Source organism: Hemitrygon akajei, unplaced genomic scaffold (genome assembly GCF_048418815.1).
Source record: "Hemitrygon akajei unplaced genomic scaffold, sHemAka1.3 Scf000059, whole genome shotgun sequence".
NCBI classification, from domain to species: Eukaryota; Metazoa; Chordata; class Chondrichthyes; order Myliobatiformes; family Dasyatidae; genus Hemitrygon; species Hemitrygon akajei.
The window spans coordinates 3,496,945-3,562,814 of record NW_027331945.1 but is presented as its reverse complement, the minus strand read 5'-3'; the positions used below and the strand labels follow the sequence as shown (position 1 = coordinate 3,562,814).

At 44.9% G+C, this 65,870-nt stretch overlaps 1 protein-coding gene and 1 pseudogene across 1 annotated transcript; one reads left to right on the top strand and one right to left on the bottom strand.

The window, feature by feature from the left end:
- LOC140721666 (uncharacterized) overlaps window positions 1-1,777 on the bottom strand; it is a 9,211-nt pseudogene extending 7,434 nt beyond the window's left edge.
- A 4,826-nt stretch (window positions 1,778-6,603) lies between these two features.
- LOC140721675 (uncharacterized) lies at window positions 6,604-16,765 on the top strand. Its single transcript, XM_073036471.1, is given in 4 exon segments — window positions 6,604-6,780; window positions 7,630-7,799; window positions 13,250-14,698; window positions 14,700-16,765. Coding segments are annotated over 2 exon segments (2,214 nt in total). The 5' UTR covers window positions 6,604-6,780; window positions 7,630-7,799; window positions 13,250-13,738; the 3' UTR covers window positions 15,954-16,765.
- The last annotated feature ends 49,105 nt before the right edge of the window (window positions 16,766-65,870 follow it).

Below are 65,870 nucleotides of genomic sequence, written 5' to 3'. Positions count from 1 at the left end.
CACCAGTTCGCTTTCAACTTTTAACTTGGCAAGCTCATACAAACTCCACAGATTCAGAATTCCACTGCTGAAGGACGCCCATTTCCCAAGTACTCCTTCGACAGAAAACTTCCTGACCCAGTCCACACTTCTCAGATCCTTTCTGATAACATCCAAATTGTCCTGTCTCCAATTTAGAACCCCAGCCTCTGTTCCAGACCTCTCTTTTTCCATATTTACTTAGAATCTCATGGCATTATGATCACTAGATACAAAGTGTTCCCATACACTAATTTCTGTCACTAGCCCTGGATCATTTCCTAATAGCATATTGCACACTTCTACTTTAGGAATTCTATGCACTGAATAAGGACACATTTGACAAATTCTACCCCAGCTATTCCTTTTACAGTATGGGAGACACAGTCAATATTTGGAAAGTGAAAATCGCTTACCATATCAACATTTATTTCTTGGCACAGTCTGCAATCTCTCCACACATTTGTTCCTCTAAATCCCTCAGACTCTTACGTGCAACCAAGTCCCAGTAGTGGCTACAATATCATAATTCCCTGTCCTGAGCTCATCTGGCTTTCCTACGATGCTTCTTGCATTGTGATATACACAGCTCAGCACATTCATCACACCATGCTCAACCATTTGATTGCTGACTCTATCTGAGGTCTGAACAACATCTGACTGGTGTCAAGAAAACAAACTCTCGCTCAAAGTCACAAAAACAAGGGAACTGGTTGTGGATGACAGGAGGAATGGAGACAGGCTAACCCCTATTGACATCAATGGATCTGGGGTTGAGAGAGTGGACTGTTGGACGGTAATCACTGTTAATAAGAACTTTGATATCCTTTGGGTTTGATCAAGTTCATCTGCACTCTCACACAACCTATGTAGCAGGCCTGTAGAGGGTTATGAAGGATTTTCTCACTCCAGCTTTTTCACACCATCCATGTCTGATTTGCTTGCTAAATGATGCTTTAAAAAGTCAGATTTCCAAATATTATTGCACTTACTCCTACTTGCAAATTCTCCAGCAACTTCTGCATCGCCACAATACACAAAGGTAACACAATTTCTGTATTGGACACAAATATTTCCCCTGAACCCTCCACTTGACGGTGGCGAACTCACTGACAGCAATGCCAATGAATATGAAAGGAAGGGCACTAGTCTGTCTCACTGGAGTCTGGCACATCTGTGATGTGAAAGCTACTTGATGCCCGGGGCAAAGGTGTTTGAGATCATTATGTACCCAGAGAGAATGGGTCAAAACACGTTCTCACGGGTAGAAAAATCCAGAAGAAGAGGAGATTGAACAAGCAACACACATAAAATACCGGAGGAACTCAGCAGGCCAGGCAGCATCTATGGAAAAGAGTACTAATGCTGAGTTCCTCCAGCATTTTGTGTGTGTTGCTTGGATTTTCAATTTCTGCACATTTTCTCTGGTTTGTGATTGTAGGCAAAACAAAGGTGATTTTCTCAACTGGTGGTGTAAAAGATGTTGTTCCCTTTCTCCGAGTTCCTAATCCTTGCATTTGGATAGCTGGAGCTCAGCTCTGTCTGAGAGATCTATCGGTTCCCATTCCGTCATCAGCCGGAAGCTCCCCGGGGCTCACGGATCGTGAGGCTGAGAGAGAGGGGGGGACGAGAACAGGACTATCCCGGGATTTCAGGGCACGGTGTCCGAACGTCACAGCAATTACCCCGAATTCGGTGTTGAAAAAACCAGCGCAAACCATCTCTTACCTGGAGCCGATTCCTCAAGGCCTTTCTGTACTGCGCGCATGCGCGATATTTGGAACCATCCGCATCCCTGACGCCTGCGCGTTCGGTCGGTGCTTCAGCGATAGCGAAAATTGTAACGCAGAACATTCTGGGTAATCACGGTGCCATTAAAAGTTTCTGCAAGCACCGGTTCCATGTCCATACCTCAGTTTTGTTTTTGTGTAGAAAACTCAGCAGCTACCATAAACAATGCACTTAATATCAGCAACCCTTCCCAGTGTCTAATGCGAAAGTAGATCCTTCTTACAAATGCAGATTGAAAACACAAGAGATTTTGCTGTTGCTGGAAAACCAGAGACGCACACACACAAATTGCAGGAGAAACTCTGCAGTTCAGGCAGCAGCTAAGCAGAGGAGTACACAGTCTAGACATGCTGAAGGGAGTCGGCCTAAACGTTGTCTATTTATTCCTCTCCACATTTGCTGCCTGATCTGTTGATTTCCACCAGTATTTTGCAGAAATTAACCACCCTTTTCCGGACAACCTGTTTCCAAATGTTTCCGATCTTTGTTTTGTAGCCATAGCCTGCTGATTTGATTCCTCCTCCTCCTCGTGAAGTCCAGGCCCCATCTCTCTCTGGAGCCCCAAAGCCCTGACTCAGGCTGGTAACTCTTTGGTTTCTGACTCTGCACCATGGAAGATTCACTGGCGAGTCTACTATCAGACGTTAGAGGTGCATTGTGTTGCGAGACCGCAGGTTCTTTTACTGTGAGTGTCCCTTTAAGTGCCTGAGTGAGGCGGGACTGTGACGTCAGACACAAGCTGTGGCAGACTTAGAGGGAGAGGGAGAAGGAGAAGGAGAAGCTGTTGGAACTTCAGCTTGTCACTGCTATGGGTTGGAACTCTTCCATGCCCAGAAAATCGGGTTGATCATCGGCACGCCGTGCACAACGGATATGTGTGACTGTCACTTCGTATAATCCATTTGTGAGAATTTGCTGGAGTATCCTGTGGTATCACTTTTGTTGGCCCTTACCTGGAATCAGGGTGTTCTGTGGTAACCACTTGAAGACGATATTCCTGTCACTGTCACCTGGTGATATTTCGAAGTGAATTTCGGAACGAATCAACGGATAAGACAGTAACCGTCCCTCATGAACCTGCAGCTGCCTTCAGTCACCGTGAAGGTTAAACATTTAACACGGAGCTGATTTGAACTTCCTCCCTGATGTGAAGTTGCTGGTGTTGCCGCAGCTGGGATGATCGAGTAAAACTCTTTGCTTACTCCGGACAGAAATGTGGCCTCTATTTACTGTGAACTCACCGGAGCATCACAAGGTGGGTTAACTGAATGAGTCTCTTCACACACACGGAGCGTGTGAACGGTCGCTTCCGGGTGCGAAGCTGTTGGTGTATCTGCGATGGCCGATTGAATCCCTCCCAAAATGAGAGCCAGTCAATGACATCTCACTGCTGTCAACGCTGACAGATACAGCGGAACTAACGAGCTGTTGTGTTTGTGATTCCCATACACAAATCCTTTGACTTTTCTACACTGTTAAAACATTACAAAGCACGTCAGTGGGAGAAGGACAACATTTCAACTCAGATAATTTTAGTCTCCATGGTGTCTTCTGATAAAAATACTGTCACAGCTCAAAACAATTTGGAGGAACAAGACTTCATCTTCTAACTGGCCACAGTTCCGGCATCAGGCACAATATCAAACAGTCTGCTTCCGTCTCTGTATCAAAATGGATCATTCCTCCCCTTCATCAGTCTGTGACCTGGCTCAGTTTGTCTGTCTCCTTCGCATTCTGAGCATGCGCCACACACCTACTGAGATCACATTTAATTTACACGGCTGCGACTAGAGACTTTCTGATTATTATGTGTGACGGGGTCCTGAATCACCCCTATGAACTGTGTTTTCGAAAAGTGAGAGAGAGTTGTTGTTCAAAACCGGACACATTGTTATTAAGGGGGGGGGGAGGGAGAGAGAGAGAGAGAGAGAGAGAGAGAGAGAGAGAGAGAGAGAGAGAGAGAGGAGAGAGAGAGAGAGAGAGAGAGAGAGAGAGAGGAGAGGGGGGAGGGAGAAGAGAGAGAGAGAGAGAGAGGAGAGGGGGCAGAGAGAGAGAGGGGGGAGAGAGTGAGTTATGGTTTCTCTGCAAGCTTGTTTTGAATATACAAGGACACTGCCTGCTTGTGAGTTTTTTTACAGAGAAAGAGCAACGAGCAGCTCATGGGTCGCCATGGTGTCCGAGGGCGGTGTTATTTGATGGACGGCTGGTGAGATACATAGTGGGTCAGCTGATAGACCTACAGATACATGGTTTTGGACACTGAATGAGAAAGTGCAGTGTAGATAGACATATGGTACAGGGTCACATCGAGTTACATTGTGAGGTCCAGTCTATTTTATCGGACTAGAGACCATTGATTTGGCTTATAGCCGCGGACGGAATGCCCTCCTTAAACCTGGTTCGCGCCTTAAGGCTTTTGTATCTCGTCTCCGATGGGAGCTGTATTTGCAGCAAGAATGTCCAGGTTGTGGATATCTGAGTACATGGCCTGATTTTCCGAGGCAGGGGAAGTGTAGGAAGAGTCCATGGAGGGGAGGCTTGTTTCTCTCATGTTCTCCGCTCTCCAAAGTTCTCTGCAGTTCCTTGCAGTCATAGGCAGAGCTGTAGCCATACGAAGGCGTGAAGTATCGACAAGAAGCTCAGAGACCTCGGCCTTCACCCTGCCTTGTGTAGCTGGATCCTGGAATTCCTGTCAGATCGCCGGCAGTTGGTAAGAGTGGGCTCCCTCACCTCTGTCTCTCTGACCCTCAGCACACATACCCCACAAAGTTGTCTCCTTGGCCCCCTCCTTTACTCTGTGCACCATGACTTGTGTCACCCCTCACAGCTCCAATCTGATAATTAAATTTGCTGACACTACATTGATTGACCTAATCTCAAATAATAACGAGATAGCCGACAGAGAATAAGTCATCACCTCGACACTGTGGTGTCAAGAAAACAACCTCTCCCTCATTGTGACAAAAACAAAGGAGCTGGTTGTGGATTACAGGAGGAATGGAAACAGGAACCAATTTGAACATTTTCAAGTCTGTTATTGCACATTTTAATATTGATCATGACACAATGTATGTGATATACAGTTAATGACATAAAGCATATTTATAGATTGTTACTGACAGAGAATCGTATAACCTGTGTTCCGTGTGTTATCCGAATGTACTTGCCTGCGATGCTGCCACAAGTCAGTGTTTCTCTGTACCTGTACCTTCCCGTACTTGCGCACTTGGCAATAAATTCAACAGGACCTGAGAAATCTCAGTGAGATTTGATCAGTGATGATCATCTTGGCAGCTCGGTAGGTCGAATGTACGAGACAGCACACTGTTAAATGCAAAACCCTGAACAGTGTTGATGATCAGAGGGATCTCAGACTCCAAGTTCATCGCTCCCTGAAAGAGACTGCACAGATTGATCGGGTGGTTAAGAAGGCAAATGGCATGGTTGTCTTTATTAGTTGAAGCTTTGAGTTCAAAAGTCGGGAAGTTGTGTTGCAGCTGTTACGAGCCTGCGGTCGTACTGTGACTGTTTCTTTAAGAGCGCCGGCGTGAGGAGGCGGGGACTATGACGTCAGTCACAGGCTGACAGCGCTAACTGTGGATTAATCATGAGAGAGAGAGAGCGATCTGCAGACAGGCTGTCGGTCAGTCGGTCAGTCGAGAGAGAGAGAGAGAGAGAGAGAGAGAGAGAGAGAGAGAGAGAGAGAGAGAGAGAGAGAGAGAGAGAGAGAGAGAGAGAGAGATAGCGAGAGAGAGAGAGAGGAAAAGCTGATCACTTCAGTTTGTCGCAGCTGGGGCTTGGAACTCTCCTGTGCCACAAGAGTGGGTTGATCATCGGTACAGGGAACCACAACGAATGTGTGTGGCTGTCACTTCGTATAATCCGTAGGAGTGGATTGTGGAATATCTTGGGGGACCGCTTGTGTTAACCATTGCCAGGGTATGTTGTGTGGCAACCCCGGTAGACGGTATTCCTGTGACAGGTCACTTTCGTTGATAACTCGTATATGGACGGATTCAACGGATAAGATCTTCGTTGACGGTTATTTTGAAGTAACGGCCTTTTCTCTACGTTTCACCCTGGATCACAAATATCTCTCTCCCATCATTTATTCCGTGGATTACTGAACTTTCCTACTTTACCATCTCAAGACTCTGAGCTTTGTTGCCTCAGGCTCGATAGTTTGGGAGTTATATTTACACAAAACACTGTTACCTTTCCTTTATTTCGTTAAGTTACTGTAAGTAGATACTAAAAAGAAATGGTTTAACATTAAAACCAGACTCCAGTGTGAACTCTATTGCAGCTGGTTCGTTTCTCAAACGTTACAGTTCGTGACACAGCTTTATAAAACAAGTTAGGCCACATCTGGAATATTTCATAGTTCTGGGCGCCCCCATTCTTGGAAGGATGTCGGAGCTTTGGAGAGGGTGTGGAAGAGGTTTACCAGGATATTGCCTGGATTAGAGGGCATGAGCTATAACGAGAGGTTGGACAAACTTGTGTTGTTTTCTCCAGAGCGGCGCAGGCTGGGGTGAGACTGGATGGACATTTATAAGATTACGAGAGGAGTAGATACAGTGAACAGACGATATAATTTTCCTGCGGGTTGAAATGTCTGACACATTTAGGGTGAGAGGCGATGTGAACGGCAAGTTTGCTTCTTTACAGAGTGATGGGGAGCTGGATCTTTCTCTGGGGGTGTGAGACCCCACGGGTCACGTGATATCGTTTGCCCCTCCCATTTAACCGCAGATGGGCAGTATCTGGGCGTCTGCGTCCGAGGCCCCGCCCTCCTAATGACGCAACAATTACTTCGCGCATGCTCACAGTCTACAGGCGGGCGGTGTGCTCGCTTTCACAGCGCTGAAGTACATCAGCTCCCGGATCGGCAAAGGGTTCCCGCCTCCTGGGTGGGGAGCCGGGGGTCGGGATCACTGTCTGCGGGCCGAAGATATCACTTTCCCATCGGTGAGTACTGAGACCGATCCCGAGTGAGGAGATCCGATGTTAGCCATGAGCTCCGAACCGTGGGCCAATTTCTCATTTAGTACCCAGCTATCTGGGCTCGTCAGAAATGTGTCGGCTTCACTGAATCTGCATTGAGCGATCCAAACCAGGAGCCCAGGCTGCCTATTTCCGCGGAATTGAAACGGACGTCCCGCGAACAGGTCACGTGAGGCTGTGCGCCGCAGATCTGCTCCGCCTTTCCCTTTGTGACGGACGATCACGTGGTGTGTGCCCACCGTCCGCGGATGGATGGTGATGCGGGATGGTGGGGGAAGTGGAGGGATGTATGGTGAAGTAAACCTACCGAATGCTGAAAAGCCTGGATACAGTGGGCATGGAAAGTTTGCGATTGACAGCACGGTGTCAGAGTAAAGATGCTTCCCTTTAAAACTGAGATCAAAAAATTTCTTCAGCCAAAAGATGTCTGATTTGTGGAATTTGTTGCCACAGATGGTGGTTGAGGCTGCCATTTGGGTATATTTATGACAGAGATTAATATCTCATGATTGCTAAGTCGCTTCAGGGTTACAGCAGGAAGGCAGGAATATGGTGTTGGAATAAATCTCAGCCATGGTTGAGTGGTGGGGCAGACTCGATGGATCGAATCACCTAATTCTGTCCCTACATCTTATGTCTTACAATGACTGAATGATGGCTCCTTCCTATCCCATATCAGGTTTTGTGACGTGTCAGGGACAGATTTGTTCACTGAGATCGTTATATTTGTCTTCAATGTTTAGATTTCAGAGAGCAGAAATATTTTGTTCTCCTTTGTATTGTTAACATGGTTCGTTATCTCTCATGTTAAAGTTACACCTGCGGTGAGAGATTGATTGGAAGAAAAGCCCACAACTGGAAGCAAACCACGACTGAAGATGAGGGAACAGCAACACGTGAATCAGCCCGAGGATTGAGAGAACCAACTGGAGAGAAACCCTTCTGAGTCAGAGTTTCCATTGATTCAGTCAGGAGAAAGTTTGGTGAGTCTCATTTACTCAAATACTGGTCCTTTAGACATCACAGAACAGTACAAAGGAAGGTAGGGAATGATTGGAGTGAGACTGAATGTGCCCAGAAATACCACTTATGCCTCTATCAGACCCAGTTGCAATCACTCCAGATCTGCTAATGTTCTGTCAGTAGCACAGCTCTTTAAACTCACACACATTCCCTCAGTGTTTGCTCATTTGAAGAGCTTGCATCTTCTGAAGTAGCTTTTGGTTGGTTCTGAGTGTAGAGAGGGAAAGAGGGGTGTTTATATTTACTATCTTGCAAAAAGAAGTAATTGTTTGCAATTACTTGCTGCAAACTCACTACCCATACCCCGTACATTCTCAACCAGATTAATAGCACAGATGACAAGTAGCAATGGGTGTTACCCTGGGGAGCTCCACGCGGCACGGGCCTTGACTCCAATAAACAGCCTCCCATCATCACCATCTGCTTCCTACCATCGAGCTGTTCCCAGACTCTGGGCTCTGTGACAAACACAATGGTAGCAGCAAGATTAGACAGTGATTAATATAAAGAGAGATTTGTTACTTCCTGAAAGCTGTCTGATGCAATGGACCAGATCCTCCCTTGCTCACAACGTGATCTGCCCTAGGACCCATCCTCCCGGGTCACACTGTGTCCGATAACCCACATCCCCAACCTCCCTCCACCAGCCAGTAGCCCCACAACTTTCCCACCATTTACCCCACACCCGTACACATCAACAGATTCATGTCACCAACATCCTCTCTCACAACTTGGGGAACCACAACTAACTGATCCTGCATTCCAGGCCCAGACTGTCCAGACATCTGTCTCTATCCCGACCCTTTCCCCCGCAACCGACCTTCGATTTAGGTTGTCACGTAACCTGTAACCGGGTAACCAAACCAGCAGAAATGGAATGATACGTTAGAGTCTGGTGGTTCTGTAACTAAAGGTGTTTATTAGTAAACTAAGTAATACAGTATCCAAAATGCAAATATATATATACGACAGGTTAGCAATGATAAGTGTAGAAGTGTAGGAATACGAATCAAAACCGAGTTCTATCGTAGTCAAGGGGTAAATGAATAGTCTTAGGATAATGCAGAGTTCAGTTCAGTTCAGTTTGGGTTAAGGTAGTTGCTGTTGTGACGTTGGAGAGAGAGAGAGAGAGAGCGAACGAGAGATGAGCGGAATCAGCAGGCAAACCTTCCGTTGTCTTCTTGTTCCTTTGACCTGTTGTGGTCATCGATTATGACCCTTCCGTTCCCGGCTAGACCGTTCTTCAGTTCTGGACTTGTCACCCAGGCGAGGATGGACACACACACAAGCCCCCACTGGCCTGCCTTCACACACTGTGAGCTTTGGACCGATTCCCCCGAATCGATCCTCCAAGCCCCCACCTTCCTGTGGGTGCACAACACTCGTTCAGTGTCCAGTGGCGTGTCTGCCTGTGTCTCAGCAGACTCGTCTTTTATCTCCCCTGCCGGGGTTCCAGCCATCCATCAGCTGATCATGTCCATCAAACTGGCCACTCCCTCCTGTCTCAGCAGGCATCTGGCATCACTCTGCTGTGTCAGCAAGGATTCACACAAGCAGGCAAAGTCCTTGGGAGTAAAGTCAACAATCAGCAAAGAAGCCATAATTTTAAATCCTTGTGTCTCTCTCATTATCAGCATGTGCAGCATGGCGCCTCTCCCCTTCTTTATCTCTCCCTCTCTTTAGCAGCATAGTTCATGGGGGGCCAACTCTGGACCCCATCTCCCCATGGTTTTCTAATCACACATAACAATGTAAACCCAAGATCAGCTCCTTTCTCATCGCCACCCAACCAGGCTCAGAGCTCGTTAAGGATCCTCGTATGTGGCACCTTGTCAAAGGTCTGAAAATCCAAGTGCACAATATCAACCAATTGTCATTTGTCTGCCCTGCTTATTATTTCTCAAAGCATTCCACCAAGTTCATCGGGCAAGATTTTCCCTTGAGGAAACAATGCTGACTCTGGCCTATTTTATCTTGTGCCTCCAAGTACCCCGAACTTACATCCTTAACAATCGACTCCAACATCTTTCAAACCACTGTCAGACTAAGTGGCCTATAGTTTCCTTTCTTCTGCTCTCTCACTTCTTGAAGAGTGGAGTCACTTTTGCAATGTTCCAGTCTTCCAGAACCATTACTGAATTTAGTGATTCTTGAAGGATCATTAGTAATGCCTCCACAATCTCTCCAGCCACCTCTTTCAGAACTGTGGGTGTAAACCATCTGGTCCAGGTGACTTATCTGCCTTCAGATCTTAAGTTTCCAAAGAACCTTCTCTCTTGTTGTGGTACCTTCTGTACAGGTCCCACCTTCCCTAGAAGAGAGCCACAGAACCAAAAATCCTATCCTCTCCCCTTCCCTCCCCCCTCCACATGCCTGATGTCATGCATGGGTTTGCTACACCGGGGTCTGACATCATGTGTGTGGTACCTTACATATGTGGGTTTTTCTTGTGGTTGTGCAGTTTAATCTTTATTCCGTTCATACAAGGGAGTGAGATCCAGTGTCACGTCCTCTCATTGTGGGCGGGCATTTTTTCATTCACTCCATTCCACTGTTATAACTTGCCGAAGTGCAGCCAATGTTTCGAGGTATATATCCCTATTAATGCAAGAAGGAAGCTGAGGAATTCCTGAGGAATAATGCTGAGGAATATTCAGTTTGCTTATAACAGCAGAATGGAAAATGTCCCTAGGCCTGGTGGTACGTTTTCTGTTTTTGTGTTTTCACTTATCTTCGACCCGATGGGTGGTTGAGAATTGAGAATGTCTGGTCTGGAGTTCTGGGAATCTTTAATTATGTTGCCTGATTTACTGAGGCAGCAGGAAGTATAGAGCGAGTCCATGGAGGGGAGGCTTGTTTCCATGATGTGCTCAGCGAAGTCCACAGTTCTCTGCTATTTCTTGAAGTCAACAGAAGAGAGTAGCCACACAAAGGTGTGATGTATCCGCATGGGAAACTTTTTATGGTGTAAACTTCAATTCGCCGGATCAATAACCACACCACAATCAGTTCATTATATTTTTCACGAGTTCACTTTATTCTTTTCCATGAATCATGGGAAGTTCACATCTGCAAATGTGCCGGGCTGTCCGTACCACTTTCTACAGGTTCCTCTGATTGAGGGAAGTACAGTTCCCGTACCAGGCAGTGATCCAGCCAGTCAAGATGCTCTCAATTGTCTCCCTGTAGAAATCTCTTAGGATTTGGGGCCCATACCAAACTTCTTCAACCATCTGAGGTGAAAAACACAGCTGGTATGTACAGACCATTTGAGATCCTTGGTGATGTTTATGTTGAGGAACTTAAAGCTGTTCACCATCTTAACCCCAGGTCCATTGACGTCAATAGGGGTTAGTCTGCCTCCATTCCTCCTGTCCTCCACAACCAGCTCCTTTGTTTTTGAGCCAATGAGGGAGAGTTTGTTCAGACCAGTCAGATGTTGTTCAGACCTCAGATAGAGTCAGCAATCAAATGGTTGAACATGGTGCGATGAAAGGGCTGAGCTGTGTATATCACAATGCAAGAAGCATCGTAGGAAAGCCAGATGAGCTCAGGACAGGGAATTATGATATTGTATCCATTCTTGGGACTTGGTTGCACCCAACAGTCTGAGGGATTTAGAGGAACAAATTTCCAGAGAGATCGCACGCCATGCCAAGTAACAACGGTTGATTCAGTAAGTGATTTTAACTTTCCAGATATTGTCTGTGACTTCCATGCTGTAAAAAGACTAGATGGGGTAGAGTTTGTCAAATGTGCCCTTACTCAGTCGGTAGGATTCCCGACGTAGAAGTGTGCAGGAAGCTGTTAGGAAATGATCCAGAGCTGGTGACAGAAGTTAGTGATCATAATGCCAGGAGATTCAAAGTAAATATGGAAAAAGAGAGGTCTGGATCACGGGTTGAGATTCTCAATTGGAGAAAGGTCATTTCTGTGATATCAGAAAAGATCTGACAAGTGTGGTTTGGGACAGGCTGTTTTCTGGAAAAGGAGTACTTGGTAAGTGGGAGGCCTTCAGAAGTGAAATTTTGAGGATGTAGAGCGTGTATGTGCCTGCCAAAATAAAGGTTGAATGGTAACTGGTGCAGGGAACCTGGGTTTTTAAGAGATATTGAGGCCCTGGATATTTTGTTCCTCTAAATGCCTCAGACTGTTGGGTGCTACCAAGACTCATTAATGACTACAATATCATGATTCCACGCACTGAGCTCATCTGACTTTTTCTAGTTGTCTTCTGTTGGTTTCCAGAAGCTTCCCAATAGTTTTTGCTCTTTTGTTTGCCCTCTCTTTGGCTTTTATGTTGGCTTTGGCTTCTCATTTTAGCCACAGTTGTGTCCTCCTGCCTTTCCAATGCTTTCACTTCCTCGGATGTATCGATCACTCAGCTCCCGAATTGCTCCCAGAAACTCCAGCCATTGCTGCTCCGTTGTCACTCCTACCTTTTCCCTTCCAAACAAGTTTGTCCAGTTTCTCTGTCACAGAAACCTACAGAAGTTCAGTAGGGAAACAGGCTACTTGGCCCATCTAGTCAATGCTGAAAAAGCATTTAAGCTGTCTAATGCAACCACCTGCACCGGGACCATCGTCCTCCATACCCCTACCATCCAGGCTCCCATCCAAACTTCTTTAAAATGGTGAAACTGAGCTCATATTCATCACTCATGCTGACATCTCATTCCACACTCTCACAACTATTTCAGTGAAGAGCTTTTCTACACGCTGCCATTAAATTTTCCCATTCGCCACTTACCCATGACCTCTGGTTATCATCCCACCCAACCTCAGTGGAAAATGCTGCTTGCATTTACCCTATCTGTACCCTAATAATTTTGTATACTTCTAACAAAACCTCAAAGCAATGTATGATTCCCTTGTTTATGTTTAGAGCATATTTTAGGTGAAAAGATGATGAGGGGCATTGATCATGTGGATAGCCAGAGGCTTTTTCCCCCAGGTCTAAAGTGGCTAACACAAGGGGCGTAGTTTTAACGTGCTTGGAAATAGATACTGAGGGGATGTCAGGGGTTAGTTTTTTTACACAGAGAGTGGTGGGTGTGTGGACTGAGTACCGGCTATTTGTGTGAGAGTGTTTCAGTTACTGTGGGGCCAGGCACCCATGCAGCTCAGTGGGAACAGGGAATAATACCAATGGAGAGAGTCAAAATGAGCCAGGTCACAGATTGGAAATGGCAGAAATGCCCCATTCTCATAGAGACAGGAGGAGCATCAGAGAATTTGATGGTCATTCCAGATACTAGCACTGTGCCCAGTTAGAAGATGACTTCTCTCTCCAACTTGGGTTGAACTTCACTGTAACGGTGTGAAGCCATATCACACCTTGACGAGTCAAGTGATCTCATCTGAAATGTTGTCCTACACCCATTGATGGATTTAGTAAATCTTTTTACAGGTTGAAAATAATGAGGAATTTGTCGACTGGAATTTCAAGCAGATCACGCCAGTTTTGCTGTCTCTGACCAGATATTTATGAAGTGGAGCAAGGGATTCACTTCATCTTCCTTCCTGTTCAGACTGTGGGGAGAGATTCACTCGATCATCTGACCGACTTCTGCGCCCGTTATTTACAAGGGGGAACCCATTCACCTGCTCAGACAGTGGGAATGGATTCAGTTGGTCATCTCAACTGAAGGTACATCAGCGAGTTCACACTGGGACAAGTCCATTCACCTGTTCTGTGTGTGAGAAGGGATTCAGTCAGTCATCCCACCTGTGGACACACCAGTCAGTTCACACTGGGCAGAGGCGGGTCATCTGCTGAATTTGTGGGGAAAAATCCACTCGGTCATCTGACATAATGGCTCACCAGTGAGTTCACACCGGGGACAGGCCGTTCACCTGCTCGGACTGTGGGAGGGGATTCACTTGCCCATCTGACCTAATGGCTCATCTGCGAGTTCATACTGGGGACAGGCCGTTCACCTGCTCGGACTGTGGGAAGGGATTCACTCGGTCATCCCAACTGAATGTACATCAGCGAGTTCACACTGGGGAGAGGCCGTTCACCTGCTCAGACTGTGGGAGGGGATTCACTCAGTCATCCCATCTGAAAGTACACCAGCGAGTTCACACTGGGGAGAGGCCGTTCACCTGCTCAAACTGTGGGAAGGGATTCACTTGCTCATCCCAACTGAAGGTACATCAGCGAGTTCACACTGGGGAGAGGCCGTTCACCTGCTCAAACTGTGGGAAGGGATTCACTTGCTCATCCCAACTGAAGGTACATCAGCGAGTTCACACTGGGGAGAGGCCGTTCACCTGCTCTGACTGTGGGAAGGGATTCACTTGCTCATCCCAACTGAAGGTACATCAGCGAGTTCACACTGGTGAGCGGCCGTTCACCTGCTCAGACTGTGGGATGGGATTCACTAGCTCATCTAAACTGAAAATACATCAGCGAGTTCACACTGGGGAGAGGCCGTTCACCTGCTCAGACTGTGGGAAGGGATTCACTTGCTCATCTGACCTAATGGCACACCAGCGAGTTCACACTGGGGAGAGGCCGTTCACCTGCTCTGACTGTGGGAAGGGATTCCCTTGCTCATCCGAACTGATGGTACATCAGCGAGTTCACACTGGAGAGAGGCCATTCACCTGCTCTGACTGTGGGAAGGGATTCACTCGGTTGTCTCAACTGAAGGTACATCAGCGAGTTCACACTGGGGAGAGGCCATTCATCTGCTCAGACTGTGGGAAGGGATTCCCTTGCTCATTGCAACTGACGGTACATCAGCGAGTTCACACTGGAGAGAGGCCGTTCACCTGCTCAGACTGTGGGAGGGGATTCACTTCCTCATCTAACCTGAAGGTACATCAGCGAGTTCACACTGGAGAGCGGGCCGTTCACCTGCTCAGACTGTGGGAAGGGATTCACTCGGTCATCTGACCTCATGGTACACCAGCTAGTTCACACTGGGGAGAGGCCGTTCTCCTGCTTAGACTGTGGGAAGGGATTCACTCGGTCATCTCAACTGAAGGTACATCAGAGAGTTCACACGGGAGAGAGGCCATTCACCTGCTCATACTGTGGGACAGGATTCACTCAGTCATCCTCCCTAATGAAACACCAGCGAGTTCACACCGGGGAGCGGCCGTTCACCTGCTCGGACTGTGGGAAGGGATTTATTTGCTCATCTAACCTGAAGACACATCAGCAAGTTCACACAGGAGAGAGGCCATTCACCTGCTCAGACTGTGGGAAGGGATTCATTCGGTCATCTTACCTGATGGCTCACCAACGAGTTCACACAAGGGAGCGGCCGTTCACCTGCTCAGACTGTGGGAAGGGATTCCCTTGCTCATCTCAACTGAAGATACATCAGCGAGTTCACACTGGGGAGAGGCCGTTCACCTGCTCGGACTGTGGGAAGGGATTCCCTTGCTCATCTCAACTGAAGATACATCAGCGAGTTCACACTGGGGAGAGGCCATTCACCTGCTCAGACTGTGGGAAGGGATTCCCTTGCTCATCCCAACTGAGGGTACATCAGCGAGGTCACACTGGCGAGAGGCCGTTCACCTGCTCAGACTGTGGGAAGGGATTCACTCAGTCATCTGAACTGAAGGTACATCAGCGAGTTCACACTGGGGAGAGGCCATTCACCTGCTCAAACTGTGGGAAGGGATTCACTTGCTCATCTCAACTGAAGGTACATCAGAGAGTTCACACTGGCGAGAGGCCATTCACCTGCTCAGACTGTGGGAAGGGATTCACTTGCTCATCCCAACTGAGGGTACATCAGCGAGTTCACACTGGGGAGAGGCCGTTCACCTGCTCAGACTGTGGGAAGGGATTCACTTGCTCATCCCAACTGAAGGTACATCAGCGAGTTCACACTGGAGAGAGGCCGTTCACCTGCTCAGACTGTGGGAAGGGATTCACTTGCTCATCCCAACTGAGGGTACATCAGAGAGTTCACACTGGGGAGAGGCCGTTCACCTGCTCAGACTGTGGGAAGAGATTCACTCAGTCATCTCAACTGAAGGTACATCAGCGAGTTCACACCAGGGAGCAGCCGTTCACCTGCTCGGAATGCGGGAAGGGATTCACTTGGTCATCTCAACTACAGAGACACCAGCGAGTTCACAGTGGGTAGAGGCCAATCACCTGCTCAGACTTTGGGAAGAGATTCTCTCAGCCAAATCAGCCAAATGTGCATCATTGACTTCAAACTGGAGAGTCAATGATGCACGTTCACCTGCTGCGATTGTGGGAAGCGATTCCCTCGGTCATCTCGGCTTATGTAACTCTCGCTTCAGCTAGCAGCTTAATGTAGGGGGTGATAGCCCCACAGCCCGGCCAAACTTGTGAAATCTTGTTTGGGTGGATGCTGTGTGATGTGTCGCCTGTTACAGATCAGTTCCCCAAAATTACAAACAGTACACAATATGCGATTAAACGATTGAGCTTTATAATTCTGACTTTGACTACAGGATTAGGTAAGTAAACAAAGAAAAATGGCCCGCTCTCTCCATTCATGTCTTCTCATCTATCCCTAGCGAAAGACCATAAATTCTCTCTTCCAGACTCACAAGAAAGAACGTTTCTCTCATTGGATAGCCCCGCATTCCAAAACCCTGTTATCTCTAGTCTTAACCTAAACATTGCTGCTGCAGAGAAACCATTACCTCAGCAGTGAAACATTGCAGTGAGGCCATTACATGAGCAGTGAAACCTTGCAGCATGTTACACATGTGACACACTACCGGGTTCGCACTGGGGAGAAAGTTTCAATAAGCTGCATGCTGGATATTTGTCCATCACTGTTGCTGAATGCAATTTCGAGAGTGACTGTCGGTGCTGAACTCTGCAATTATTGCTACTGCTCACCACATCCAGTTCTGCACCCCGGTCACTGGGAGTGGGAGGAGTTTCTTCTTTCACCTTTAATGGGACTGGAGTTTAATGTTCTGAATCTGAAACAAATAAATCAGTTTATTTTAAACTCTGTCTCTGGTACTTAAGTGAATTTATAACACACCTAGTGTACAGCAGAGAGTCAACTCTGGCCAGCTGGACCCTGCCAGTGATTCTGTTCCATGACAGTCCTTTTAAATCCTCCCCTGTACAGCCAAAGTTGGCCTCAGGAGAAATCTTCCCAGACAGATCTCTCAGAATTCTTTGGTGAAATAAGAAAAGTGGTGGATGTTGTTTATTTGGATTTTCAGATAGTTCTGAACAAGGTGCTGCAGCTGAAACTGCTTAACAAGACTCCAGCTCATGGTATATGATGTCTCTGTGCTGTTCCCGCTGGAGTTTCGAATTATGGGCGGATTTCCTGAATACTGTAAAGCCAAGATAGAGAGGATATGGAGAGGATGTTTCCCATAGTGCGTAGCCCAGGACTAGGGGTACACCCTCAGACTACAGGGAAATCAATTCATAAGGAAGATGAGGAGGAAGTCTTATGATATTATGTTTATTCAACATGGCCATGACTGATCTATGCTTCTATGCCCATCCCTCTCTATCTCCACCTCAAATGTACCCAGTCAGCTGCCTACACTCAGCTTGATAGACACTTCACTGATATTAAAAGCCCAGGTGCGAATGGGTAACTATGATGTTGTTGGGACAACGGAGACATGGCTGCAGGGAGATCAGACCTGGGAAATGAATGTACAAGGGTATACGTGCTATCGTAGGGACAGAAATGTGGGCAGAGGGGGTGGGGTGGCCCTGTTGGTGAGGAATGAGATTCAATCCTTTGCAAGGGGGGACATAGGGTCAGGAGAAGGAGAGTCTGTGTGGATAGAACTAAGGAACAGTAAGGGCAAAAGGACCCAAATGGGTGTTGTCTACAGGCCACCAAACAGTAGCATGGATATTAGGTGCAAGTTGAATAGGGAGTTAACATTGGCATGTGGCAAAGGTAATGTCGCAGTAGTTATGGGGGATTTCAACATGCAGGTGAACTGGGAGAATCAGGTTGGTGCTGGACCACAGGATAGGGAGTTTGTAGAGTGCCTACGGGATGCATTCTTGGAACAGCTTGTACGAGAGCCGACCAGGGACAAGACTATTCTGGATTTAGTGTTATGTAATGAACAGGATTTGATAAGCGATCTCGCAGTAAAAGAGCCATTAGGAGGTAGTGATCACAATATGATAAGCTTTTATCTGCAATTTGAGAAGGATAAGGGCAGCTCAGAGGTGTCAGTGTTGCAGATGAACAGGGGAAACTATGGAGCCATGAGGGAGGAGCTGGCCAAAGTTGACTGGAGGATAGCCTAGCAGAAAAGACAGTGGAATAGCAATGGCAGGTATTCTTGGGACAAATGCACAAGGTGCAAAATCAGTTCATCCCCCAGAAAAGGAAGGGTTCAAAGGGGGGAAAGGGGCCTCAGTGGTTGACAAAGGAAGTCAGAGACTGCATAGCATTAAAAAAAAGGAAACATGACAGAGCTAAGGTGAGTGGGAGGACAGCTGATTGGGAAGGTTTTAAGGAACAACAGAACTTAACTAAAAAGACAATACGGGGAGAAAAAATGAGGGACAAACGCAAACTAGCCAGGAATATAAAGGAAGACAGCGAAAGCTTTTTTAGGTATGTGAAGAGAAAGAAGATAGTTAAGAACAATATTGGGCCCTTGAAGAATGAATTGGGTGAAATTGTTATGGGAAACAGAAATCTCCCAGATGTATGGATGGGCCAAGGACATAGGGTAACAGAGGAAATGAAACAAATTGACATTCGGAAGGAAACGGTGATGAGAAGACTGATGGGACAGAAGGCTGACAAATCCCCAGGTCCAGATGGTCTGCACCCTAGGGTACTAAAGGAGGTGGCCCTGGAAATTGCGGATGCATTGGTAATCATTTTCCAATGTTCCTTAGATTCAGGATCAGTTCCTGAGGATTGGAGAATGGCTAATGTTATCCCACTTTTTAAGAAAGGAGGGAGAGAGAAAACAGAGAACTCTCGACCTGTCAGCCTGACATCGGTGGTGGGAAAGATGCTAGAGTCCATTATTAAGGTTGAAATAGTGGCATATCTAGATAGCAGTGATAGGATTGGGCCGAGCCAGCATGGATTTACCAAGGGTAAATCATGCTTGACTGATCTGTTGGAGTTTTTCGAGGATGTAACCAGGAAGTTAGACGGGGGAGATCCAGTGGATGTAGTGTACCTCGATTTTCAGAAGGCATTTGATAAGGTCCCACATAGAAGACTGGTGGTTAAAATCAAAGCTCAGGGCATCGGGGGGAAGGCATTGACATGGATAGAAAACTGGTTGGCAGATAGAAAGCAAAGGGTAGCGGTGAATTGGTGTTTCTCGGAATGGCAGGTGGTGACTAGTGGGGTGCCACAGGGCTCGGTATTGGGACCACAGCTGTTTATCATTTATGTTAACGATTTGGATGAAGGGATAGAAAATATCATCAGCAGATTTGCTGATGATACTAAGCTGGGTGGCAGTGTGGCATGTGATGAGGATGTTAGGAGCATTCAGGGTGACTTGGATAGGGTGGGTGAGTGGGCAGATACTTGGCAGATGGCGTTTAATGTGAATAAGTGTGAGGTTATCCACTTTGGGAGTAAGAACAGGAAGGCAGATTATTATCTGAACGATGTAGAGTTGGGTAAGGGAGTAATACAAAGAGATCTCGGAGTCCTTGTTCTTCAGTCACTGAAGGTGAATGAGCAAGTGCAGCAGGCAGTGAAGAAGGCTAATGGAATGTTGGCCTTTATTACAAAGGGAATTGAGTATAAGAGCAAGGAAATCCTCTTGCATTTGTACAGAGCCCTGGTGAGACCACACCTGGAGTATTGTGTACAGTTTTGGTCTCCAGGGTTAAGGAAGGACATCCTGGCTGTAGAGGAAGTGCAGCGTAGATTCACGAGGTTAATTCCTGGGATGTCTGGACTGTCTTACGCAGAGATTTAGAGAGATTGGGCTTGTACATGCTGGAATTAAGGAGATTGAGAGGGAATCTGATTGAAACATATAAGATTATTAAGGAATTGGACAAGATAGAGGCAGGAAATATGTTCCAGATGCTGGGAGAGTCCAGTACCAGAGGGCATGGTTTGAGAATAAGGGGTAGGTCATTTAGGACAGAGTTAAGGAAAAACTTCTTCTCCCAGAGAGTTGTGGGGGTCTGGAATAGACTGCCTCGGAAGGTAGTGGAGGCCAATTCTCTGGATGCTTTCAAGAAGGAGCTAGATAGGTATCTTATGGATAGGGGAATCAAGGGATATGGGGACAAGCCAGGAACCGGGTATTGATAGGAATTGATAATCCATGATCTCAAAATAGCGGTGCAGGCTCGAAGGGCCGAATGGTCTACTTCTGCACCTGTGTCTATAACACTTCCCTGCCAGCTCTCCTCAGTCTGTCTCACTAACACTCCTACAGTCTCTCGATTCTCTCTCCCTCTTTTTCACAACCACCACTCATCCTGTTCTCTCCTCCCTCCAACCCTCCCTCCCCCTCTTTCTCTACCTCTCCCTCTCCCTCTTTCTCTACCTCTCCCTCTCCCATTTCCTCTATCTCTCAGTCACTTTCTCTCCCTCCTCTGCTTCATCCAACTCCAAACGCCAGTATGTTCCGATGTCACCAAGGCTACTTATCTTGTCGATGTCACTGTCGCATATTGAAAGGGACGGGTTGCTATCCTGCAGTGAGCACGGGCTGAGATTCAGTGTCGGGGTGGGTGTGTGGTTTGTAGACAGAAAGGGGAGAAGAGAGGTGAGAGTGAGCGGAAGTTGGGGTGAGTGGAGTAGGAGAGGCAAGTGAGGAAGTGGGAGAGGATGTGTTAGGATAAGAGGGGAGAGGAGGAAAGGGAGAGTGAGAAGACGGAGGAGAGAAGCAGAGAGGAAGGAAATGAAAGCTCAGACCAGAAAGATGAAGAAATGATCACAATAGAACAGTTATTCCCTCTGGGGTGGTTACATGGCCTAAGATGGCTTTAGGAGCAAATAACACTCGCCAGGGGGACATTAAAGAATCTTGGTGGGGCGATAAGCCGCCTCTAACTTAAGGCATCAGATCTGACCGACCATTAGTAGAGCAGGCACTTCCAAAAATCGTCGTGGCGCTGGGTCACAGGAAGAAGCATCGCACTGCAGGCCTTGAGCATTCGTCATCATAACGCGTCTGACACTTGGCGATCTCGTCCGACCTTACCACCCTAGCAGACGTTGTTGCGGATGCATAAATTAGCGACGGGGGTACTGGACTGTTCTCGACTCGCGGCACTGGGGCTAAAGTAGGTTGGGAAACTCTGCTAAAGAGGATTGAGTTAACCAATGGATGAGCATAACCGTCCACGGGTGAAATCCACCATCTGAGCAGACGAGGTGTCAACGTGAAGCGTCTGAGGACAGGCTCAAAACTGGAGATCTCTTCTCAGAAGCTGAGTGGTTCCTTGTGTAAGCAGAGGACCAAGCAGTTGACACAAAAATAAGAAAAATGCACTTTAAAAGAGTTACAAACTCAAGACGAAGTGTTGTGCCTCTCTCGGGCTCTGAAGCAGAATATGCAGTTTGATTGCTTACACAGTCGCCATCAAGTGGCAAGCATCATTCACCAAACTCTTACTTTAAGAGACGATCATGAAAGATACTATAGATGACTATAAATACAAGCCTGATCCAGTTTTAGAGTCAGAGACAAACAATTGCATTACTACTGATCTGTTATTAGAGATAGGGCGATACATGATCCCGTCCGGATATAATGTCACAGGATAAACATGCAAATCAGATTTACTGAACAGATACAGGCATTCCGACACACACAGCACGTTGAAATAAATAATTGAAAAAACCTAAAATATGCTGATGTGAAAGAGGAAAATGAAAGTCTGCGATGCATGAACAAGGTATACATTGTCCCAGTTGTAATATATACGGCTGGTATCATCCCAAGTGTCTCCACATTAACATTAAACAATTAGACCTACAGGATAATAATGAACAACACTGCTAGAGTTCGACAATTCGTCGTAGTTCAGAGATAGGTTCTTTGTACACGTCCATGTGTCACGTTTTACCTGAGAAAAAAAGACTAAAAATATTAAACATGCGATTGTACTGCAGTAAATACAAAAGCTTTCTCCACAACAGCTTTACCTGATACCAAGGAGAAGTGCGAGGTTTACTGTAAGCTCGTTAGACTGTTGACTTTATTTTTTATTTCATCCTGATGCAAAAGACTTAAGTAACATATGAGATGCAATTTTGCTGATTAGGTTTTGAATGCCCTTGAATGCTCTCCGGCTTTATCATTATCGACAGGGTTGTGACGGTGACAGGGCCGGAATATGCTGGGCAAATAAACAGAAAAGGTAGGGTGAGATAGGAGGTGGACGTCGCGGACTGAAGGTGTCTGTGTTTGCCTGTGTTGTGCCTCTCTCGGGCTCTAAGCAAGTTTTATTCTCCCCGCTGCCATGTTCTTCAGTGACCGTCCATTCTGCAGTGTCCAGATGGAAATCACGGCAACGGAATCACGGAAGAGGTTAGATATTTTTATTTTTGTTGAATAATTGTCGTGTGCAGATATTTCACTGCGCTGACGAACTGCTCTATAAACTTGGAATGAGTTGCCATAAATAATCATGTCTGTGCTGCAACTTAATATGATCAGCATGTATCCTGTGTGTTGAAGAAATGTATTCCAAATCATTCTAATAATTCTGATCCAATCCAGCAATGGTGTTATAAACAATTGGGCAACATCCACTGACCACAGGATGATGAAGCTCCAGGAGATGGTGAGAAGTAAGATCACAGACATCCTCCTGCTCTCCATCTCCGGGTCACTGCAGTTCTCCCCCTTGCTCTGACCTTTCAACCCTTTTGTACATGACTAGTCACCAAAATGTGTCTGACTGTCAGGTTGTTGAACAGTGGTATTAACACGAACGGGAATAATGACGTTAGAACAGTCATATCCCACCCACCCGGGATCCGTATAGTATCCCGTCTTTGGGATGCAATCTCTGGGTATAGTGTCAATCACTTTCACAGGTTGCAATATAAGAAGTAGGGCACATGTTTCAAACAGACCAGAACACTGGTTGTTATCAGAACCACAGACGCAGTTTTCCCGGTACAATACTTTACTCTCCACCTCTGGAAACAGATGACGACAAACCGATTAAAGGTAAAGCTGACAGTGGACCAGACAGAGGAGTCTGTGGCTGTCTCTGTCAGGGCAGCAATCACACTGCATACGGGGGTGATGGCCTGGAAAGTCCCAGGGAAGTAATAATAACTGAGCGGCCACAGTATCACCACAAAGACAACGGTCAATAGATCCACCGCTGTCATGGCCACCAGGTAGCGAGTGGTGCAGGTGGAGTGGCCGCACTTCCCCCGGGACAGGATCACAGTCGTCACTAAATTCATTTGGGGGGGGGGGGGGAGACAGCAGAAGGAATCGATGAATTACTCTCTGACGCTCTATGGGACAGAGATAAGCTGTAAAGAGAGAACAGTCAAACCTGGCGGGCGCTCAATACTGGAGGTTTAAAAGGTTTAAATCGTGCTTCGCAGACTGAGCAATGGTGCGCAAGCAGGGAGAAAGGTTACATACTTGGTACTGCAAGAGGAGTAGGATTTGGGAATGAGGCACTGTCAACTGATCGCCAAGGGAGCTTTACGACCGATGTGTAAAGTTTGGATACCTCGGCACTTCCTTCATATCCTGGCACTCATCGCATGTCGCTACGCCCCGCTGCCTCTGAGGTTGTCCATTTACAACGTTCAAAGTTCGTAGCACATTTACTTCCTCTGTTCGCAGGCGTCCATCTCCTTTTCGACTCCCGTTTGTCACCTTCCCTCGCCGGCCCAGCTGGGTTCGCTGCTTTCAAATTCTGCAAATACACTTGGATGCGGTTCCTTCAAACTACGACAACGGATCAGATCAGGAAGTTCCCATTTTCTTTTTTTTTAGCACATTCTTCCTGACCTGCTCCAAATTACAGAAGCATTATTCCAAATGGTTCGATGTTTATTTTTCCCGACCAGAGTATTGCATGTACATTACCCCGTCAGGCACCTAACAGACACCTCTGGTTGGCGAAACCCCTCTTCACCGATAATAAGGTGTGGAAACAAACCCTTGTAAACGAAAAGGCACAACGACACGATTTGAATTTTCAAAACTCCCGATGGTCCGAGATTGAACACACAAGTGAATCTCACCAGGGTTTCGCTTTCCGCGTTCTCCTCAACCTTGTAGCATTTTTTCAAACACAACGCAATTACGTTCAATTTTAAATTAAAGCATCTTGAACTATTGGTGCGGGGAAAAAAAACGCCGTAGCCCTGGGTGGTGCCGACCGTGCTGGAGAATTGGAGTTTATTTTGATAGCGGTTTTACCTTGATAAATCAAAGCTGCCTGTCATGTCCACAAACTATATCCATCTCCCCGATCTTCCACTCTACATCTGTTTCAGTTAATGTTGATTTTTTTTCTTCTTTTCAGCCTTGTCTACTGATTAAACTGCAAGGAACCTTCTGACGGAACACAAGAGTTCTGTCACAATGACTGCACCACACTCACTAATACACCGGCATCACAACGCTGTCGGTAACTGAACGGGTCCAAAGACCGCGCACATTGAACTGCAAATATTAGTTCGCGTCTGTTCCTACCAGGGACACCAATAACGGCAACGATCAAGTAATATATCTTTCTCACATTGTAGATAGTTTCAGGCATTCCGGGTGTGATTCACCCTGTATTCGAGCTGCCCGCAGTCTCGCTGAAGAAACTCTGAGCTGATGAATCTCCACGGTCATTCATTTATCCTCACTCTAGCACGCTGAGTATTCAATTGTACACAAGGCTGACGTGTTTTCCAACAGCTGGGGTAAAAATAAGCGTGATTTCATTCAGGTAAAATCCCAAGTATGATGAGGTATGGGGAGCTTCACACGAAATTGCAAAATCCCAAAGACGAAGAAATGATGAATCGAGAATTCAGTGAATGCTGCCGTGAAAGTCTCTCAGTCTCACCTCTCGGTTTCATGATTCTTATTGTTGATCTTGTCCATTCCCAGACTCCATAGACTTTGTCTGGATTATAGATCCGCTCTGGGAAATTGTCTCAGTTATCGAACTTTCAATAGAAATATAAAAAAATATATGTTGTTTGTATGCTCCTGTAATATATTGAGGAGCCTTGAAGTGATACCGCATCCAGACTTACGAAGATAATGAACGCACGAAAACCGTTAATCACAATAATCACAACACATACAACATGCTGAAAGAACTGAACGATTCAGCCAATATCTATGGAGATGAATAAACTGTCGACGTTTTCTACAGACATGCCTTCTTCAAGTTAATTAACACTGTGTCGAGTCCCTCAGCTCCAACAACAAAAAGCAGAATTTCCCAGTGGCCAACCATTTCAATTCCAATCCCCATTCCCAGTCCGAAATGTCGGCCCATTGTCTCCTTTTCTGCCACATTAGCACCCTCAGGTTGGAGGAGTAACCTGCATATATATTCCCTCTGTGGAGCCTCCAATCTTATGACATGAACAGAGACATCTCGGCTTTCCGGTGTTTTCCCTCTCCCCTTTCCCTCTTATTCATTTCACCACATGGCCCCCTAGTCTTCTCTTCACCGGCCTATCACCGCCCTCCGGTCCGCTGCTACCTCCCTTTCTCTCGTGATCCACTCTATCCTATCAGATTCCTTCTTGTCCAGCTCTTTACGTTGTCCCATTATCACCCCTAGCCACACATCACCCCCCTATCCGACGCATCTGACTTCAGCTTCTACCTTCCCGTTTGTGCTCTTCCCGGCTCCACCCAACTTTCTTATTTTGGCGTCTTCCCTCGTTTTATTCCATCTTGAAACGTCAAATGTTTATTCATTTTGATTCATGCTACCTGAGCTGATGAATTCCTCCAGCATTTTGTGTGAGCATAAAACTGATTGTAGTCTGTCACGTGATAAACCAGGTGCACTCAAAGTTTGCATCGATAAGAAGTAAATAATTCCATTGGTGCAACTACTTAAACTGTCAGAGTCTCTGCATTCATTACATTTGTACCAACACTGACAATTGTTTTGCAGATGCACTGAATTGGTAGTGTTGTTAACAGCATCTGGAGGTTAACCTTTAAGGTACCCTGTATAAGGACTTTCAAGTCCCTTTGAATCTCTGCATTTTGAATACTCTCCTTATCTAAACAATAGCCTTCCTGTTTATTTCTTCCACTAAAGTGCATCACCATGCAATTTTCAAAATGTTATTTAAGTTGACACTTCTATGCCATTCCATTAAACTATCCAAGTCTCCCTGTAGGCTCTGTGTTTCCTCAACACGAAACACACCTCCACCTTTGTATCATCAGCGGATTCAGCCACAAATTCAATAATCCCATAGTCCAAATTATTGATATACATTGTAAAAAGGGGTCCCAATACCAACCTCTGTGGAATTCCACTGGTAATCGGTAGCCAGCCAGCATAGTATCCCTTTGTTTACTGCCAACCACCTAATGCCCCACCCATGCTAGTAACTCCCCTGTAATTCTATGAGCTCTTATCTTGGTAAGCAGAATCATTTGCGGAACCTTGTCAAAGACCTTCTGAAAATCCAAGTGCACCACATCTACTGCATCTCCTTAGTCTACCTTGCTTGTAATTTACTCCAAAAAGTGCAGTAGGTTAGTCAGGCAGGATTTTCCCTTCAGGAAACCGTGCTGACTTCAGCCTATCTTGTATGACGCCCCGGGATGTAATCTCATCCCTAAAAATCGATTCAAACAACTTCTCAACCACTAATGTCAGGCTAACAGGTCTATAGATTCCTTTCTGTTGTCTCCACCCTTCTTAAATAGTGGCATAATATTTGCAATTTTCAAGTACAATGTCACAATCTACCGATTCTTGAACGAACATTGTTAATGCCTCCCCAATCTCTCCAGCTATTGCATTCAGAACCCGAGGGTGCATTCTATCAGTTCGAGGAGATTTATTCACAGTCAGACCATTAAGCTTCCTGAGCACCTTCTCAGTCGTAATTTTCACTGCACAAACTTCACTTCTCACACACTCCTTCAGGTCTGTTACACTGTAGATGACTTCCACTGTGAAGACTGATGCAAAATACGCATTCGGTTCCTCTGCCATCTCTGCGACTCTCATTACAATATCTCCAGTGTCATTTTCTATTTGTGCTATACCTATCCTCAACTCTATTATTCTATTGTTGGAAGAACGTTTTGGTATCTTCTTTGATATTAGTCGCCGGCTTCCTTAAATAATTCATCGTTTCCTTCCTAAAAACCTTCTTAGTTTGCATCTGTAAGTTTTTAGAAGCTTCCCAATCGTCTATATTCCACGAGATTTGCCTTACTTATTTGCCCTCTCTTTTGCTTTTATTTTAGCTCTGAATTCCCTTGTCAGCCACAGTAGAGTCCGTCTTCCATTCAAAAATGTATTTTTTTCGAATATATCTGACTTATACTTACCGCATTTTTTCACGGAAACTGCAGCCTTTGCTGCTCTGCTGTCATTACTTTATTCCACTGAAATACCGACACATAAATAGTTTGTTACTCCTTCTCAAATTTCAAGGTGAACTCGATCCTATTGTGATAACTGTTTCCTAATGGTTCCTTACCTTAAGCTCTCTTATCACTTCAGGATCATTGCACAACACCTAATTAGCACAGCCGATCTCCTAGTAGATTCAACTGTTCTAAAAAGCTGTTCTAAAAAGCCATCCCTTAGACATTCTACAGACTCTCTCTTTTCAGGTCCAGTATTGGCCTGGTTTTCCCAATCCACTTTCATGTTAAAATACATGAGGATTATCGTGACATTGCCCTTCTGACACACCTTTTCTATCTCCTATTGTAATTTTTAATCCACATCCCGGCTGCTGTTTGGAGGCCTGTATACAACTTCCATTAGGATACTTTTACCCTTTCCATTTCTTAACTCAACCTATAGAGACGCTACACCTTCCGATCCTATGTCATCCCTTTCTAATGATTTAACATAATTTCTTATACACAGGCTACACCACCCCGCCTACTAACCTATCATTCCGATACACCTTATATCCTTGAGCGCTCAGCTCTCAACGGTAGCCATCATTTAGCCAAGTTTCAGAGATGGCCACATCGTCATACTTGCCAACCTGTAGCTGAATTTCAAGATCGTCCATTTTATTTCTTATTTCGTCCATTCAAATGCAACACTTTCAGTACAGTATTTGTTGCTTTCTGATTTGACTGCACCACGCTTCTATAACCCTGTAACTCATCGCAGTGACTGTGATTAAGCCTCATCTCCTGCCTTTCCTTTCCATCATCTCTGTTGCACGCTATCTCAGCTTTTCAGTATTCGAGAGCCTCCCTCAGTTTTTGTTCTGAACGGTATCGGATACAGTCCCAGAGACATCTAATGCTCCTCATGTGTTAACCCTGTCAGTCTCGGAATCATTTTTATGAGCCTCCCCGGACTCTGTCCAATTCCAGCACATTTTTCTTGAAATGAGTCCTTACACTGCTCACGAGTCCCCGTGATTTAACCAATGCCTGATAGTGTCTCAATATTGTATCCTTATGAATAGTCCTCTCGTAATGAATGATGACATCACATTTACATAACTTTAAAGGTGCATGGCCAGAGTGGAGAGTAGGAGAGGCGATGGGCAGTGATTTTTTTTACTGGACGGAGAAATCGATATTCGTACCTTCAGGTTGAAGCTGCGCAGGTGGAATCTGATGTGTTTCTCTTCAACCCTGAGGCTGTCAATTTGAGCAACTCCAACCATTGCTATTCTACCATCATCCCTGATAGTGTTCTCCCAACCTCCGCAGTTCCCCTCACTCCACTAATAATGATGACTTGTTGAGCCTTTCCCATCTCAAAGTGCAGGGTGAATTCTAATCTGTTGTGATCACTGCGTTAACATGTTTCCTTTACCATAAGCTCCCTAAACAAATTTGCTTCTTTGCACAACACCCAATACAGAATTAATTTTTCAGTAGTGGGCACAATTACAAGCTGTTCTCAAAGCATCTCATTGATAATTTCTAAATTCCCTCTCTCGAGATCAAGCAACAACCTGATTCTCATAATCTACCTCCACTCATCCCGCTCATGGACTGTTTGTCCCACTCCCGTCAGGGGGTAGACTGTGCAACATCCTCACCAGAACTACCAGCCTCTGGGACAGCTACTTCTCCCAAGCAGTAAGGCCGATGAATATCTCTACCCACTAGCCCACCCTTCCATACTGCCAAACACCTCTATTTCATAAATTCCTGTCTTCGCAGGCATCCTATACGAGTGTCACTTTATGGACATACAATCAATGCGTGCACAGTATAGAAGCTGTGGATATACATTTTTACTATTGTGTTTTGTATTGCATTGGAGACGAAGTAATAATTATTTCGATCTCATTTACACTTGTCTGCTGGAAATGGAATTAAACAACCTTGAATCTTGAATAAACATTTCAGCAGACTACAGTGTCACGTTTCTGTCTCTCAGTATTATTGCAGCAGAGTGCCACCTGGTGACAATGTAGTCCACAAATCAGGGGGTCCTGTTATTGTGGCATATCACAACAAAGTGACAGTGTGGTCCACCAAAGGGACAGGTTTACGGCTATAAGGAGGGGTGTAGTGGGCTGGAAGCCAATTCTGCAAGTGGATGAAGTGCTCGATCTGTCTCTAACTGCTCTCCTCACCACTCGTCAGGGTCCCAAACAGTCCTTCCATATGAGGCATCTTTTCAACATTCTGACTGTTGGGGTCATCTACTGTTTCCAGTTTTCCTGGTGTGGCCTCCTCGACATTAGTGAGATCCGATGTACTCTGTACTCCTGCACTGACTTATGCTTAATAAATGCGGGTGGGTGGGGTGTTAAATCTCACTGAACCCATCGAATGTGGGAAGGTCTAGATAGTGTGGATGAGGAGCGGACTTTTCGTATATTGGGGGTAAGCATAAAAGAGGACACAGACTCAAAACTGAGGAGCGACCTTTTAGAGTAGTTAAGCAGGATCTTATTTATTCAGAGAGCAGTTAATCTGAGAAATTCTCTGACACCGATGGCGGCAGGGGTCAAGTCTGTGGGCACATTTAAGGCAGATGCTAATAGCTTGTTGATCAGTCAGGGCATTATAGGATCTGCCGAGGAGGCAGGTGCATGGGGTTGAGTGAGAACCACGATCAGCCATGATAGAATGGTGCAGCAGAGTTGATGGGCTGATTGGCCTAATTCTGCTCCTACGTCTTACGGTCTTATACTGCTCGTGTCTTACACAGTGAAGATGGACACAAAATGCTTATTACATACGTTGGCTATTTCTTTGCTCTATTACTAACTGGCCAGCATCATCTTCCAGCGGTACATCAACTGTTGCCTCACTTTTACTCTTTATATATCTGAACAACTTTTGATACTTGATATTATTGACTCACTTACCTTAATTTTTCATCTTGTCTCTCCTGTGCGTTTTTTTTTATTCTGTTGGTTGTGTAAAAGCTTTCCAGTCCTCTAATTTACCACGATTTTCTTCCTCTATTATGTGGCACCGCTTTTGCTTTTATCAAAAACAGGAGAAAATCTACGGATGTTGGAATACATACAATGCAAACAAACAAGGCAATAAATGCAGAAAATGCCAGGAGAAACCAGACAGAATCCAACACATTCCAGGATCCTGCAACAGTTGAACTCAATCTGATTACTTACAAAAGTACAACCAAATGGCTAATCAATGATTAGATGATATGCAACTAAAAATTGATTGGGTATGCTAATGAAACCGAAAATGTAACTGAGATAAAATTATTATAAAAAATGCTGTACACTGGAGCTCGGTGGGCTTTCGGTGATAGGTTCATTGATTGCCTCAGCCTTTGTTTGCAAATAAAGGTTTACATTTCTCGAGTAATTGTCTGCGTCTCGTGGTCATTTCAAGTAACCACGACAAAATTGGCGTCACGAACAGGATCGGAAAGAGACCAGCGAAAAAGATTCGACGGGTAGGGGCCGCTACCCAGTTCCTCGGGAGCACTCACAGAGCTAACAGAATTACGGGTGTACCCAGAAAAAAGATGAGCACTTTTTGCGACAATTTGGACTAAAATTCTGTTGGTTTTGGGGGTCTCGGGGACTCAGAGGTGTGCAGCAACTGCCGAAGGGTCTCTCCAATCCAAAGAATCTGGCAGAATTGGGGGTTTGACAGGAGGCTCAGAGGATTGATCGAGAACACTGCAGTGGGGGTAAGTACGAATAAGGTAATAAAAAGTTGAGTAAAGAAAATTCCACGTGGTGTTGGTAAGTCCCTGTGGATACCGCTTCGCACAAAGCGAAGGGCTGAATGGGCAGGGAAAGGAAAAATAGAGAAAATCCCTGTGGATACCGCTTCGTATGAAATGAAGTGCTGAACGGGCAGGGAGAGTGAAGAAAATTCCACGTGGTGTTGGTTAATCCCTGTGGATACTGAACGGGCTGAACGGGCAGGGAGAGTGAAGAGAAACTTCTGTGAGTACTGCCTTAGGTTGAGGGCTGCTTGGACAGAACGGAATAGAAGGTAAGAAGAATTTGATAATTTGCTTGAACACTGGTAGAATAAACTGTAGGGCCAGGCGTGGAGATAGGATCGGGGAGGTATTTGAACTGTGAGATTTTAAAAAAAGAAATAATACCTAAGAGAAGTAGAGAATAGCATGGCGGAAGAAAAAGGAACAGCAGTAAACATACTGTGCAAGAAATTCCAGGTAGGCAGAGGTGAGATAATTGCAATTTCAGAGAAATGGGAAAAAAGAACCAAAAACCTGCGCACGAAATGGCCAAAAGAAGGGACATTCTATGTAAGCTTGTGTGAAGAGATGGAAGCACTAATTAAAAATCATAAACCAAACGATGTCCAAGAAAAGGGAGGAAAGGAGAGAGCGGGAGATGGAAGTATTGAAACTTTTTAGGATGGAGGGAGAGAGATTGAGAAAGACTGGCAGGATATTGATAATAAACGAAAAAGACGCAAGGGAACAGGAAAAACAGTCGGGTGGGGGAGAGGAAAAAACTAACAGAAACCCGGCTTCAGCTCCACACCCGGATCTGAAAGAAGTAGAAAGACCCAAGCACCCAAGCAGTGCCCCATGATATCAGGAATAGTAAGCCTGCAGGGGGAAGTAGAGATCTGGAACCCTGAGGAGGAAAGAAGGAAATATGAGAGGGTGAGAGAGGTGCTGAGCAACGAGATAGAGGGAGAAAGGATGAGGTTGGAACAGGAAAGAAGAGAGATGGTAAGAGAAGTGGAAAGGCTACAGCAGCTGAGAGAGAGAAGAGGGATTATGAGGAGTATCGGTTATACTGTAGAGAGAGACAGACTAGAAGAGAACAGGGATCATCTAGACGGCAAGAACGGACTGAGTTGAGAGGAAGTTGGAGGAAGGTAGGAGACGAGAATTTGGAGGAAGCACGAGAGAGGACGGAGAGGCAGATATTGGAGATGGAAGAGGGGACTAGAGTGGAGAAGGAGCAAGGAAGAAGGTATACCCCAGGAAGGTATGAGTGGCAACCAGCAGTATTAGGGCCAGAAATAGATGAAGAACCAAGTGAGGAAGGAAGCTTGATTACATGGAACGGGGAAAAGGAAATGCTGCCATTGCTGGTAAAAGGATCAGGACAAGTACAGTATATCCCCTGGGGATCCCAAGACCTGGAAGAGCAGGAAACTACTCTGCCTAGTCTGCACGAGGGGGCAGGAAAGTGGATTAGAGTCTTCGAGCAGGAAACAACGGGATGATTGTTGGCTATGGGAGATTTGAAGGTACTGCTGATAAGTTTGATGGAAACTTCCAAGCTAAAAGAACTGATGGAAATGGCTGGCTTACAGAATGTGGACAGCCCACAGACTGATGGGGCCAATTTTGATCCAGTGAGGCAGAGGGTATGGCAGGCCCTCAGGAAGCTTTATCCACCCAGAGTGGACCCCAAAGCCTTAAATGGGGAACCACTGGGAGACACTGAAAACCCAGCAGCCTTTGTAGAAAACCAGTTGAAAAAGTGGAGACTGGAGACTGAGCAAGAGGTGGAAAATAGCTTGTTTCTGAACTCACTGTTCCGACAAAGCATTCTGGATGCAATGCCTCCACCGGTCAAGTCTAAATTGGAGGAGGTGGTTGGGCTGTCGTCGCTGACTCCACGAGCATTCAGCGATTACGTAGTCCACGTGGTGGAGAAATATCGGAGAGACAAACGAAAGCTGGCTGAGCAGCAAGAAGAGGTGCTGCGAAAGCTATTGCAAATGCAGCTTGAAGAACTGAAAAAGAAGGAAAAAGAAAAAAGCACAAAGATGCTGCCAGCCACCACCAGTGTGAGTACAGCCACTAAAGTGAATGAAGCACCACTAGATGGAGGAACCGGTCATTCTGTCAGTCAAGGGCCAGAAAACCCCATGCCACTAATGAATATTTTCGGAGGAGCATTTCCACAGATGCCCTATCAGGGACAGAGTAGATTTAAGCAACAGCCCAGACAGGACTGGAAGTCCCAAGGAGGGGGGCAGAGGAGTTGTGGGCAAAGAGCGTTAGAGAGGAGACAGGGGGAAAGAGAGGCAGAAAGATTGTGCTGGGGATGCAGCCAGCCTGGACACATGAAGGGAGACTGCCCATTTAAACCATGACCCGTCTCGTATCAGCAGGAGCCGATGGCAAGGGAGCCACTGTTTGGCCACATGCCGGCTCCTGGGGGTCCGAGCGGACCTGTGAACCCCTATGCAAGATATTAGGGGTGCCCCGAGAACTCGAGTGGGAAGGGACATTACCCAATGGTAACGAGGGAGGCAGAGGAGGAACCTATGTTCCAGGTTATGTTAGAAGGGCAACTGACACCAATGTTGATAGATACTGGAGCCACGTACACTTGCGTAGAGCCACAGTATGCCCTTCACCTTCCCATGTCATGAAAGTTTATTAAGAAGTTAGGGTTCTCGGGGAAAACACAGTTGACAAAGTGCATGGCTTCAGTGCATTTGAGAATGGGAAATAAAGAAATTCTTTTGCCAGTACTAGTATCTAAAGGAACTCCGGTTAATTTGTTAGGCAGAGATGCTCTATTGAAACTGGAATATAAAATTAAAATGCACCAGAAATGGGTTAAGTGTGGAAAGAGCAGGGGCTCAATTGATAGTGCGAGAAGACAAGAGAGCCAATATTTTTCTGGATAGGGGACATAGAAGATCAGATCTGGGATACCTGGGGAAAGTAGAAACAGGGCGTGCAGGCCATATTACCTGAGGCTGTAGCGCCCAAATCTGAGTAACATTGCACTGTAATTTTCGTTGAGACTCAGAATAAGGAGGTAGAGAAGAGATGGAACATGAGGACAGATATTCGACAGCAACAAAAAGGGGGATGGGGTGTGCGGCTGACGAAAATGGCAATGACTGCAGGTATTGTGCTGATATGTTGTGCACTTATTCTGTGTTGTGTTCGTCCATGTCTCAAGACTTTGATAGTGCGTGCGACAGCAAAACGATTCCTGATGCTCCTGGGAATTGTTGCATCTGACCCCAGACGAGGAGAAAAACCAATGATGTACTGTTACAGTCTGCGCGACGCATCAAATGGACTGGAGGGTGTTAATGATGTGGACACTAGTCTGTAAAGGTATCTGAGTCTTTTTCCCTGTCTCAGCTACGGAGGGACAGGTTTTTGGCTCAGCAGCCTAGGGTAACAGAGAGAGATCATTTTGAGCTCCGAGTACGGAAATTGTAGATGACCCAGATTTGGGATTAAAATGCTGGACTTTATTTTGGCTTTTGTGCACGGCCTCTAGTGTTCTCTTTCTGTGTGAGACCCTGTGGGTCTCAAAGGGGGGATTATATTGAGAAATATACCTGGCATAATCACTATATATACCTGAAATATAATCACTATGTACTGGCTATTTACTATACTATGTAATCACTATGTAATCACTCCTATGTACTGAATATTACTATGTATTATTTTACTAGACACATTTTGCTATGTATTGTTTTAACTAGATACTTTGTACTCTCTTAGCTGCATACTGTGGCAATTACAGAACATCTGTTTAGCTAGCAACACTAATTAGCTGAAATGTACTCCATGTATTATACTCAGCCTTTGTTTAGTAAGAGATAACGGTGGCGGACAGGATGCTACGAGCAGAAGATGTAATGTGAGGGAGGTTAAGGGAGGCTGACTGAGAAACAACCGTGGCCAGGAATGAGGCCCCAATGCGAACTGGAGAGAAATAATGCTGGCGCACCGAGAGCTAGGCAAGAGCGATTGATTAGTTAATGTATAGATGATATGCAATTAAAAATTGATTGGGTATGCTGATGAAACCGAAAATGTAACTGAGATAAGAAATTACTATAAAGAATGCTGTACACCGGAGCTCGGTGGGCTTTCGCTGACAAGTTCATTGATTGCCTCAGCCTTTGTTTGCAAATAAAGGTTTAAACTTCTCGAAGAATTGTCTGCGTCTCCTCGTCATTTCAAGTAATCACAACATTTCCCACAGGGTAACCATGCTGTCTGTGTTTCTACTTGTCACCTCCTGGAGCTCTGACATTAATTGATTCAAAAGAGTCACTGCTGAAGTAATGCTCAAGAATTTTGATGTATTCGACTGCAATCAGCACAATATTTACCTTAGAGACAGTGTTGTTCAATTGAAATGCTTGGAGAAGTAATTGTAACTAAGAACCAGAAGGGAAGTTAGTCTGGGGGGTATAAATGAATCTGTGGAGACTGTTCCTTAGTATAAATGAGTGCCGTTTTGAATTCATCAGCTGAGAGTTTCTGTCGGAGCTTTGAATTCATGACGAGCAGAAGTCACACACTCTGTCTGAAGTGTTTATCCAGTCATCTTGTGGATAGGGAAAATTTACCATCCATTTATTTCAGTCTTTGGAATTCCCGTTAAGCGGCAGCATCAGTGCTGTTAATGGAAATTGAAGGTGAATTGCAATATTGTGATGGTTTCTGTCGCTGGTTTCCACTGTCACACATCCAGACCCAACTCTTCCGCATTTCAGGAATTGCATATGGAGTTCCTGAGCTGGATCTGAATACAATCGGCTCTACGAATTCACAGATTCCTCCAGCATCTGTGGAATTCAACGATCCAGGCAGCACTCTTTCGGCGGCTGGGCTGCATTTGCAAATATTGTGTTTAAGCACCCGCGGAGATTACATCGATTGATTGTGTGCATGTGCATGTGAGTGCTTGTTGATTTAGAATACAAACCATGGACTGGTAGTAACAATTCAGCCTATGGGTGGAATTCCATATTGTTTCACGTATCATTTTTATTTTAATAGATATGAGCTCTGTGACTGACTGTGAAGCAGTTGATCGTCAACACAAATATGAGTGGAAAATCTCCACCCCTCACTCCAATCTCCACGTCCCTTCGATATCATGTCCCAGTTGACTCGGAACGCCACGCAAGGCGGTATCAGCATATTTCCTTCGCCAGGAGAGGTAGAGAGAGTGCACACTTGGACCACTGAAGGTCCGGATGTGCAACAGGATCCCACCCGTCCCGCAAAACCCTCTGACACCTCCCGGGAAGCTTGCAACGAGCTGAACGCTCAGGACATTGTCGTCTCATCCAATTGGGCTGTAAAGTGGATCGAGGCCCCCTCGTACACAGTCCCGGGACACTCCATCTACCTCCCCCTTAGCGGCTGCGGTAGGTCAGTGAATGGAGCGTGTGGTGTAGACAGAAAGGGAGCCGTGAGAGAAAGAGGAAGTTGCGTGAGGTGAGTGACAGAGGGCTATGAGGAAAAGGGATTCTGCTAAAGGTGGCTGAGAGGGGAAAGAAGTTGGAGAGTGGGGATGGCAGTGTAAGAGAGGATGGAAGAAAGAGGCTGAGAGAGGATGGTGTGCTGAGAAGTTGGTGAGGGGTGAAACTGTGATGGGGTAAGGAAGAAGGGGAGATGGAATAGGTTGGACGACTGCTGAGTGAGAAAGAAGAAGATGTTGAGGGAGCCACACACCCTCAGACAGTGTGTTCAGAGACGCCATTCCCTCTGTCCTCACATTAAACCTCCTATGGTCGTGTTTTTCTTGTTAATCAACGAAAACATTATTCAACACTCGAAGTTTGGTTTGGAGAAGGAAGTTGGAGGGTCAGAACGGGAGTGCGGCGTGAGCCATCTTGATATTTTTCTTATTCTCATCGGAGTTAAGAAAGGCGGGACTGCGCAGGCGTGTGACGTCGGGCAGTGAAGCGGGGAAGATTTAAAAAAGGACACAGCCTTATATAGCGAGCAACGTCGTTTCGGGCAGCGGAGTGAGCCGGGAACAGAGTGAAGGCTTAAGGGCTTGAGCTCATCGGGCTTAGGCGGAAGCGGGCAAGGCAAGGTAGGTTTAGGTTTCAGTTTTTCCTGTTATTTGAGGAAAGGGGGAATTATGAGTGTGAGGGCAGCTTGTTGTTCTCGGTGTCGGATGTGGGAGGTCCTGGAGTCTCATCGCCTCCCGGAAGTCCACATCTGTGCCAGATGCGCCGAGCTGCAGCAGCTAAGAGACCGTGTGAGGGAAATGGAGCTGCAGCTCGACGACCTTCGTCTGGTCAGGGAGAGAGAGAGGAGTTACTGGCAGGTTATCACACCGGGGCAACGGGAGGCAGACAGGTGGGTCACGGTTAGGAGGGGGGAGGGGGAAGAGTCAGGTACTAGAGAGTACCCCAGTGGCTGTACCCCTTGACAATCAGAAATACTGTTTAAGTCCTGTTGGAGTGGCGACAGCCTACCTGGGGGAAGCAACAGTGGCCGTGCTTCCAGCACAGAGTCCGTGCCTGTATCTCAGAAGGGTAGGGAAAGGAAGAGGAAGGCAATAGTAATAGGGGACTCGATAGTTAGGGGGTCAGATAGGCGATTCTGTGGACGCGATCAGGAGACTGGGATAGTAGTTTGCTTCCCTGGTGCCAGGGTTCGGGATGTTTCTGATCGTATCCAAGATATCCTGAAGAGGGAGGGTGAAGAGCCAGAGGTCGCGGTACATATAGGTACCAATGACATAGGTAGGAAAAGGGAAGAGGACCTGAACGGAGAATATAGGGAGTTAGGAAGGCAGTTGGGAAGAAGGACCGCAAAGGTAGTAATCTCGGTATTACTGCCTGTACCACGCAACAATGAGTGTAGGAATGGAATGGGGTGGAGGATAAATGCGTGCTGAGGGATTGGAGCAGGAGGCAGGGATTCAAGTTTCTGGATCATTGGGACCTCTTTTGGGGCAGGTGTGACCTGTACAAAAAGGCCGGGCTACACTTGAATCCCAGGCGGACTAATATCCTGGCGGGGAGATTTGCTTAGGCTACTGGGGAGACCTTAAACTACAAACGCTGTAGAATGGTTGGGGTGTGGGGATCAATTTGCAGAGACTAGGGGAGAGGAGGTTAGTTCACAAATACAGAAAGCTATAGACTGTGTGTGAGGGAGGATAGGCAGGTGAAAGAGAAGGGGAGGGCTCAGACTGTAGATGTAGGGGAGATGGAAGAAAAAGATAATAAAGGTGATTGCATCGTTAGGGATAAACAGAGAGGAAGAGGTGCAGAGTTACTTAAATGAATCTATTTTAATACTAGGAGCACTGTAAGAAAGGTAGATGAGCTTAGAGCATGGAGTGATACCTGGAAATATGATGTTGTAGCTATTAGGGAAACATGGTTGCAGGAAGGGTGTGATTGGCAACTACATATTCCTGGATTTCGTTGCTTCAGGTGTGATAGAATTGGAGGGACAAGAGGAGGAGGTGTTGCATTGCTCGTCCGCGAAAATATTAAAGCGGTGCTTTGGCGGGATAGATTAGAGGGATAATCTAGGGAGACTATTTGGGTGGAATTGAGGAATGGGAAAGGTGTAGTAACACGTATAAGGGTGTATTGTTGACAACCTAATGTGGAGTGAGAATTGGAGGAGCAAATTTGTCAGGAGATAGCAGATATTTGTAGTAAGCACAGAGTTGAGATTGTGGGTGATTTTAATTTTCCACACATAGACTGGGAAGCACATTCTGTAAAAGGGCTGGATGGTTTGGAATTTATAGAATGTGCGCAGGATAGTTTTTTGCAGCAATACATAGAGGTACCGACTAGAGAAGGGGCAGTGTTGAATCTCCTGTTAGGGAATGAGATAGGTCAAGAGACGTAGGTATGTGTGGGGGAGAACTTCGGGTCCAGTGAACATAATGACATTAGGTTCAATATAATTATCGAGTAGGTCTGGACACAGGGTTAAGATTTTTGATTGGAGAAAGGTTAACTTTGAGGAGATGTGAAAGCATTTTGAAGGAGTGGATTGGAAAAATTTATTTTATGGGGAGGACGTAATAGAGAAATGGAGGTCATTTAAAGGTGAAATTTTGAGGGTACAGATTCTTTATGTTCCTGTTAAGTTGAAAGGAAAGGTTAAAAGTTTGAGAGGGCCATTGTTTACAAGGGATATTGGAAACTTTGTTCGGAAAAAGTGGGAGATCTACAATAAATATAGGTAGCATGGAGTAAATGATGTGCTCAAGGAAAATAAGAATGTAAGAAGAATCTTAAGAAGGAAATAAGAAATGCTAAAAGAAGTTATCAGGTTGCTTTAGCAAGTAAGGTGAAAATAAATCCAAAGGGTTTCTACAGTTATATTAATAGCAAAAGGATAGTGAGGGAAAAAACTGGTCCCTTAGAGAATCAAAGTGGACTGCTATGTGTGGACCCAAAAGTGATGGGGAAGATTTTGAACGACGTCTTTTCTTCGGTATTCACTGAGGAGAAGGATATTGAATTGTGTAAGGTAAGGGAAACAAGTAGGGTAGTTATGGAAACTATGATGATTAAAGAAGAAGAGTACTAGAGCTTTTAAACAATATAAAAGTGGTTAAGTCTCTGGTTCCTAACAGGATATTCCCTATGACCTTGCGGGAAGTTAGTGTAGAAATAGCAGGGGCTCTGACAGAAATATTTCAAATGTCATTAGAAACGGGGTGGTGCGGAAGGATTGGCGTATTTCTCATGTGGTTCCATTGTTTAAAGAAAAATGTTCTAAGAGTAAACTAGCAATTATCGGCCTGTATTTTGAAGTCAGTGGTGGGTAAATTAATCGAAAGTATTCTTGGAGAAGGTATATATAACTATCTTAATTGACAAGGTATGATGATGAGCAGTCAACATGGATTTGTGCGTGGAAGGTCATGTTTGACAAATCTTATTGAATTGTTTGAAGAGGATACTAGGAAAGTTCACAAGGGTAAAGCAGTGTCTGTTGTCTATATGGACTTCAGTAAGGCCTTTGACAAGGTTCCACATTGAAGGATAGTTAGGAGGGTTCAATCGTTAAGTATTAATATTGAAGTTGTAAAATGGATTCAACAGTGGCTGGATGGGAGATGCCAGAGAGTAGTGGTGGATAACTGTTTGTCAGGATGGAGGCCGGTGACCAGTGGTGTGCCTCAGGGATCTGTACTGTGTCCAATGTTGTTTGTCATATACATTAATGATCTGGATGATGGGTTGTAAATTGGATTAGTAAGTATGCAGATGATACTAAGATAAGTGGCGTTGTTGATAGTGAACTAGTTTTCAAAGCTTGCAGAAAGTTTTAGGCCAGTTAGAAGAGTGGGCTGAAAGACGGCAGATGGAGTTTAATGATGATAAGTGTAAGGTGCTACATTTTGGTATGAATAATCAAAATAGGACATACATGGTAAATTGTAGGGCATTGAAGAATGCAGTAGAACAGAGTGATCTAGGAATAATGGTACATAGATCACTGAAGGTGGAATCTCATGTGGATAGGCTTGTGAAGAAAGCTTTTGGTATTCTGGCCTTTATAAATCAGAGCATTGAGTTTCGCAGTTGGGATGTAATTTTAAAATTGTACAAGGCATTGGTGAGGCCAAATTTGGAGTATTGTTTACAGTTCTGGTCACCGAATTATAGGAAAGATGTCAACAAATTGGAAAGAGTACAGAGGAGATTTACTAGAATGTTACCTGGGTTTCATCACCTACGTTAAAGACAAAGTTTGAACAAGTTAGGTCTTTATTCTTTGGAGCGTAGAAGGTTGAGGGGTACTTGATCGAGCTATTTAAAATTATGAGGGCGATAGATAGATTTGACGTGGATAGGCTTTTTTTCCATTGAGAGTAGGGGAGATTCAAACAAGAGGACATGAGTTGAGAGTTAAGGGGCAAACGTGTAGGGGTAACACGAGGGGTACCTTCATTACTCAGAGAGTGGTAGCTGTGTAGAACGAGCTTCCAGTAGAAGTGGTAGAGGCAGGTTCACTTTTGTCATTTAAAAAAATAGGTTTATGGGCAGGAAAGGAATGGAGGATTATGGGCTGACTGCATGTTGCTGGGAGTAGTTGAGAGTAAGCGTTTGGCACGGACTAGAAGGGCCAAGATGTCCTGTTTCCGTGCTCCAATTGTTAATATGTTTATATGGTTTGTACGTGCTGTTCTAGTAAGAAGTACATACCATTGAAATTAAATGAAATTACAACCCAGAAACATGAAGAAATTATAACTACCCTAGGAACAGCTAACCAATGGAGGAGCATGACCATCCATGGATGACACCCCCACGATCTGAGCAGAGGAGATGTTGACAAGGAAGCGTCGAACGCATGGCTTAGAACATCAGAAGGATTTACGATGGCAATACATGAATAGATGTTTAACAGAAAAAAAACTTCAAAAATACACCATAACAAAAGACCAACAATTTGAAGATGATAAATGCAAAAATGCCAACAGAAACAAAAAACAACTGCTCATCACATGATCCTTCAGCAATTTAATTCAATCTGTTGACTTAAACAGGTACAGCCAAGTGACGAACATCATTCTCTAAAACCTTGCATTAAATCACAAGCTCATGAAAAAGATAACAGCCATTACTATAAATACAATCGTAATAAAGTTGTAAAGGCATATTCCTCGAATTATATCTGTTATCCATCTATTATTAAAGATAGGACAATGCATAATATCCGTCCAGATATAAATTTACATGATAAATATGCATTTACAACATACCTAGCGGAATCACCGTACGAAACACACAGAATATTCTGTAATCAGCACGTGAAAAACAACAGAAATCTGCTGAAAGAATAAATTGAAAGAGTCTGGTAGACGAATAGAATACACTGTATATTTTCCCATCTTTAATATCGACAACTGGTTTCATTCCATAGTCAATCCATGAGAACCAGACAGACGTGATAATATTTATCTAAATCTATAGAAAGCCGGAAAGTGGAACCCAACCAGAATAGTCCGAGAGTTGCCTGCAATTCAGAAATGAGCGTGCTTGCCTATGTCCACACGTCATGTTTTACCAGTTTTACCTGACAGAAGAAAACAAAAATATTGATAATCATGAGACTGTATGGAGTGTCTTTTGAGGAGATGCAAGTAGTTTGCTCCGATAGCAATTTATTAGAAAGCAGGAAGTGGGATTACACTGTTTGTTCCTTGAAGCAGGGTAGGCATTGGGGTTTTCCATGGACCAATGTTTGCACAACAAAATGCACGAGTGTTACACATTTCTACATAACAGGTCTATCTAACGCGAAGGACGAGCAAGGTTTACTGTAAGTTCGTGTAGATGGTTGCAAAAGAGTTAAGTAATGATTGAGATACATTTCTGGAAATTTGGTCTTTAACGTCCTCAGAACCGGTCCCGCTCTATCATTATCATGATCGAAAAGAGACCTGGCGGCGGCGAGAGCGGAAATATGATGAAGAAAAGGAAATGGTAGTTGAATATAAATTGGCTGCAGGGGGAGGTCGCGGATGCGGGCGCCGACGGATCCGCACTGGTGTTGCGTAACTCCGGGGATATGCTATTTTTATTTTCGCCACTGCTACCAGGGATGATTGATAAGTTCATGACCTGGGGTAGAAGGAGTCAATTCTAGAAAACCGAGCACACTTAATTTTCCTGCGCTTACACATTTAGTCCAGCGGCCGTGGAGCTTACGGATCCCGTTTTTGTAGAAGTCGGCGTCTTGGACCTCCAGAGGTGGTCCACAACATGGGGTGTTGATAAGTTCGTGGCCTAAGGTAGAAGGGAATGAGCTATTAACTTCAAACTTTCTGCATCATCACTAAAAGAGTTGAGCTGGATGTGCGTACAATGACAGTTGTATAACTCATCTCCTTCTACCCTAGGCCACGAACTTATCAATCAACCCTACTGCGGACCACCTGCAGCTCCAAGACACTCTCGTCACATGCACGTGCAGTTCAACTCTTTGACTGATAATGCAGAAAGTTTGACGTTAATAACTCATCTCCTTTTAACTTAGGTCACGAACTTATCATTCTTCCCTCGTACTTTATCGGATATTTTGCAGTGTCAAAATAGAAAACACTATGACTGCCTCTAAGAAGGCCTTAGACATTTTGTTCTACTTTTGATCAATTGAATAATTGACATGAGCGGATATTTCATTGCGCTGGTGAACTGGGTTCTGAATTTGGACTGAGTCACCCCATAAATAAAAGTGTTTGTGCAGCAACTTAATATCAGCAGCATGTCTGAAGTGTGTTCAAGTGCATGTTCTGAATCGTTGTCTTTAGATTGTCCCAATCCAACAACAGTGTTATAAAAGACTTCGACAACATCAACCGACCACAGGATGATGAAGCTCCCGGAGATGGTGAGAAGTAAGATCACAGACCTCCTCCTGCTCTCCATCTCCGGATCAGTGCGGTTGTCCGCCTTGCTCTGACCCCTTAGCCCATTACGGACACGATTAGCCACTAAAATGTGTCTCACTGTCAGACAGTTGAATAGTAGAATTAACATGAACGGGAGTAATGGCGTTAGAACGGTGGAAAACCATCTAAATCCCACCCACCCGGGATCGGTATAGTAGCTCGGCTTTCGGATACAGTCCCAAGGTATATTATCGGTCACTTTCACAGGATCATATATAAATAAGTAGGGAACATTAATAAAACAAAGTAGTAAGCCGGTTGTTGTCAGCACTGCAGCCGCAGTTTTCCCGGTGCAATACTTTGCTTTCCGCTTCTGGCAACAGATGACGACAAACCGATCCAACGTAAAAGTGACGGTGAACCAGACAGAACAATGTGAGGCTGTCGTCGCCAGGGCAGAGATCGCGCTGCATGCGGGGGTCATATCTAGGAAAGTCCCGGGGAAGTAATAATAACTGACCCGCCACAATAGGACGCCAAATATGATAGTCAGTAGATCCGTCGTTGCCATGGCCACCAGGTAGCAAGTGGTGCAGGTGGAAAGGCCACACTTTCCCCGGGACAAGATCAAAATTGCCATTAAGTTCACTGGAGGAACAGGAAGAAGAATGAGAGAGTTAATGTCTCCGTACCGCGGGTCTCAGTGCACAGATAAGCTGGATCCTGCTCCCTCCGCCACTTCAGATTTACAATTTTTTCAGTTCATATCGAAGTTATGCCACAGTTCGCATGCTTTCGTCTGCTCCTCGATTGCCAGTCTGTCACCCGCCCACAGGGATCACTATTTGCTCGCTTGCTTTCCAGTCTGCAAGTGTTCGATTAGGGTTCATTCACACTATGTTAAGGTATGCATTCAAAGCATTCCAATTTTCGTTTCTGTGGAACTTGCAACTACTTGCACGTTCAAACTTAAACCATCCGATTTACAAAGGAAAGACAATATCGGTTCTTTAAAACATTTGCCTCTTGGGTGGTAGCTTCAAAATACTGCAACATTATTCTAAATACTTCGATCGTTATTGTTAAGAGCGAAACCTCGCATGAACCTTAATATGGCTGACGTCCAGCGGACACCGCTGGGATGGCTCATCACTCCCATTTCACTTCACAGATAATGGAGTGTGGGAACAAATCCGGCTCCACGAAACCGCACATTGACCCTTATTGGAAATGTTCAAAACTCCCAATGATTGGGAGTCCAACACACAGGTGGTGCCGACCGCTCTCTCCTAAATCTCACCGAGAATTTTGCCCTCGTCCTCTTCAAACTTGCACTAATGCACTAAAAATACGTTCTGCCATTTATATGGAATAACAGCAAGAAATCGGTTAATGTGCTGAAAGCGTTGTTTTATCGCTTGCTCTGAGAATATTTTGCATTGATATATCAAATCTGTCTGCTATGAATCGATAAAATTAATTCATCTCCGCGATCTTTCAATCTACATCTGTTTCAACTGCTGGCTTATTTTAAGCCGCAGTTAGTATAAACTAACTAAACACAGATTTTTGTCACAATGTCAGCAACAACTTCACTGATACATCGGCATCACATAACTGAAGGAGTACCAACACCACGCACACAAAACATCAAATGTTTGCTCCCCTAATTTCTTACCAGGAACACCAATAACGGCGATGATCATGTAATATATCTTTTGCACACGGTAAAATGTTTCAAGCATGTTGTATGAGTTCAGCCTGTATTCCAGCTACTCGCGATCTCGCTGAAGAAACTCACAGCTGATGAATCTCCAAAGACATTAATTTATATTCTGTTCAGCACAGTGAATAGTCAATACGGCACAACGCTGACGTGTCTTCCAACAGAACGGGTAAAAATAAACATGATACAATTTAAGTCAAATCCCAAATGTAATGTGGTATGGATAGAGAAGAAATTGCAAAATCTCAAAAACGAATAAAAAAATGACGATCGAAGATGACAACGACTGTTATCACGGAACACTCTCAGACCCACTTCTCGATTTCATGATTGCTATTGTTGATCTATCCTTTCCTCGGTTCCATGGACTTGGTCATCATAGATCGATGCTGCAATGTCACTGAGCTGCTCTGTTTAATTCTAGGGATTGTCTCTGTAATGGATTTTCCAATATACAGATATAAAACTGTTGTTTTCGCATTCCTGTGATATACTGAGTTTATATTCTCTCCACAAGAAGTGGTGGAACCCTCAGGGTCGACTATCGGCCTTAATCTACTCCGGTCCGGTCACACTTGAGAAATCTGTTTGGGTTGTGCTTCGTGAGGTTCCCCTGTGACAAATCAGTACCACAAAATAACAAACAGTACAAAATATGCAATAAAACGACTGAGCTTTATAATTCTTAGTTGGACTGCAGGTTTAGTAAAAAAAAAAGACCCGTTTTCCTGAAACAGTCTGATGTGCACATTGGAGCTCACTGCTTTCCAGTCTACTTGTTCTCCCTAGATTTCCCAAGTGTCTCATGCACTCCCGACCTCATTCCAAGTACATTCCGTCCTGCAGTCTACTTCTTCCCCGTTCTGGCATCTTCTCTCTCCATCTTGCACCGAACTACAGCCCGCCAAGACTTCTCGCCTGGACATAAGAAAGGGAAACACTCCCATTATTGGCCAGTGCACCTTGCAAAACACCCGTTATCTCTAGTCATATGCCAAACACGGCGCTACAGAGAAACCATTAAGCTAGGAGTGAAACCTTTCCCAAGTAGTTACACTCTCGCCCTACCAAATGTAGTCATACCCTCATAACTTTGAGAATTTGTCAACCCATCCTGCAAAACACAATGTCCAGCCCAGCTGTAAAAGGCACTGACATAGCTTCCTAAAACGGTATGGATAACGCTCTGTTTCCCCGGTGCTACACAGACCAGTTTCTTCTGATACTGTGAGACCTCTGTACCCCCTCGTCTACCTCTTCATGCTCCAGTGTACTCGGCCAGGCCTCCCCTGGCCTATCACTCCTGCCCTCCCGCAACCCAGGCTGTCCACAGATAGCTGTCCTCAACCGCGCCCTCCCCCCCCCCTTTCACCTGTCGGAGGGAGAACGGCGGGGAGTTTCTTACTCAATCAATGGGAAGTTTGCAAAATGCAGCAGATACAAAACTCTTCAGCTCCTCATCCTCCTAATTATTATCCCTCTCTGGGGTGAGGACCACCAGAACCTTTCCTGCTGTTGGACCTGCTGTCGCCCCATATTGGCGCAGAGTCCTGTCACTAGGGGTAAACACCAGGTCATGTTCTGGGTTAACCAGCACCTTTTTTTCCAGAGGCAGAAGGCAATTCCGATGGAAAACATTGGCATTCCCATACCTATCCTTTGGTTTCACACGGAAAACTGGTGGGTTTGTCATCTGACTCTCCACCACATAAGGCATGGCCGCACAACGGTCAGCCAACTTATGTGTCCCAGGTAGGTCCAAATTCCTTATGAGGACTTGGTGATGATCAAAATCAAAACAAACCAAAACGCTGTTCCCTCCTACTTTCAATGTCAATGTCAATATCCCCTGATTTCCTTACATCCATGAATCTATCGAAAAGTCTCCAAAGAGCCTCTATTGTATTTGCTTCTAACACTATAGCAGGGAGCGGATTCCAGGTACCCGTCAGGAGCAAGCTTACCCTTACATCTCCTTCGGATCTATTTCCCCTCACATTCAATACCTGCTCTCATTTCATGTTCCACATTCCTCGGCATCCCATATCTCCAACAGTAACCGAAATACTGCAGTGGACCAGATTTCCAATATGCTGATTTCATTTGTTCTTCCTGATCGCCATGCTTCCGAGCATGTCTAATAATGACCGGTTGGACGTCCCGGGTTGGGGATGACGTTGAGTGCCATGAGGCGTAGCCCTCGACTTCTGGACTCCTGGCATGCTCAGCGACACATGTATGAGCATAATCTCAGATTCCATTCCCCGTCTGGGACGGCCATAGTGAGGGAAACAATTTATCCATAACCTTTTGACCACGATGGTGCCCCTATGATTCTTTGTAGAGAAGGCTTGAGCATATCTGTTGTAGAGATCAGTAACAACCAAGACATTCGCCGTTTTCCTAGAATCAAGTTCTATAGAGAGGAAATCAGTACCTAACCAGTCGAGTGGCCCTACACTCTGGAAATGTAATAAAGGAGTGTCCCTCCTCTCCCGAATGCTTCGAGTGCACGATCTAAACACCTCCAACTCTGGCTTCATTCGGCGCAAGCAGAACCGATCTTCGACCAATCCACAGGTCTTGTGAAACCCCAAATGACCTGAATCACCATGAATTAACTTCTGCACGATCGTCCGAGATTTCTCAGGTAGGACCAGCTGGGAACGCCCAGGCTTGCCTGTAGGCGACGTGGCCTGGTATAGAACCTGGGTCCTCAACTCCATTTTCTGCCATACTTTCAGCAGTGGATATATGGCCGAGTATTTCATCTTTCCAGCTTGGGCCATATCCCTTTCCGTAAGAGCTGACGAAACGGTACCGATACAAGGGTCATCTCGCTGACCGGTGGCCACTTACCCTAGAAAAACTCAGGCAAATGCCTTGTATTCAGAGCGGTCAGCTTGCAGTAAGCATGCCGAATGGCACAACCAGATACTCCCAAATAATCCACCGATCGATTCTCCCTTACCTTGTCTCGGAATCCCGGTGATGGAAAACCGGCAGACTGCTTTAGCTCCAAGTGCAGGGACACTGTCCCACTCTCCGTCCATTTCCAGCCCTTCATGCGCCAGTTGGATCAATGCGTCAATATCAATGTTCCTGTTCCGCGCACGTCACTTCAGGATGAAATCATAGACCGATAGCGCCGCCAAACGAACTTGGCCTGTGGCATCGATTTTCGCCGAGAACAGGATGTGACAATATATTGTTGCCCGTCCTCACCTGGAACATGGCAGCAGACAGATTCTCAGATAATTTCTCTACCACATACCATTTCAATGCCAGGAGCTCCAATTTGTCCGTGAGGTGGTTTCATTCGGTATATGGCAAACTCTAGCTGACGAAAGTGCTTGGTCTCCAGCCTTTGTCCTGATGCTGATACAGATCGCCCCCTAAGCCCTCACTGCTTTCGTCTGTATGTAACACATACGGCAAAGAAAAATAAACTCAGGAGCTTTTAGCAACAGCTCCTTCAGCAACTGAACGACCTCTTCACCTTTTGCATCCCATCTTGTTCCAAAAGGATCCAAAAGGTCAAGATAATATTTACCATCTACTCCTTCCGTTCTCCTCTTTTTTTTTTCTTTCCCGAGAGAGGCATCGAAATTTGACTCACTTTAGGGTTGTCTTTCACGAAGCTCCGATAGTACACGAAGAATCCATGGGACTGGCGTAGGGTGCTCGCATTCTTGGGCCTTTGTCATGTGGTCACTATTTCGATCGGTTGAGGGATCCGTTACAACTCCAACCCGTGAAACCATATGTCAAATATAGTGGACATACTTTTTGTCGAACTGACGCGTGTACCGTTTTAACACTTCAGCTTTCAGTAGCCTCGCCTTTGCTCTTCCAGTGTGGACCCGAACACAATGACATCATTTAGGTACAGCAATACCCCAAGCAAGTTAATGTCTCCAGCAGTTTTCCCGATGACACGCTGCAAAATATCCGGGCAACTTGATATACTCTTGCGGCACACTTTCAAACTAAACAAGTCGAGATATGAATGCTGTCCTCTCCTTGGCAGCCTCACTCATGGATATCTGATAATACCCAATCCTTAGAAACTGAACACCTTCGCTCCACTCAGACAGGCCAGTGAATTCCCGGTCGACGATACACTTGTGCGTTGGTCTACCGTCCGATTCTGAAAATACAGTCGTACCATCCCATCCTTCGCCCTCACGACCAGAACAAGTAACGCAGAGGGACTGCTGGACCCAATGATAGTCCCATAATCCCATTTTCCGCAGATGCTGCCGATATTCATTTATCTAGTCGGCTGCTAGTCGCCGAGACCTTTCTCTGGCACTGTCACTCGGATGGTGTGGCGAGTATTCTTGGGACAGCCCATATAAACCCGTCAGTATAAAACAAAACACTCTAAAACTTCAACATTTTCCTTTTCAATCCTCTCTTCCAACCTCCAGGAACCGGTGAGTCATTGAATTTGAATGGCTTGGCTTTCAGATTTATATTTCCAGGAGATTGCTTCTTGTCTTACCGAACAACTGGGTACTTCTCCGAGGTGTTCTTAGCAATCACTGTCACCTTGTTTGACTTTGCAGCTGAGAATTTCCGCAGTTTGGGCCTCGACGAACTGTAACCTAACAAGTTGGCATAAATTCCATCGTTCGGAAGGGGTAGTCCGCAGTTTGGCTCTACGAATCAGTCACGAAAAGTCACATGTACTCCACCAGAATCCAGGCCATTCCCTCACTGGGTCTATCCGAAATTTCACGACTTTCCCGTCCATTTAAATAACTGTGTGCTCACCATACGACTGTTTCCACGTCCTACACACTCCCGGCTGAAGTGTCTCTCCTCACCACAGATGGAACAGACTATACCGGACGTTTCCAATTCCAAGGCACCTCATTCGATAGCGGCCCCGTATTTAGTGCGTCCCATCAGTGGGGTCAGCTCCTTAAAGGATTTGTCATGCTTTGTGACAGCGCCCTCCAATAACAAACGAGATACCTCAGCTCTAAAATCTGCCATGAACTCCTGTAACATCCCCGTCTCTGGGGCCGAAGGCGATTATTACCTGTGACTGTGCGCCATTTACCACTAAGTCTATCGTTAACTGATTCACTTCAGTCGTTTGGATGGCCCATCTACACCGCAAACAAAGCGGCCGTCTCTCCTGCCGAACTATAGGGAGAAACTTTCCACTCCATCCGCTAAAACATGCTCCTACTCCCAGTCATAAACTCCATTGTCCTTCCTGTTATGCCAGAGAACCGTCACTCTCTAGCGCCTCTCGGTAGCCTGTGGAAGTAGATAAAGAGTTGTCTGCCTTTCAGGACCTCACTTGTTCAGCACACGGACATGCTTTGACTCTCTACCAGTCACTGGATTTTCAGATTATCAGAGCAGAGCCACTCATCCAGTATCTGAGAGGTCTGCTCTGTCCAGGTCTGATATTCCTCACTCCCGAGAACATCACCAAACTACCATAACTTTGACTTAGCCGGTTCAGTTGCCAGACCTGCTTCTTCGAGCAGGGAATCGCTGTCCTCCATTGGATCGAATCCAACGACCGGTTCTTTCCACGCCTTCTGTCTTCCTCTCCCCACAAACAAAAAGAAAGACCCACCACCAGAGTCAGTCAAAATCCACTTCCCCGGCTGTCTGTGGAAACTGCTTCACGTTACACTCTCCTAGGATTGAGTCTCCAAGTGCCCCGAAACCTCATTCTGAATAAGCGACTCCAACACTTACCCATCCACTAAGCTTTAGCTAACTGACCAACAATTTCCTTCCCTGCGCCTTGTGCCATGCTCCCGTCCTGAAGTGTGTAGTGAATTTTGCAATCGTCCAGTCCTCTTAGATCATGCCAGAATGAAGTGATTCCTGAAAGACCATGACTAATGCAATCACCATCTCGTCAGCAACCTCTATCAGGACTCTGGGATGAAGTCGATCTGTTACAACTGACTTATCCACCTTGAGACCTTTGAGTTTGCCTTGGAATATGTCCTTTGTAATATCAATGGAACCAGTTCCCTGAAACTAACGGTGCCTTCCACAGTGAAGACTGATGCAAATTCCCCATTCAAGTCATTAAATTCCTCATTCTTTGTCCCAAATTATTACCTCAGCAGTATCAATTTTCTGGCTTGTCCAATATCAGATCTCACACTTTTACTCTTTATATAACTGAAAAAAACATTTTCCGGTTCCTACTTCATATTATTGGCTAGTTTCCCCTCATATGTCATCTTTTCCCATCATATGGCTTTTGTAGTTACCTTTTGCTAGAGTATAAAATATTCCCAACGATCCACATTGCCACTCATTTCTCTACCTTATATGCCTTTGCCTTGGATTTCTGCACTCCTTAACTTTTCTTGTCAACCACTGTTGCCTAATCCTGCTGCTGAGAAATTCTTAATCTGTGTTGTATATTACCAAAAAAACTTCAGCCACCACTGTGCATGCCTTCATCCTTGTCAGTATCGTCACACAATCAACCTGGACAAAGTCCTTTATCATGTCTCTGTAATCCTCTATATTCCATTGCGATATTGATGTAGGAGATTTACGCTTCTTCATCTGAAATTCATGAATTCAATCGCATTATGATCCTAGTGTTTTTTTATTGTTTTGTTTTACATTGAGCTCCCTAATAAGATCCCTAATACCCAATCCTAATCTCAGGTCGCCCTTCCCTCAGTAGGTTCAAGGACAAGTTGCTCGAAAATGCCGGGTCGTAGGCTTTCAAAAAACGCCCTTTCTGCCAGTCAGATAAAACCTAACTTTCCCAATTCCCTTGCAGATTGAAGTCCCCCATTACCATTGTGACAATACTTTTATTACATTTCTTTTCTAGCTGACTTTGCAATCTTAACCCACAACTTGGCTACTACCGGGAGGCCATGAAGATGCCCATTATGTTATGTTTTTAGCGCTTCAGTTTCTCAACAATACCCACAAAGATTTGAAATTGTCTGACTCAATATCACGCCCCACTAAAGAAGTATTTTCATCTCTTTTCATCAGACCTATACCGTCTGCTTGTATATTTGTGTCTGTCCTTACGATACAAAGTACAAACTTTGAAGTTAAAGTCCCAGGTATGGCCTTCTTTCGGCCGCGACTCAGTGTAGCCCAAAACGTCATACCGAACAATCTCGAATTGTGCTTTGTGTTCATCTGCCTTGCTCCGTGCAACTCAATACGGTACCACAATACAGTCATCCGTTCTTCACCACTTTGAATTTTGCGTCAGTGGCACAATTAAATGCTACATTTGTACCCAGAGCAAGCAGTTAATTCAACGAGTGGAGCTATTTGCGGAAGATATAAAGTTTAGCTGTAGACTTGATAAGGGCAGAATATTAAACAAATACAAAGGTGGAATAGAGTTAATAAAATATTAAGCAGAGCAATTGTATTCAATACCATTGGTTGAATATAGATGTATTTGGTACATTAATAAGGGAAGAAAATAGGTAATAGACTGGTAACGGCATCCTTTCGAAATAAATCACTTCAAGTCCTAAGAAAATCTGCCAAACAGAGCTCAAGAGTAAACATTGAAAGAAGGCAATAAATACATTCTCCGTGGATTGTCATTTTGTCGTGGTGGAGAAACTTGTGTGGTCCTGAGATCCCGAAAGCGATGCCGTCTGGAGCCATGCTCCTCATCGGGACACCCATGGCGGTAAGGTGGAGAGTGAGTTCCCTCACAAAGAACAATCTAACCAAGACCTCAACAGTGGAACAGGTGGAACGGCTGTGAAGACGGATAAAAGCTGCAACAAATTCATCAGCTCGAAAATCGTGTGCTTCTTAGCGTGCAACATGAAGTACACATTAAACAAATACACGCTGAGGCGTCCTCGCTTTGTGGCCCACTTCTTCAAGTCTTTCAGCGATCGGGCGAGAGTGACGGGAGCAGGCAATCTGATGGCTGGAAGCTCCTTGTCAAGAACCGGCACCAAAGCGGTGAACACTTGCTCACTTTCAAAACCAAGATAGGACTCGTAAGCCAGTTGAGAGCCCATGAATAGATCAACGGAGCCAAGTCCGTCATTCTCGACCTCGAAGGAAAGACCCACGACGAAATACATTCGCTACCAATATTTATGTATTCTTTTGGCATAATATCTTTATTTGAAAGCGATCTGGGGAAAAAATGTTCAAGGTAAAATTAGAACCGAAATTGCTGAATTTACAAAACACTGTTTTCTGTCGAATGTACTTAGATTAATGGTAGGAAAATGAAGATAAATTACAGACCAAAAAAAGAGTACACAAATCAGATAAAAACTTCTACAGATATGTCTTCGTCAATGGAAACTTAACCTAGCACCGTCTGCGAGCATAAACTATTCGTATAAGAAGTAGACACCGCGATCAAATACAATGTTTTACAGCGATGACACCTGTCAAAATATGCAAATTGTGATATCGTATATCCAGAGCAGAAACAGTGGCATAACTGCTAACAATCTGCACCCACACCGTCGACCACCCACACCAACCCGCCACCAAGAAGATTTATCCCACAATTAGCCTACAATATTATGCAGAATAATCTCCGTTTATGTAATACCAGCAATGTCCCAAATATTGTTTGATTAAATGTGATATGGTTTGTTCAAAAATAAAACAATTGGAGTGAATAATTTATTCAAATAGTTCAAGCATTTTGTCCCAAAATAGGAAGTGTAATGTCCTCTTGATTTCTTTTACATATCCTAGTATTAAATAGACTGTAACATCCCTTGAGGAGTTAAAATGTTTTACTTAATGTCACAATGACAAATATATCCACACCAGATGTTATTTCAGTGGGTTGTGATCTCGAGGACACTAATTGGTTTAAAGAGCGTTCGTTCCTTTGTTTAAGAAGTCCTTCAAATAGAGAACCTGTGTCGCTGGAACACGCTAGCAAACTGGTCACAGTTACAGGTAGAAAATGGGATATCCAGCAATTTTCCTCATCTTCCGAATTTACTACCCTGTACTTGTGGTTGTCGCTTTCCCTTGAAAAGTAATGAACCTGGCTGATGTTTGCGTAGCTCGGCCCATGTATTAATCTTTCGACTTCGTATGCTCATCGTATGTTTTGTTCAGATATTCACTCCGTTGTAATATTTGAAAACTGATTTGTGAAAAAAAACTATATTACTTAAATACCCTATCTCCTTGAAGGTTGGCCGAAGGGGCATGAAGAAGGGAATGCGTCGATTCCTGGCAGCAGTTAATTAAGTTCAATTATATTGCAAGCTTTTCCAATCTCACGGCAAATAGTGTTCATGGTTTCCTCTCATTCCAGTTTGGGGAGACTATAATTGAACTGTACTTACACATAAATGTGTTGTGTAACTCTTAGGAATTATGCACCACAGGCACCATGCAGCTGTACGGCGACTTATAAACTGCCACGACATTTTGCCAAAGATTCTCGTCACATGCTGGTGATAATTTACTTCATTCTGATTCAGATTCTGAATTCCCGTCAGATACGTAACAAAGTTATCGTGAAACTACTATTAAGATTATTTCTTCTGTTCTGCCTTGACAACTGCCACTTGTGATAGAGTAATCAACGTGCATTTTTTTTGTATCTTAATTTATAGCTAACTTGTTTCTCTCTTTTAAATCTCCGTAGTTTTGTCTCTCAATTACTTATATGTTTCTATAAAAAGTAGAATAGGTTAGTGCTCTAATCAGTGTCTGCCACCATTTCCCCACCACTGACTGTGCATCCCATGGTGAAATTAATACTTTCGCGCCTATCGCATAAGATACGGCTCATTACCTTCGTCACCCGTTCTTTGTGCTTTGTTTCCATTTGTCTCACATCACTCGCTACCTTCAGGCCGTGGCCGCAGCTGATCCAGTCATCGTTTTCATCGCTTTTATAATGCTTCAAATTAACTTTATCTATTTGTTCTCTGATTTCCTGTTCATAATTCCGGTCCGTTTTGTGATTCTTCTTCTACGGTTTGCAATGTCGGACTGTTCCGTTTGGCTCAGAGTTGTTTTCACTTTCGATCGCTACGTCGCCATCTGCTGGCAAAACCTGCGGACTCGATATTGCACCGAAAGAATAGCGACTGTGGTGGTGACGGCAGTGAGTGCAAGAAGCTGTGCGAGGGCTGGTCCATTCTAATTTGCCGTGGACCCATGGCGATGCTTCGCAGCTGCTGAACATTTTACGTCACCTTTCTGGAGAGCCTACCAGGTACTTGACGTCATTGTGCCTCCGGTCTTACCCATCTGCTTAATTCTGCTGCTTAATACATTAACTGTTCGAAGCATGTTAGCTGCTAATCGAGTTCGTCGGGAACTCCTCAAGAGTAATGAGAATAAGAAAGCCAATGATTTTGTCGTTCGCTCTATCAACCAATTTCATTTTACTTTGGACACCCAATGTCATACACACAGTGAAATGGGAGGCTGTAAATTAGTCCTACACAGACAGACAGATATTACAGCTCACCAGTCTACATCCTACAGTAGCTTGGGTACATGTTGGAGTTCATCAGTATCTGCACCAACACGTGTATCTATGGACTAACAATTCAGTGAGAAGCTGACCAATGGGTTAAATATGTCTTTACACTAAATGGGAGCTTCAGTAAATAAAATGTAAACCCCAATCATTGATGATTGAGATAACTCCTTCTTATTTTAAACGAAGGAGGATGTTTTTTTTTTAAACAGAATATTCTGTTTTACTGATTAGTTTTAATCAGATTGATGGATTCCACGGTTCAGTACAGTATAAGACAATAAGACAAAGTAGCAGAAGTCGGCTATTCGGCCCATCGAGTCTGCTCCGCCATTTTATCATGAGATGATCCATTCTCCCATTTAGACCCACTCCCCCGCCTTCTCACCATATCTTGTGATGTCTGGCTACAAATACCTATCAATCTCTGCGTAAAATTCACAGCAAGTATTTAAGTAGGTGGCTGACTTTTCACTACGATTCGCACTGCAGAAACATTAATTCATGATTATAACTTCAATGATCACTGGGGGTGAAGAAATAGACCACACCGTTGTTAGAATCTCAGCAAGACTGTTACAGTTTTACAAACAGTAAACATACAGTAGACAAATGGTAAGAAAGCGAAAACCAAATACGCTTAAGAAACTATAACAGCCGCTCAATCACAAATTATCTGTTTCAGTCTGTGTTGGCAAGGATTTTGTGTTTATGTTTTCAGATTTTCTTTATATAATCGTTATGGAAATAACGGTGTCTAACCTAAAAGCAAGCTCAGGGGTTTGGTGAGTGAGATAGAAGATATTAATTACGAATAAGCATATTAATAATTTGTTTACAGACAGTGAAATATTCCATCAAATATTGAAGTCCCCGAGTTACACAGACCGCAAATCGAAGTATTCGACAAACAGATGCTTTGCTAAGAGTGCACGTGGGCACACGGTCCCAGTGGTTCACGAACTCAGCTTGGAGAGAACAGCCTAGAGGCAAAAGAAAGAGAAGCCCAGCCGTCCACACGTGCTGTTTACATACCCTTGAAATACCTGAAACCGGACACCGGTACCGTGGCACACAGGGCAACCGATGGGGGAATAAAAAACTACTGTAGACATGAAACGGACCAGTCGATTACCTTCACCTTAGAAGCGGCTTTCGCTATATAGTGAAACTTCACGCTACAACACCTGCCCTCCCCCGCCACTTACCACAGACCCTATAGTTTTCCTGGGAATATGTCCGTGCTGGGGAGCTCAGGAGTAGTGAAGTATGAGGGTTCCGTTCCTCTTGTTTTTGAGGCAGATGAGCGGCATGGCCATTACAGTTCGTTTATGCCGACGCATTTCATGTCCACGAATATGGTATAATTGTGTGAATTTCCCTATGGTAATGGGTTGGGTGTCAATGTTTTCACCTGATTTTCATGTAGGGATAGAAATATTGAGCGTTTTTTTAACTCTCTTTAGTGCCCAATATTCGAACATCCAAAGGCGACGAGGAGCTCTTTGGCGGAATATGCTGTCAGCACATGCTGCATGCAATGAGAAGTATATTAAGTTACAGAGTTTGAGCATGACTCTCCTGCACATTCTGTACTTCAGGGGAAGATAGGCAAGTCGTTTAGATTGGGATTGCAGTATATTTAAACTCACCTGTTTCATATGTCTGTTTGAGACTGCAATCTCAATGCATCGAGACTGCAGAGTCTGCAGGAACTACATGGCAGACTGTTCTATCTGAGGTGAACACAAATCATTCAATAGCATAATTCATGTCAACAAACGACCAGCTATATATTCTTCAATAACCCACTAAAGCGGGGCAGGCCACAGATACATTTACTGCAATCAGTAGCCTCAAATAGAAAAACATGACCCTACCTTCGAAATAACTAGGGTAAGTCCCATGCATCTATCCACAAGTCTTTTCAAAGACCCTATCATATCCTCCCCCACCGCCTTTGCCAGCAACCCATTCCACGCACTTACCACTCTCTGCGTAAAACATCTCCTCTGCACCTAATACCAAGTTACTGAAACCTGTTTCCCTTGTGGCAGTCATTCCAGCCCTGGGAAAAAGCCTCTGACTATCCAGACAATCAATGCCTCTCATCATATTATACACCTCTACCTGGTCACCTCTCGTCCTCCGTCACTTCAAGAAGAAAAGGCCGAGTTCACTCAAACTGTTTTCATAAGGCATACTCCCCAATTCAGGCAACGTCCTTGTAAATATCCTCTTCACCCTTTCTATAGTTTCCGCATCCTTCCTGTAGTGAGCTGATCAGAACTAAGCACATTACTCCAGCTGGGGTTTGAATAGGGTCATCTGGAGCTCCAAAATTACCTCTCGGCTCCTAAATTCAATTCCAAGATTGATGAAGGCCAATACACCGTATGCCTTCTTAACCACAGAGTCAACCTGCGCAGCTGCTTTGTGCGTCCTATGGACTCGGACAGTAAGATCCCTCTGATCGTCCACATTGCCAAGAGTCTTATCATTAAAACCATATTCTGCCATCATATTTGACCTACTAAAATGAACCACTTCACACATTTCTGGGTTGAACTCCAACTGCCAGTTCACTGCCCAGTTTTGCATCCCATCAATGTCCCTTGCAACCTCTGACAGCCCTCTACAGTATCCTCAAAACCCCCAACATTTGTGGCATCAGCAGACTGACGAACACATTCCTCCACTTCCTCATCCAGGTCAGTTATGAAAATCACGAAAGGTAAGAGTACCAGAACAGATCACAAAGGATCACCACTAGTCACCGAAATCCATGCAGAATATGACCCATCTACAAACATTCTTTGCCTTCCGTGGGCAAGCCAGTTCCGGATCTACAAAACAATGTCTCCTTGGATCCCATGGTTCCTTACTTTATCAATAAACCTTGCATGGGGTACCTCATCAAAAGCCTCGCTGAAATCCGTACACACTACATCTACTGCTCTTCCTTAATCAATGTGTTTATTCACATCTTCAAAAAATTCAATCCGGCTCGGAAGGCACAACCAGCCCTTGACAAATCCATGCTGGCTATTCCTAATTATATTATACCTCTCCAAATGTTCATAAATCCTGCCACTCGAGATCTTCTACATCAACTCACCAACCACCGAAGTAAAACTCACTGGTCTATAATTTCCTTGGCTCTCTCTACTCCCTTTCTTGAATACTGGAACAACATCCGCAACCCTCCAATCCACCGGAACCTCTGCATTGATAATGCAAGGATTATCGCCAGAGGCTATTCAATCTCATCCCTCGCCTCCCAGAGTAACCTGGGGTACAGCTCATCCGGTCCCAGAGACTTATCCAACTTGACGCATTCCAGAAACTCCAGATATCCTCTTCCTTAATATCGAAATGCTCAAGCTTTTCAGTCCGCTGCAAGTATTCATTAAGTAACTCTGCTATTTCCTCCGGTTCCACACGCACTTTACCTCTGTCACACTTGATAAGGCCTACTCTTTACGTCGTATCCTCTTGCTGTTCACATACTTGTAGAATGCCTTGGGGTTTCCCTTAATCCTGCCCGCCAAGGCCTTCTCATGACCCCTTCTGTCTCTCCTTATTTCCTTCTTAACCGTCTTCCTGTTAGCCTTATAATCTTCTAGATCTCTAGCATTACCTAGCTCTCTGAACCTTTGGTAAGCTTTTCTATTCTTTTTGACTAGATTTACTACAACCTTTGTACACCACAGTTCCTGTAACCTGCCATTCCTTCCATCTCTCATTTGAACGTACCTATGCAGAACTCCACACAAATATCCCCTGAATATTTGCCACGTAGCTTCCGTGTTTCCCTGAGAACATCTGTTCCCAATTTAAGCTTCCACGTTCATGCCTGATAGCCTTATAATTCCTCTTACTCCACTTAAACGCTTTTCTAACTTATCTGTTCCTATCTCTCTCTAATTCTATTGTAAAGGAGATAGAATTATGATCATTATCTTCAAAATGCTCTCCCACTGAGAGATCTGATACCTGACCAGGTACATTTCGCAATATCAAATCAATTACAGTCTCTTTTCTTGTAGGCTTATCTGCATATTGTGTCAAGACACCTTCCTGAACACACCTAACAAACTCCACCACATCTAAACTCCTTGTTCTAGGGAGATGCCAATCGATATTTGTGAAATAAAAATCTACCACCACGACAACTCTGTTATTATTCCACCTTTCTAGGATCTGTTTCCCCCATCTGCTCCTCAATGTCTTTGTTACTATTGGCCGGCCTATATAATAAAAAAAAACACACGGTAGATTTATTGACCCCGTCCTGTTTCTAATCTTCACCCACAGAGACTCCGTAGACAATCCCACCATGACGTCCACCTTTTCCGCAGCCGTGACGCTATCTCTGATCAACAGTGCCACGCCCTCACATACTTTTTCATCCCTCAATATTTTTTCTGAAACATCTAAAACCTGGCATTTGAAGTATGCATTCCTGTTCCTGAGCCAGCGAAGTCTCTGTAATGGCCACCACATCGTAGTTCCAATTACTGAGCCACGCTCTAAGCTCATCCGCTTTGTTCACGATACTCTTGCGTTAAAATAAACAAGTCTCAAACCGTCGGTGACAGCACGTCCCTTCTCTTTCACCTGCGTATCCTCCCTCACACACTGTCTCAAAGCTTTCTCTATTTGTGAGCTAACCACCTCTTCCGCAGTCTCTTCTGTTCGGTTCCCACCCCTCAATAATTCTAGTTTAAACTCTCTCCCAGTAGCCTTAGGGAACCTCCCTGCCAGGATATGGGATTCAAGAGCAATCTATCCTTTTTGTACAGGTCACTCCTGTCGCAAAATCCCGGAAGCCATAGATTGGTGAGTCTCAGTTCAGTGGCGCTTTGCCATAAATTTCTTAGGTGGAGATCACTCCTGATGATCCTCGCCCTTCAATAGAATTGTTAAATCACACACTTTCAGCGAACAACCTCTCTTGGATTAAAGCATAAATTGTTGCAAATTCGAACAGCATCCGTAGAAAGAACTTCACCTTTCTGATGCAGGTGCCTTTATTAACGGAGAGAAATAAAAGGGGAGCAAAAAGTGGCATAAAGGGTAATTTTCTTTTGTCTATTCCAGTAGAATATGTAAAACCGTCGATACATATTTTTTTCCCAAATATTTCAAACATCGACTGATGATTGAAATATACATGACCATCTCTTCAATAGAGTGTCCAGGATTATCTAATACATGACGTTCGGATAACAGCAGTGACACGAATACATTTCTATTCAGCAGTTAGTTAGTATACGAGAGAATATGAGCATAAGATTAAATAAGACAAGATAACATAAGACTTAATTTATCCCGAAATTAATCATTGTTGCAAGGTCGCTCAGTCAGAGAGATATAATTCAAAATATGTACAGTAAAAAATAATTGTGCAAACTACCGATGTGCAATGAAACCAGAAACTTTCATAGTTAAGAGGGAGGAATTATAGATTCGTATAGCCACATGGAGAAAGGATTTCCTGTGACGTTCAGTGTGCAGCTCGATGAACCCAGTCTGCTACCAAAGGTGCTCCTCTATTTGTCAAGCATGTCAGGGAGGGGTTGTGAGTAATTGTACGTATTGTTCCGTTGCTTCTGCAGATTCCACGGCTCAAACACAACCGCAAGAGAAACCAGTTCCATACCCTTATCAGAAACAATCTTCCTTACGATTTTTTTAATCACCTGTCGTCAGCTGCTCTTACCCTTTCGCCACAGCAGACTGCAGCGTGGAATAGGATGCTGGCCAGCACTGAGTCGCAGAGCATCTGCAGCGCAGTACTGCGGACGTTGAATGACTGGAGCCTCCTCAGGACATACAGCCGGCTCTGCCCCTATCCCTTCTCGTACAGCGGCTCTGTCTTTTTAGTCCCGTTAATTGTCGAGGTGAGCCCCCTGGCACTAGAAGTCCGGAAGTATTTCCACATCTGCTCCCTTGAAGGGGATGGGGATGCAGGGTGTCCAACACCAACTTTTATTTTCTACGTGATATTGAGCAGCATGTTCTTCGGCCCATTATGCAAAGTTGTCCGCCTCTCGTCTTTATTCAGCTACCGGATCCGATCTGATACAATCCACAACGGCTGAATCTGCAGGTAACAGTACTTCAAGCTATATCTGGAAGTCCGATTTAGACGGTGAACCGGAAGGTGGACTGGGCAGTGCCCCTGTGCTGTAACACAGTAACTGATACTCAGCTCTGGAATTAAATATACTGTAGCCACCTGGACCGGTAGTCAGTAATCCAGGAAAATGGTGAAGTATCCACCTGTATCTCCGTGAGCTTACTCCCGATAAATGCAGCCCGTATGGTGGTAAAACACTGCAGAAATCAACGAACATGATTCTCATCGTGCTGCCTAGCTCGTCCAGATAGGTGTAACCCCGTTGAAGCAGAAAAATAATGGCGTACTCGATTCCAATATGTGTTTAGGAGGCAAAGTGTAAGCGGTGCATTGATGGATTTGTAATGACCTGGAGGTGTGTCAGAGGCAGTCTCTCTAATGATTTCATAACATGTAAAATCGGCGCCACTGGTCCGTAGTCCCTGGGCCTGGTAGTACATGTATTCTTGGGTTCTGCAACTCGGTAAAGTGTTTTCCACAGCACAAGCACCCTCTCCAGACTGAGGCTCGGATCAAAGATGTATTAAAAGACGGCACCCAGCTGCGCAGCGCACACATCGCGTGTCCTTGGGCTGATGCCATCCATGCCATTCCCCTTGGTTGGGTGAAGCCTGCTGTTCTCTCTCCCTCCCTGTTTAGCTCTGACAGTCCATGTGTCTGTGGACATTGGTTGTGCGGTGTCATCGGAGAGAGACGGAGGGCGAGGCATGAGCTGGGGATCTGGATAGATTGTACAGGGTGAACTGAAGCCTCCTCATCAAACCTGTTAAAAAAAAAATCAATTCGTTGGCCCTGTCCCGGCCCCCGTTCAATCACCTGTTCTCTGGTATTTTTGTACACTGCGATCGTTTTCGTACTAATCCACACATCCTTTGTGTTGTTCTTTTGAAGTAATTGTCTGTGAAGCATCTGGTAATTGTCAAGTTTCTGAATGATTATTATTGTGTTTTGTGCATTAATGTTTCCAAGTTACACAACATCCGCGGTGATGACATTTAGGACTGAAATAGCCCGTGAAGCGAGTCCGTCGCGTGAAGCGATTAGATTCTAATTTAAAGCCGTTCTCTCATTTTTACAAGTCCACGTGCTGCTCTGCTATAATGATTAAGTTTCACATGGGGCGAATTCCAAGTAACATTGATGAACAGAAAAGCTTTATTCAAGCAACAGAAACCTCGTGTCTCGGACAAACCTTGCAACCCGGACATTGATCAAGTTTCACAAAGAAGTGTCCATCTTTATTGAGCAATAAAATGTATTTCACAATGGCACAACGAACAAAAACAAAGTTAATTGTGTTTGTTAATGGGCTGTGTCTGATTGGAGTAATGAGTCGCTCCCCGGATTGTCCCAGTGGATCTCCGTTCTGCTATATAAAAGCTGCATAAGTACTTTGCCAGTACGAAGGACAGTTGGAACAACTTTGACCAACTGTTCGCAGCCTCCTACAGAAGATGGCTTATGCAACTATTTACGAGGTAGCTCGCATCTATTATCCGATCCTTGCAGCGGCCGGCATTCCGGGTAGGTCACTACATCGACTGTTATTTGAGTGGTTTCGTCTTCCTGTTGCTTGTGACCCTGACAGCAAACTGACCTGGCTGCTGTCTAGTCACCAATTTCACCATTTTAGTTGGTGGTAATGCCGATTTATTTATTCATTTATTTATTTGTTAGTTTATTTATTTATTTTGTTCGATTGCTAAATAAATCGTGGAATTATTGGGATGAATTTCCTCTGCCAAAGTCCACATTTACATGGAAGCAATAGTTCTTATAGGGACAAATCCTTCATTGAGAGCCGCAGTAGCTCTTCCAAACTGATTTGCAGTGAATTGCGGAGGACAGGATATATCATTCACAGCACAACGAATTTCATCGCTGTCAGGCAACTACATAAAAGCGAACTAAATTTCTCTGGCATTGGCACTTTTCTTCCAAGCTAACTCAATGTGGTCACACGGTCGATGTGTCCATTCGTCAGATACATTCCGGGTCTCTGCTCTGTTCATGATGAAACAACTGAGATGAGGACTGCGCTGGGCACAAAACAGGATCGTTCCGCTTCATTGAAAAGCCGCAGTAAAAAGGTTGTTTGGAGTGGAAGTCTTCCACAAGCAGGAAAATGCGACCAATCAACCTTGGTTCTCATGTTGGGTGATCAGAGTGATCAGAGATACTCCGTGGCTTTATAAAGGACAATCAGAACAGTGCGAATGCAAACACATTGAAGAGGGAGAACAATTGCAGAAGCAAATGATTCAGGAGGAGAAAGCAGAGTACGCAGCTTCTGTGAAAAGAAAAGCAGACATAGCGTTTGGGATCGTAATCTCTTCATCGGCACTGGTCAATCGAGAAACTTGCTTCCCAGAGATGCAAGTTTATTTTGTATCCGCATTTGGAAACACCAAGCCGACTGTATGTGAGGCTACTAAGGATTGTGTTCATCGTGTTTTCGAGAGGGTAACTCTGATTTTATTTAATAACATCAAGCGCACTGTAGTTAGAGAGCGAGAGCACTGTTAGATGAATATAAGGACTGTCAAATACAGAGCTGCATCATCTGCCCCTGTCAGACGGGAGGGAATGACTGAGTGAGTGTCACGGATAGATGACGGGTCATTGCGATCAGATGGAGAATGAGACAACTCGCTGCAGAGTAGTAACCAAAGAACACTGGTGAGCGTTTCGAGAGGAAGCTGGATAGTAATAACCTTTCCGGTGTTATTTTCGGTCCCATTCCATTTCTGATAATCTCAGTCTGTGGTGCCCTGACCCTTTTGAACGAAGCTGAGCAAAAACTTGAACGACAGCACCTCCTCTACACCAGAAATACATCAGCCTTCAAGAATGAATACCAAATCTCTAATTTCGGGTATCTTGCACTCCCGCCTGTACCACACCTCTCCGTCCTACTGCAGCCCGTTCACATCTAATACTGAACTTGTCCTTTGTTTGTTTATCTATCAGCACAAACTGAACAGCAGGTGGGTTGGCAGCTCTTGCAGTCTCTCTTTTTTTTTAATTTTGTGCTCACAGTATCTTAACCTATTGAGATCAAAGCAACTTGCTCAGAGGATCAAATTGACAGTCCATTGTATACACCAGACACAACCGCTTACTGTTACTGCACCGTAGGAATCACGGTGGCGAACACGGTCAATTTCTATTCTCTATCTCATCCCAATCCCGCTGCAACACAAAAACAGCATGTTTCACTTCATTTCCAATTTTGCTGAACGATTTATTGACTTGAAACATTAACCATTTGTTGCCCCATCTTTCTCAGGAAAAGTTGAGGTTTTTTTTGCATCTATTTTCTCTATTTCTATTCAGACGTCTGCAATATTTTCGGCAGACCAATCCACCATGGCAGATTCCTTTCCGTTCATTACATCTCCACGTTAGGAAGCATTCGTTAAGTCAGTTATTCACATCCTGACTTCTTAAGCGCAAGTATGCGGGTGAAGCAGATGACGAGACGGGTATTAGCGTGTGAGCAGTGGAATCAGCATCTTTCTCATTTGTCAATCTGGTGGAAAGGATTTGTTTAAACGTCTCTAAAGTTCATCCCTGCTTTCTCTTTATATTGCAGTGAATTTAACGGCGATTGTGATCCTGTCCCGCGGAAAATGTGGACTCTCCAAATGTATCACTCGCTACCTGGTGGGAATGGCTGCGGCCGATCTCATTGTGGTTGTCATTACAGTTGTTGGGCAGAATATTAATAATCTGTACTCGTTCGCCAACTTCTTGCACATTACTCCGGTTTGCGCTCTGACGCTTGTGCTTAAAGCTGCAAGCCTGGACTGCTCTGTTTGGCTGACAGTTGCTTTCACATTCGATCGTTACATTGCGATTTGCTGTCAAAATCTTCGGAAACGATATTGTACAGAGAGAGTGGCGACCGTAGTTACAGCAACAGTGGGAGTTGTGGGTTTTGTGATATGTATCCCGTTGTACTTTGTCGTAGAGCCTCATGTAATAATTAACAATGTACCTTGGCGTTGCGTC